This window comes from Eleutherodactylus coqui, chromosome 3, assembly GCF_035609145.1.
Source record: "Eleutherodactylus coqui strain aEleCoq1 chromosome 3, aEleCoq1.hap1, whole genome shotgun sequence".
In the NCBI taxonomy this organism is placed as follows: domain Eukaryota; kingdom Metazoa; phylum Chordata; class Amphibia; order Anura; family Eleutherodactylidae; genus Eleutherodactylus; species Eleutherodactylus coqui.
The window spans coordinates 24267441-24328388 of NC_089839.1; the positions used below are offsets into that span (position 1 = coordinate 24267441).

The 60948-nt window shown below is 47.3% G+C and overlaps 1 protein-coding gene across 2 annotated transcripts; it reads right to left on the minus strand.

Annotated features, from left to right (window-relative positions):
• Positions 1–7766: 7766 nt before the first annotated feature.
• Positions 7767–52232, minus strand: LOC136620510 (class I histocompatibility antigen, F10 alpha chain-like). Of its 2 annotated transcripts, none has more exons than XM_066595323.1 (8): positions 51419–52232; positions 43723–43983; positions 40922–41200; positions 21932–22204; positions 19381–19479; positions 13731–13760; positions 11614–11659; positions 7767–11176 (listed from the first exon to the last, which is right to left on the minus strand). In XM_066595323.1, the coding sequence occupies exons 1-7, from the start codon at positions 52119–52121 to the stop codon at positions 11616–11618; spliced, it is 1689 nt and encodes a 562-aa protein (XP_066451420.1). In that variant the 5' UTR covers positions 52122–52232; the 3' UTR covers positions 7767–11176; positions 11614–11615. The 2 variants fall into 2 exon arrangements, with proteins under 2 accessions (XP_066451420.1, XP_066451419.1); XM_066595322.1 differs by having other exon boundaries at positions 19381–19485; positions 51419–52195.
• Positions 52233–60948: the final 8716 nt, after the last annotated feature.

Below are 60948 nucleotides of genomic sequence, written 5' to 3' on the forward strand. Positions count from 1 at the left end.
CGTGCCAGAAGCAAAGGTAGACCCCTGTAACATTTATGTGGCAGAAGTATAGGCAGACCCTAGTTTCATTTAAGTGGCAGCAGTATAGGCAGACCCCTGTAACATTTTTGTGGCAGCAGAACAGCATACCCCAGTAAAATCCTTGTGGCAGCAGTATAGGCAGACCCCAGTAACATTTAAGTGGCAGCAGTATAGGCAGACCCTAGTAACATTTACGTGGCAGAAGTAAAGGCAGACCTCTGTAACATTTATGTGGCAGAAGTATAGGCAGACCCCAGTAACATCCTTGTGGCAGCACTATAGGCAGACCCCTGTAATATTCAGGTGGCAGCAGTATAGGCAGACCCCAGAAACATCCTTGTGGCAGCAGTATAGGCAGACCCCTGTAACATTTAAGTGGCAGCAGTATAGGCAGACCCCAGTAACATCCTTGTGGCAGCAGTATAGGCAGACCCCTGTAACATTTAAGTGGCAGCAGTATAGGCAGACCCAAGTAATATACTTGTGGCAGCAGTATAAGCAGACCCCTGTAACAGTCACGTGGCAGAAGTATAGGCAGACCCCTGTAACATTTAAGTCGCAGTAGTATAGGCAGACCCCAGTAACATCCTTGTGGCAGCAGTATAGGCAGACCCCTGTAAAAATTACGAGGCAGCAGTATAGGCAGAGATTAGTAAAATCCTTGCGGCAGCAGTATAGGCAGACCCCCCTGTAACATTTACGTGGCAGAAGTATAAGCAGACTCCTGTAACATTTAAGTGGCAGCAGTATAGGCAGACCCCAGAAACATCCTTGTGGCAGCAGTATAGGCAGACCCCTGTAACATTTACGTGGCAGAAGTATAGGCAGACCCCTGTAACATTTAAGTGGCAGCAGTAAAGGCAGACCCCAGTAACATCTTTGTGGCAGCAGTATAGGCAGACCCCTGTAACATTTACGTGGCAGCAGTATAGGCAGACCCAAGTAACATCCTTGTGGCAGCAGTATAGGCAGACCCCTGTAACATTTAAGTGGCAGCAGTATAGGCAGACCCCAGTAACATCCTTGTGGCAGCAGTATAGGCAGACCCCTGTAACATTTATGTGGCAGCAGTATAGGTAGACCCAAGTAACATCCTTGTGGCAGCAGTATAGCCAGACCCCTGTAACATTTAAGTGGCAGCAGTATAGGCAGACCTCTGTAACATCCTTGTGGCAGCAGTATAGGCAGACCCTGTAACATTTAAGTGGCAGAAGTATAGGCAGACCCCAGTAACATCCTTGTGGCAGCAGTATTGGCAGACCCTGTAAAATTTATGTGGCAACAGAATAGGCAGACCCCAGTAACATCCTTGTGACAGCAGTATAGGCAGACCCCTGTAACATTTTCGTGGCAGCAGACTAGGCAGACCCCAGTAACATCCTTGTGGCAGCAGTATAGGCAGACCCCTGTAATATTTAAGTGGCAGCAGTATAGGCAGACCTTAGTAACATCCTTCTGGCAGCAGTATAGGCAGACACTGTAACATTTACGTGCCAGAAGCAAAGGTAGACCCCTGTAACATTTACGTGGCAGAAGTATAGGCAGACTCCAGTTTCATTTAAGTGGCAGCAGTATAGGCAGACCCCTGTAACATTTTTGTGGCAGCAGAATAGCATACCCCAGTAAAATCCTTGTGGCAGCAGTATAGGCAGACCCCAGTAACATTTAAGTGGCAGCAGTATAGGCAGACCCCAGTAACATCTTTGTGGCAGCAGTATAGGCAGACCCTTGTAACATTTACGTGGCAGAAGTAAAGGCAGACCTCTGTAACATTTATGTGGCAGAAGTATAGGCAGATCCCAGTAACATCCTTGTGGCAGCACTATAGGCAGACCCCTGTAATATTCAGGTGGCAGCAGTATAGGCAGACCCCAGAAACATCCTTGTGGCAGCAGTATAGGCAGACCCCAGTAACATTTAAGTGGCAGCAGTATAGGCAGACCCCAGTAACATCCTTGTGGCAGCAGTATAGGCAGACCCCTATAACATTTAAGTGGCAGCAGTATAGGCAGACCCAAGTAATATACTTGTGGCAGCAGTATAAGCAGACCCCTGTAACAGTCACGTGGCAGAAGTATAGGCAGACCCCTGTAACATTTAAGTCGCAGTAGTATAGGCAGACCCCAGTAACATCGTCGTGGGAGCAGTATAGGCAGACCCCTGTAAAAATTACGAGGCAGCAGTATAGGCAGACATTAGTAAAATCCTTGCGGCAGCAGTATAGGCAGACCCCCCTGTAACTTTTACGTGGCAGCAGTATAGGCAGACCCCTGTACCATTTAAGTGGCAGCAGTATAGGCAGACCCCAGTAACATTTACATGGCAGAAGTATAGGCAGACCCCTGTAACATTTAAGTGGCAGCAGTATAGGCAGACCCCTGTAACATTTAAGTGGCAGCAGTATAGGCAGACCCTTGTAATTTTCTTGTAGCAGAAGTATAGGCAGGCAGACCCCAGTAAAATTTCTGTAATAAAAGTATAGGCCAGCCTCTGAAACATTGGGGTACCATGAGTGTAGGCGAAGGCTGGAAAAATTGGTTGGATAAGAGTGTAGGCGTGGGCCCGAAAAATAAGTGTACCTCTGAAAAATTTATCAACCGAGAGGGCAGGTGCAACCCATAAATATTTTTTGAAAAATATAGCTCACTGTTGCTTAGTTTGTAACAGAGCCTGGAGCAGCCCTGTTGAAAAAATTGATTCATGTTAAAGTATCAATACTTTTGAAACTTTGAAAAATTGTAAAAACATTGGTAGATGAGCCTTTTGGGCTGCAGAAAAATTGGCCGTTCAGCGACATGTTGTTTCTGGAGGAGGACTAATGTCAGAGACAGATTGACAAAGCTAAATGCCCTGTTTTCCCGGTGATAGAGAAGAGTGCTTTTATCTGCGGTTGCAGCGAAAAGAATCTTGAGCTTCTGCTGCTCTCCGCCAGTGGAGAAGAGAAATCCAGGCTTTGTTCATCTTTATGAGTGTAAGCATGTCGGCACTTGCAGTTGACAGGCGGGTATGCTTGTCCGTGAGGATTCCCGCAGCTTCACTAAACACCCTCTCTTACAAGACGCTAGCGGCAGGGCATGCCAGCACCTCCAGGGCATACAGCGCAAGTTCGTGCCACATGTCCAGCTTTGACACCCAATAGTTGTATGGAGCAGAGGCATCCCGGAGGGCGGTGGTACGATCGGCTACGTACTCCCACACCATCTTTTTACAGTGCTCCCTCCGACTTAGCCTTGACTGGGGAGTGGTGACGCAGTCTTGCTGGGGAGCCATAAAGCTGGCAAAGGCCTAGGAAAGTGTTCCCCTGCCTGTGCTGAACATGCTGCCTGATCTCCGCCCCTCCCCTGCTACTTAGCCCTCAGAACTGCGCCTTCTGCCGCTAGCGCTGTCAGGTGGAAAGTTTAGCATCACTTTGTCCATTAGGGCCCTGTGGTATTGCATCACTCTCGTACCCCTTTCGTCTTCGGGAATGAGAGTGGAAAGGTTCTCCTTGTACTGTGGGTCGAGAAGGGTGTACGCCCAGTAATCCGTGTTGGCCAGAATGCGTCTAACACGAGGGTAACAAGAAAGGCAGCCTAACATGAAGTCAGCCATGTGTGCCAGGGTGCCAGTACGCAAGACATGGCTGTCCTCACTAGGAAGATGACTTTCAGGCTCCTCCTCCACAGGCCATACACGCTGAACAGATGAGAGACAAGCAGCATGGGAACCCTCTGCAGTGGGCCCAGCTGTCTCTTCCCCCTCCTCCTCCTCCTGCTCCTCCCCCTCCAAAACACGCTGAGATTTAGACATGAGGGTGGTCTGGCTATCAAGCGACATATTGTCATCCCCCGTCTCCTGTTCCCACCGCAAAGTGTCGGCCTTTATGCCTTGCAGTGAACTGCTCAGCAGGCATAGCAGCGGGATGGTTACGCTCACCATCTGGGTAGTCTCCTCAAAGTTTCCGAGGTCCTGGCAGATGTCTGCCATCCAGGCCCACTCCTCGGTAAAGAATTGGGGAGGCTGACTACCACTATGCCGCCCATGTTGGAGTTGGTATTCCACTATTGCTCTACGTTGTTCATAGAGCCTGGCCAACATGTGCAGCGTAGAATTCCACCGTGTGGGCACGTCACACTGCAATCGGTGCTCTGGCAGATTAAACTGATGTTGCAGGGTCCTCAGGGTGGCAGCGTCCGTGGTGGACTTGCGGAAATGTGCGCACCTTGCCGAGCAGGACAGATAAGTGCGGGTAGTTTTTCAGAAACCGCTGAACCACCAAATTGAAGACGTGGGCCAGGCATGGCATGTGTGTGAGGCTGGCGAGCTGCAGAGCCGCCACCAGGTTACGGCCGTTGTCACACACGACCATGCCAGGTTGGCTCAGCGGCGAAAGCCAAAGGTCAGTCTGCTCTGTCAGACCCTGCAACAGTTCGGGGGCCATGTGCCTCTTGTCACCTAGGCTGAGTAGTTTCAGCACGGCCTGCTAATGCTTGCCCACTGCTGTGCTGCCGCGCCACACCGACTGCTGGCGACATGCTGCTCACATTTCTTAATTGAGAGGTAGAGGTTGCGTAGGAGGAGGAGGGGGAGGGTTTAGAGGAGATGGCATAGACCGTCGCAGATACCAGAACCAAGGAAGGACCCGCTATTCTGGGTGTGGGTAGGACGTGTGCGGTCTCAGGCTCTGACTCGGTCCCAGCCTCCACCAAATTCACCCAATGTGGCGTCAGGGAGATATAGTGGCCGTGCCCGCCAGTACTTGTCTACGTGTCCGTGGTTAAGTGGACCTTCCCAGTAACCGCGTTGGTGAGGGCACGATTGATGTTGCGGGAGACGTGCTGGTGTAGGGCTTGGACGGCACACCGGGAAAAATAGTGGCCACTGGGGACCGAGTAGCGTGGGACCGCCGCCGCCATCATGTTTTTGAAAGCCTCCGTTTCCACAAGGCTGTATGGCAGTATCTCCAGGCTGATCAATTTGGCAATGTGCACGTTTAAAGCTTGACTGTGCGGCTGCGTAGCAGCATATTTGCACTTTCGCTACGACGCTGCGCTGAGAGACATTGCTGGATGGAGTCGAGGACAGCGGAGGTGAGGGTGTGGGTACAGGCCGGGAGGCACTCGTGCCTGTGTCCTGAGAGGGGGGTTGGAACTAAGTGGCAGGTTGGGGCACAGGGAGAGAGGCAGTGATGTGACCCGGAGGCGGGGAAACGCCTTCGTCCCACCTTGTGGGGTGCGTGGCCATCATATGACTGCGCATCCTGGTGGTGGTGAGGCTGGTAGTGGTGGCTCCCCGGCTGATCTTGGCGCGACACAGGTTGCACACCAGTGTTCGTCAGTCGTCTGCGCTCTCACCGAAAAACATCCACACCTTTGAACACCTAGGCCTCTGCACGGTGGCTTAGCGCGAGGAGGTGCTTTGGGAAACAGTCGGGGGATTCTTCGCTCTGGCCCTGCCTCTACCCCTGGACACCCCACTGCCTCTTCCAACCTGTCCTGCTGCAGCACTTGCCTCCCCCTCTGAAGACCTGTCCTCAGTTGGCTTAGCAAACCAGATGGGGTCAGTCAGCTCATCGTCCAGCGGCTCTTCCTCCGAATCCTCTGTGCGCTCCTTCCCCAGACTTACTGCCCTTACTAGTACCTCACTGATAGACAACTGTGTCTCTTCATCATCATCCTCCACACGCACAAAAAGCTCTTGAGACAGTTGCCGGAAGTCTCCAGCCTCATCACCCGAACCCCGGGAACTTTTCAAAGGTTGGGCATCGGTCACGACAAACTCCTCAGGTGAGAGAGGAACCATATTTTCCCAATCAAGGCAGGGGCCTGAGAACAGTTCCTGGGAGTCTGTCTGCTCCTCAGAATTAGTCATTTTCATGGAGTGAGGAGGCTGGGAGGAAGGAGGAGCAGCAGTGAGAGGATTCAGAGTTGCAGCAGTGGACAGCGTAGAAGACTGGGGTGTCTATATATTGCTGGATGCATTTTTTGCCATCCATGACAGGACCTGCTCACACTGCTCTGTTTGTAATAAATGCCTACCACGTGGACCCATAAATTGTGATATGAAGCTGTGGACCCCAGAAACTTGCCGCTCTCCTAATCCCGCAGCAGCCGGCTGCGATTCCCCTGGACCAGGAACTCAGCCTGTGCCCACACCCTCACTTGGATCTCCGCGTCCTCGCCCGCGTCCATGTCCTCGAGCCCTACCCCTACCCTTCAGCATGGTGGATTACGAATAGAGCAGACACAGAGCAGTGTAAATAATTATGGAATTATTGGCGTACAGTTGGAGGCCGACAGCGGTATTGTAACACTAACTCCAGGCAGACACAAAGAATACGGAAGGCTGCAAACAGGCCTAGCTGTGCAATATTGATGCACTGCAACTCCCACCAGACATCCAGTAAATTTTAGATGGTCAGAGGTAACCCAACGAAGGAGCTTTCATTTAATTTTTTTTGAAAAAGAATACAGGATATATAGCATGTAATAGTCATGCACTACAACTCACAGCAGCCACGCAGTAAAATGCAGATGGTCAGAGGTAGCAGTAAGGAGGAGCTTTTAAAAAAATTTTTTTGAAAAAGAATACAGGCTATATAGCGTGTATATAACTTTCCGTCTATCAGTGGCTGCAGCCGTACGCTGTGCGTGAAGTTCACAGCAGACACAGACCAGTTTAAAAAATTATGGAATCATTGCCGTACAATTGGAGGCTGACAGCGGTAATGTAAGGCAAACTGCAGCCAGAAAAAAATTATACGGAAGGCTGCAAAAAGGTCGGGCTCTGCAATAGTCATGCACTACAACTCCCAGCAGCCACGCAGTAAAATGCACACGGTCAGAGGTAGCTCTAAGAAGGACCGTTGGGGTTCTTGTAGACAGGATTCTACACTACCACTGTCCCTGTCTCACCAGCACTGTCCCTATACTCTGTACAGCCCGAGATGAAAAAAAAAATTTCGGGTGCAAAACTGCTCCCAGCAGCCACAACAGTATTGCACATGGTCAGATGTGGCCCTAAAAAGGACCGTTGGGGTTCTTGAAGACAGGAACCTACACTAACACTTTCCCTATAGCAGCATCACTGTCCCTGATCTCTCCCAGTGTGTGTCTGAGGCGAGCCGCGGGTGGGACCGCTTTAAGTATTCGGCGGTCACTTGATCTCACCAGCCACTCACTGCAGGGGGGTGGGATAGGGCTGGTACGTCACAGGAGGAAGTTGTAATGCCTTCCCTGCATTTCTATTGGCCAGAAAATGGCGCTAATCATGCAGGGAAGGAAATGGAATTGACTCGAGTACCGCGTGGTGCTCATCTCGAGTAACGAGCATCTTGAGTACCCCAATGCTCGAACGAGTGTGCTCGCTCAGCTCTACTGATAACATTATATGATTCCTCCAAATTCTTTCACTTTTGATACTTTATCATATCATTGTATTAACCAATCCTGTATGAGCACAATAACTATTTCTGTATACTCCTATTTTGTGATGTAATGCTTGTCTGTAAAAGTGATTGTATCCCTTTGAATAAATCAGAAGTGTACAGGCTTGGTACAGAGCATTGTATCAATCTGTTACCTTTTGTGCACAAGCTTCTGAATATCTAATTTGGCCCACGCAGTGAACGTAAAAGGAGCCCTAATAGCTCCGATATCACCACTATGTCGTAGTTTCTTAGATATTATTACTTACAGTTCATCAACTTTATTGGTCAGACTTCTAGCATTAGTCACCATGCAGCGCCAGGAAGACAACAGGTGAGATCTTTGTCCAAATGTACTTTATTGATAGATTTAATCAACAAAAGGTCAGTAAGGAGAAAATAATGCAAGATGGATTTATTTCAGACAGTAGAGGCGCTTACATTGTCCTCCTGTTTACAGATGTAGCAAGGTTTATTTTGACTGACATCGTTTTCTGCGACAAGTTATGCCGTTCACATAACAGAAGCCATTGTAAAGCAATTTAAAGTGTAAACAAACTGCAGCACAGAAAGTTATCATAACAGGTAAATCAAGTAAAACTTTGCAGCATCTGTACTTGTTCACACAGTGATAATTATTCCCATTCTCTAAGCAAAAACACAACATCTCAGCAAGCCTATACATCCATACAATAAACTGGTTAGTGCATCTATATAGACACATGGGTGGCTGAGATGACATCCAGAGGCATATGGAGACCGGCCGGTATTCTCCCATCATGAACCCCACTTTTTCTTTTCATTGAAGCATATGGAGAATACCGTGGCTGAGAATTTGCAAATGATGATCAGGTATTATTAGCATGTGGCTGTACAGTGGGCCCCAGGATGAATTTTACTGGTGGGCCATAGGCACTCCATTCCAACACTGTGTATAGTATGGGATATAATGGGGTTTGACTTCCTTTAGCCAGATCTACTGTTTTTATCAGACAACCATTCCCTAAGATGGCAGCTACATGGGTGAATTTCTATCTCGTGTACAACAAGCCAATGTGCAGCTTCCTATATAAAGATAATTCAGTACAATTCGCACATCCTTGATGTAAATATCTGCTGCACAATGATGGCTTACTGACCCCTAATTAGTCTCATGGTCTCCTGGCATCACTATCGGGGGTCCCCAAGTAACCCAACCCCCACTCACCCTCTTCACGTAGGAACGTAAGGTGCAGGGAGCGTTGTTTCCCTGTATTGTAGATGTGACATGACTAATCCGTGCAGAGCGGCCAGCGGGGGGCGCTCCTGAGCTGTATCTTGTATGGGGTCTGCAGTGTGAGGACTGGAGGGATGAAGAACTATTCTTTAGTCTATTTACAGCAGACATCTCCCTGTAATATGGAAGAACGGATAACTGTGCCTTACATCAGATACAACTGTTACCTGTGCGGTGTGACGTCTCCTGCGCTGATATCACGTTGTACAAACACAAAACTATCCACTAAATTACATCAAATCATGAAATACAATAAAATGTAACCGAAATCCTTACTGAAAATATGAAGAGCCTGAAATAAAGCGATATAATGTTCTATAAGCCGATCCCGTCCTCCATGTTATAAGCTGTAATGCACTTTTATTGTAAATTAGTGTAAGATAGTGAAAACTGTAAAGCCTGAACCCCGAAACCGTATTGTAATTATCAAGGGAATGTAAAGGAAACATCAGCAGAACGTGAGACGGTCCGATCAGAAGAGAACCGGCCGGATAACAAATGTATCACAAATGTCATTTACTACTGGATCCTCTTAATAGTTCTCCCAGGAAAGCTGATCTCCCGGGTCCGACCGCTGAAATTACCGCTGATCAGTCATTATCGCTGGGGACCGGCTGGTGGGCACACATTCCCTGCAGCGGCTCTTTATGGCTGATATAGGGGCATCTCAAGTAAGAGCCGAGGAGTCAGTAAGCCGAACCTCTGACTCCTTCATAAATGCCTCATGTATAATAAACAGTAATACATGTACTGCAGTAAATGGTGACATCAGGATTATTGTACGCTAATATATAACATCTTTATTTGGAGTTGGCATATTTTTATCGACTTCACCAAAAACCTGACGTTTTCTCCATGGCCCTAAGAGGACGCCTTCTATGACATCCATATGTTCTAGCAGAGCATATGGTCAAAGGTTGTCAAGTTAGGATAACCCCGTTAACCCCTTGAGTGCCGGGTTTCTCACCCCCCTGTCAGACCCACCAGGGCGGGTTCTTTAAATGGTCTAATCATTGAATTTCAACTAATTTTGCAGTTGCGTTCCAAGAGCCATAACGTTTTCATTTTTCCATTGACACGGCCATATAAGGGCTTGTTTTTTGTGGGACAAGTTGTACTTTTTGATGGCATCATTTTTGGGTATATATAATGTATTGCATAACTTTTGTAAAAACATTTGTAGGGAGATAGGGGAAAAAAAGAAATGCTGCCATTTGTTTTTTGAATTTCATTTTTACGGCGTTCAGCATGCAGAATAAATAATGTGATAACGTTATTCTCTGAGTCACACGATTCCGGTGATACAAAGTTTATACACGTTTTATGTTTCAGAGAGAAAAAAAAGAAATGGGGACAAAAGAAAAAAAGGGGCCATGTCATTAAGGGGTTAAATAATGTACCAACTTCTTTCTCTGGGTCATTACAACGCAGGGATACCACATATGTGATTTTATTTAAATTTTTTTTACAAAGTAAAGGGAGACAATTGTTTTTATTTTTTTACTTTTATTTTTTTAACCTTTTTTTTTATTTTTGTCCCTTTAGGGGACTTCCACAGAGACCCATCAGGACTCCCTGATCACTTTCTGGGGGTCCGATGGTGACAGCCCTTTACATGCTGCAGTCACATAGACTGCAGCATGTAAAGGGTTAATACAGCAGAGATGAGAGGTTTTCTCTGATCTCTGCTGTAAGAGCTGGTGCCTGCTTGTCCTCTGACAGCCAAGCACCAGCTCTCCCTGCCACAGAGACCGTCAGCTTGCTTCTGACAAGCCGATGGTCTCTATGGCAACCTATAAACAAAGCAGGAGACTTAGAAGCAGGAGATTGCCGGCATATCAGCAATATCTTCCTGCTTCTCAACGTCCTGCTTTGTTCTCTGTGGGACTGTGCAGGCAGAGCACACTGCCACAGCTTGTGGCATTGTGCTCTGCAGCTCCCATAGTGATACATAGCCCGGAAATCTTCCGGACTATATCGCTATGAGCAGCGGAGCTCATCCCGGAAAATTTCCAGGCGTGCCACTCAAGGGTTTAAGTCAGCCTCTTTAAAGACCTTTCCACACACAGAAATTACCCCCCCTTCTGATATGTCCCCAGATAGTGGGGACCTCCGGTGACACCCTGACGGCACATAGTGATTATTAAGAAGTCATCAGATGAATATTTCCATCAGTGTCCCATCATATCAATGACCCGTCAGGCGTCGGCTGGACGATCAGTGAACACTACAAATCCCAGTAGTAGAGTAACCTCTATGGGGAACAGAAGTGGCAGAACTTAGGAACTTCAACTCTCTTCAGCTTTGGGAGATGTTCCTGCGGGTGATATTGCCGGAGAGGCCGTTATATACGAGGATTCGGCTGAACAGACTGAGATTCTTGTATCCGGCAGGATCCTCTTATATCACACAAGGAAATAATGACAGATTTATAGGGGAGAATTGTTGGATCCCAGAAGAAAACTTGTCCGGTTCTGTAATGAGAGAATAGTAGAGAACATTCCCATCAGAGGTCATTGTACGGGGCTAATAATACCCTAAACCGCTCAATAACCTTCTAGAACAGGAGACAATACAGTATAATATTACATGAGTGTTATTACAGCAGGAAGTAAGAGCCAACATATTGTAAAGGACCCGACGGCTCGGAGCAGCGCTGTATATAGCTTATATATAATGGACAGAGCTGTAGATAGAATTATATCACATGCTTCGCACCGGTCCTGAGCTGTTATCACACTATGTTGGTTTTCATTGGAAACTGTCAACAAGCTTGTCAGCAGACGCCTCCGACAGCCGAACTTCTATAATTCAGTAAAAACATACAGCGCTTTCCTGGATATCCTACGCAGCAGCACATTCCACATTTCATTACATGGCGGCAGCGCTTATATAAGACATTATCACTCACCGTTAGGCTCTGGCGGTATTATTAGAGTCAGATGATGCGTCTGAACCTGTAAAAAAAGAAAATTATTTAAAAAGCGACATTCCACAATAATGTTTCACAGCTAAAATATAAAGTTTAGAAACTTTGTAAATTCTTTGCTTTACAGTTTTTGTACAGATTGTTTGTTATTTTTTCCTCATTCATGGATGGCAGAAAATCCTTCTGGTTTTGTTTCGTCCAGACAGCAATTATCTCCGTTCTGCGGACGGTCATGTGACTTCACAAGATAAGGAAATCAATTTTCAAAGTTATACAACAATTTATGTAAAATTAAAAGGTTATCATTAGACATGGTCGAGCACGCTCGTTTAAGGCTAATGCTCAATCGAGCATCGGTCTTGTCGAGTAACTGATTACTTGACCAGGCACCATGCGGGGTGGGCTGGGGGGTGACAGGGGTGAGAGTGATAGAAATCTCTCTCTGCCCCCTCCGCTGCCCCCCCCCCCCCGCATGGTGCCTGGTCAAGTAATCAGTTACTCGACAAGACCGATGCTCGATTGAGCATCAGCCCTAAACGAGCGTGCTCGCTCATCTCTAGTTATCATATGGGATTAGAAAAATATGGCTGCTTTTGTCTAAACACAGCACCGCGCCGGTCCATGTGTTGTGTCTGGTATTGCAGCTCAGTTTTATAGCCTTAGCGTAGCCTCCGCCTCTATCTGGCGGACACAAGCCATCCATGTACAGTATTTTCCTGACATCACTGGGGAAATATCTGTCTGGCCGTGACTTTACCTAACAAATCTGCCAAGGCGGCTCTCGTATTAAAGTGATGTCCATGGTGGAACAATACCTTTGGGCTAATATTACATGGGCGAGTGCGATATGGAGCCATGAATTACAGCCAATATCGCACGCACCAACATGCAAGTTCACCGCAGATGCGAGGCGTTTTCATATCAAAACCACCTTGCATTACTTTGGGTAAGTAGCAGTCCCCCGCTGCAGCTGACAGCCATGGTGGAGGATCGTGGAGTTTCTCCCATTGTTTTCAAAGGGGAGAACTGGCATCGCACGTGGAGCAAAGCTGCTGTCGGACACATTGAAAACAATGGGAAATGTGATAGGATGACTCAAGATAGGATGTACTGCCATTTTTTCCCCAGCACCGCGATGCAGGGAATAAAAGAATATCGCTCATGTGTGTAACCCTATTCAAAAGAATGGGGTTCATATTTGTGCGTCCTGCAATGCACAAATCTCTCACAATTTTCTCAGCCATGTGAAAATGGCCTTAAACTGAGGATTATTATAAAATTTCACTTAAAGGGGTTGTCCCGCGAAAGCAAGTGGGGTTATACACTTCTGTATGGCCATATTAATGCACTTTGTAATGTACATTGTGCATTAATTATGAGCCATACAGAAGTTATTCACTTACCTGCTCCGTTGCTAGCGTCCCCGTCTCCATGGTGCCGTCTAATTTTCAGCGTCTAATCGCCCGATTAGACGCGCTTGCGCAGTCCGGTCTTCTGCCTTCTGAATGGGGCCGCTCGTGCTGCAGAGCGGCTCCTCGTAGTTCCGCCCCGTCACGTGTGCCGATTCCAGCCAATCAGGACGCTGGAATCGGCAATGGACCGCACAGAAGACCTGCGGTCCACCGAGGGTGAAGATCCCGGCGGCCATCTTCACAAGGTAAGTAAGAAGTCACCGGAGCGCGGGGATTCGGGTAAGTACTATCCGCTTTTTTTTTAACCCCTGCATCGGGTTTGTCTCGCGCCGAACGGGGGGGGGCTATTGGAAAAAAAAAAACTGTTTCGGCGCGGGACAACCCCTTTAAAGGGGTATTGTCATCTCAGTCAGCCTTGGCTGATATGGAAATACCCATCTGTATGCCGCGGCCAGAGATGAATCAGATTACAGTAACAGGATGGATGTGCGATGTCTTTCTGTATCTCTCATAGACGTGAATGGAAGCCAACAATACACCGCACTGTCTCCACAACTTGGGAGCCGCAGTCACAGCCGCTCTCATATACATCATATACTGTCCTCCATACTCCATCACTAACAGCACATCAGTCATCGTCACCAATAGAGAGACCCTCCAGCGGGGCCGCAGACACAGAATACTCACTGCTGGCCGTCCTGTAGCCGGCTTTATTTCCTAAAATAAGAAGAGGAGATGAAATTAGGAAACCTGAAGGAGTCCATTATAATTGGTGACAGATGAGAGAACAATTCTGGGAACAATCAGCCAACTCTTATGGAAATGCCCGGTCACCCCCCCCCCCATGTTGGGGGACAGATGGGGCTTTTATCTGTTTTGGATATTTTGTTGATTATCTTGATCCCGAGGAATGAAGTACAAACTAAGCCTGATGTGCGCACCGGGGTCTGAGGGGGGCAGATTTATCACAGTGGCTCATGGGTGAGAAATCTGGCTCACCTTTAGACTCCTTTGTCTGACCTTATAACACTTATTTTGGCTTAAAGCGGTTTTGTCATAATAAAATTTTTTTCTTTTTTTTTAAAATTCCATACTGACATATTTTTTCCCCAGGCAGACTCCTTACACCATCTTCTCCTTGCTGATCTTCTCCAGTCCCCGGGGTCACCTCACCTCCTGCCAGCCAGATCCTCTTCTCCTTGTTATGAAGCCTACATTCCTCTTCCTGCAGGTCAGTGAAGGTCACGTTCCTGTGATGTAGCGCTCACTGGCTAGGAAGGAATGCTGATCTATTGGAGAGACAGCGGGCATGAGCAGTCTCTGCAATAGCTCGGCACTGTCTGTTAGGCCTCCCTCACACAGAGCTTTTGCAGAAACGCAGCGTTTTTCAACACTGCGTTTACTGCAGATTCCGCCCGGCTTCAGCAGCACTAGCATACTTTGATTGGCTGAGACAGTAAATGAAAGGCTATGATTGGGCATTGAGCCAGTGCCGACAACCAATCACAGCACTCTATTGCTGGAGGCGGGGTTCTCAAACCTGGCCTATGGCAATAGACTTGTGAGTGCAGGGGAAGCCCGGATCAGCGGCAGAGACCAGTGGCCACGACCGGGACCGCAGCAGCTAGGTGAGTATTACTTTCTTTTTTTCTCTATCTAGTCTAGCTGATACTGATTTTCGGGGTAGGGCTTTTATTGCAAGCCCTCCCCTCGAAAATCGGTGAGCGGTTAACGCTGCCAAAAACGCGGCACCAAGTGTTGCTGCGTTTTCAGCAGTGCTGAAACCGCTGCCCATTCATTTCAATGGGCGACGCAGGGCTGCAAATGCCCAAAAATAGAACATGCAACGCTGTCAAAGCGCAACGTGGAAGACGCTGCGTTTTCAGCCCTGTGTGAGCAGCCCCATTGAGATGAATGGAAGCCTTGTACAACTTTTAGCACTGGGCTGAAAATGCAGCGCTAAACGCTGTACAAAACACCCTGTGTGAGGGAGGCCTTAGGCTGTGAACTAGTGACATAGCGTACATTGCTGGGCAGGAAGGAGACTGCCTGTGAATGTAGGTAACCTTACAGGAAGCAGAAGAATCATCTGGGTGGAAGGGAGATTACCCGGGAGGTAGCTGCAGGAGAATATCGGGGAGAGGAAGATGAGGTAAGTAGACTGCCTCGGGAGAAATAGGCAAGTGTGTATATGTATATATATATATATATATTTTTTTTTTTTATGACAGAATCCCTTTAAGGTGCGTTTAGATGGAACGACAATCATTCCAAAAATTACTCAAACAAACAAAAGTGAACGAGAATTGTTCAATTTAAATGCCAATGATTGAATTGCAAACGAGAATCTGCGCTTCTCATTCGTCATTCAATTTCAGCCGATATAAAATGATCGTCGGCTTCTCGTTGCGGGTAAACACCGATCATTTATTATGTTTCACAGGAATGAGAAAACACTGAATGATAAGTGAACGAGAAGTTCACGATTCCCAACAATAATTTTCCTGTCTAAACAGACTGCCTGAGTGTGAACTGATGACGTCACCGGCTCGTCCGCTCGTGTAAATGAGAATCCTGAGATGCTCATTAAATGTAAAAAATGAACATTAGTTTATGCCTGTTTGGCCACACCCCTTTGCCATAAAGCAAAGCTCCTTTTTTGGATGATGTCCAAAGTGTCTAAAGGTGATAACTGTGATGCAAAGCATGCAAGACTGTTTTTTGGCACAATTTGCACAAAAAAGTGGCACTTTTTCAATAGTAAATCTGCCCCAATATGTCTACTACATATATACACATGACCCTGTATGGGAGAGCAGCAGCACTGCATTATTACTGACACTAAGGCCCATTCAGATGACTGTATGTTCGCCCCCATAACAGTCCATGAGGCTATTCACTAGGCTGATTTTTCACACGGACTGATGGTCTACGTTAAATACATCATGCAGGAAATGAACACATGGAATCCCTGTGGGTAGAAATACAGGGAGAAAAAAAAACAAAATCCTGATAGGGGGTTTCTAAAGACCACCAAAAGCAACAGAAGAAACAGAAATCTTATTATTAAGGCCAATAGGAGAGGTGTCAAACCACAACGAAGTAATTATCATGGGGGACTTTAATTAATCCGGATATAATATGAGAAGACGAAACCTGCAAATCTCACAAGGGTGATAAGTTCTTAAGAACAATTAAAGAGAACTACCTTATCAAACTTGTGCGGGAGCCAACTAGAGAGAGGGCCACTCTGGACTTAGTATTAAAGGGGTTGTTTCGCGGCAGCAAGTGGGGTTATACACTTCTGTATGGCCATATTAATGCACTTTGTAATATACATCATGCATTAAATATGAGCCATACAGAAGTTATACACTTACCTGTTCCGTTGCTGGCGTCCCCGTCTCCATGGTGCCGTCTAACTTCAGCGTCTAATCGCCCGATTAGACGCGCTTGCGCAGAAGGGTCTTCTGCCTTCGGCTCAGTTCGGCAGCAGCGGCATTCTGACGCTATGACGCGTAGAAGGGGGCAGAGCCAGAACGCCGTTGCTGCCGGACAGACCTGAAAGCAGAAGACCCTTCTGCGCAAGCGCGTCTAATCGGGCGATTAGACGCTGAAGTTAGACGGAGCCATGGAGACGGGGACGCCAGCGCAGGGAAGGTAAGTAAATAACTTCTGTATGGCTCATATTTAATGCACGATGTATATTACAAAGTGCATTAATATGGCCATACAGAAGTGTATAACCCCACTTGATTTCGCGAGACAACCCCTTTAACTAACAAACCGGACCGAATAATAGCGGTGCAGGTTGAGGGACACTTGGGGAACAGTGACCACAATATAACCAACTTCCAGCTGTCATTCAATAAGAAGTCTTATCAGGGAGCGACAAACTAAACTTTAGTAAAGCAAAATTTGATCAGCTCAGAACTATTATCGGTAACATTAATTGGGACAACATCCTCAAAAACAAAAGCACAGACAACAAATGGGAGAAGTTTAAAAACATCCAATTACCTCAGTTAAAGGATTTGCACCGAGAGCACTGGCCCGCTAACAAATAACGCAGGCGAAACCATAGAAAAGGATAGGAGGAAGGCAAATGTATTAGTTACTTTTCAAGTGTATTCACAAATGAAATAGAAATGTCATACTAGATGCAGGGGAATAAAAAGAATCTCCCGCTCAATATTGCATGCCTAACACAGGAGGAAGTGCAGAGCTGGTTAAAGAGGATTAAAAATCGATACATCGCCAGGCCCAGATGGAATATACCCAAGGGTTCTAAGGGAACTAAGTGATGTGATAGCTAGACTACTATTTCTTATATTTATGGACACCATAGAGACCGGTGTTGTACCATTGCATTGGCGCATTGCCAATGTGGTTCCAATATACAAAAAGGGGTCTAAAAGAGAGCCTGGTAACTACAGGCCGGTAAGTCTCACTTCAATAACGGAAAAAATATTTGAGAGGTTTATGAGAGATGCCATCGTAGAATACATCAAGGAAAACAGTATAATTCCTCATCAGCATAGGTTTATGAAGGGTCGATCATGTCAGACCAATTTGATCAGCTTTTATGATGAAGTAAGTTCTAGGCTGGACCTGGGAGAGTCTATTGATCTCATATATGGATTTTTCTAACCCATTTGACACCGTGCCACATAACAGGCTAAAATAAAAAATGAGACAGCTCGGACTGGGTGAAAACGTGTGTATCTGGGTAAAGAACTGGCTCAGAGATAGAAAACAGAGGGTGGTAATAAATGGTTTGCACTCAGATTGGGCCACCATTGCAAGTGTGGTGCCACAGGGTTCAGTATTAGGCCCCTATTTTGTTCAATATATTTATCAATTACCTAATAGAGGGGCTGCACAGTAAAATATCAGTATTTGAAGATGATACAAAATTATACAAGGTGATTAATACAAAGGAGGACAATATGTGGCTACAAAAGGACCTAGATAAACTGGGGGCTTGGGTAAAAACATGGCAAATGAAGCAGGAGAAACGGACGTCACCAATATACACTAAATGGGGTACTGCTAGGGAAAAGTGATATGGAAAAAGATCTCGGGGTACTAGTCAACTGTAGACTTAACTGGAGCAATCAATGCCCGTCAGCTGCTGCAAAAGCAAATAGAGTCTTGGGGTGCATTAAAAAAAAGGTATAGGGGCGAGGGCGAGAACATTATCCTCCCACTATACAAGGCACTTGTCAGGCCTCACATGGAATACTGCGCACAGTTCTGGACACCGGTGCTCAGGAAAGATGTTACAGTGCTTGAGGGGGTTCAAAGACAGGCAACTAAACTAATACATGGAATGACGGGACTGGAATACCCAGAGAGGCATCAAAATTGGGATTATTCACCCTGGAAAAAAGACGGTTAAGAGGCAACCAAATAATTCTGTATAAGTACATGAGGGGACGATACGAGGATCTCTCCCATGATCTGTTTATACCCAGGACTGCGACGGTAACAAGAGGGCATCCGCTACGTCTAGAAGAAAGCATAGAAGGGGATTCTTTATTGTAAGAGCAGTGAGACTGGGGAACTCTCTGCCTGAGGAAGTGATGATGGCAAAATCCATAGAGAATTTGATGACTAGATAAGAAAACAATAAACTGTTAAAAACACTCTGCGCTGCCAGAGATGGTGAACATAAAAAGATTTTTGCCTCTATTTCATAAGTAAGGTGATAAACAAACACTTACTCTATAGGAGGGGGGTATGTGATGCAGAATCCCCCTCCTTGTAGTGAAGACTCCAGATAATCAAACCAATCCTCTTTACGCCCAATGTATAAGAAAGATTCTTCAAAGGTTTATTCTCCTCCTCCAAACACAGATGCCGTGTGAACACAACACCCACGTGAAGAGCGGACAAATACAAATGCCGTATGCGTATAACACACAAATGCAGAACGGACCATTTGTTCTTTTTGATGACTAGATGTCTTTCTAGAACGCTATGATATTACAGGATGTAGACATTAAATAACCAGCAGGGTTGTTGATCTCAAATGTTGATCCAGGGATTATTCTGGCCGCCATTATGGAGTCAGGAAGGAATTTTCCACCAAACGAGCGAAATGGCTGCTTGGGATTTTTGACTTCCTCTGGATCAACAAAGGGGTTGAAACACGTTGGACATTGTCTTCATACTATGTTACTATGTTGTATTCTCATCCATTTCCACAGACTTGAATAGCTCGTAATGTAAAGGATCCGTGAACCTCATGGGCTTCTAAAGGGTTTTGCTCCCGGTTTTTCTTGAGCACAACATGGATCCGGCGGTGTGAATATAGCGCTATACTGATACTTACTTCTATATAGGAAAATTCCAACAACAAGAAGAATGGCGACCACCACAGCGACGACCACCACAGCGACGACCACCGGTGTCACCCAGGAACTCGGCTGCTCTGGTTCTGGTTAGAAAGAAGAAGGGTAATGATGAGCTGCGGATTATACTGAGAGCTTCATGTATCAGAGATCCACAGGAGAGTCTCCCCCGCTGTAGTAATGACATACGTGTAGTGTAATAGTATCACATACATGTGCAGGATCTAGCTTTATATCTGTTCACAACTCCCTCTTGTGGCCCATTCACATGACTGTATTTTCTGGGACAACATGTGAGGGGCGCTCAGCCACATTATTATAGTCACGGACACAACATAGAATATATGCAAGTTATTATACTTAAAGGCAATTTCAAATCCTAAAATTAATCACACCCTGTCTGTGCCCTCCCATGTGATCATATGTATATCTATTTATATAAATGCATCTTCAGATCTGTTCCATTTGCCTGAGGAAGAACCCTGAGAGGTTCGAAAGGTCACTATAACATCATGTTAAAGTAGTGTCTGCGCTTCAAGGAGGAGAAGTAAGAATATGTAATGAATAGCTTAAATATAAAGTGCAGATGGACTCATCTGGTGTGGGGCCTGTTGGATGACCTCACCTATGGTCCACATAGGCAATCACAGAACTTCACAGACATATAATCCTGTCAAGGAAGATAGCCGGGAGAGCGTCAATGGAAATCCCCGGGTTGTGGGACTTCGGTTGTAGACAGCAGGATAATCACAGGGTGAACAGAGTTATAATTCATAAAGTGAGAAAAGAGAATCCAGCGCTTCTATATACTGTGTGGATACAGGGTGGAGCGGTAGTAATGGGTAAAAACAGGGATTTATCAGGTTTATGATGTTGGACTGCTATTTTTTGAGCACTACTGTACATGTATCTCATGGGGTGTGAGGGGTTAAACTGTGACTGGTTTACTAGATCCTGAGTCAGTAACATGTTCAACAAGAACAGATTCATTGGGATATACACACAGACGGGTCTTTCTTTAGCTTCACTCTGAATGCAACTTTTAATTACTTTAAAAATGGACTTTGTTATGATGAGAGATCAGCCCCGTTTACACGTAAAGATGATCACACAAAATTTGCTCAAAAAACAGTATAAGTGCATAGCTACTAATAAGCACTAATGTCCATTAGCAGCTAATTAACATAATTTGCATGTTACTGAGCCTTTGGGAGATGCTTTTACAGAACAGCAGGTGGTCTGCCCTTTGTTCTGCTGTGGGCTGGTGGCTAATAACAATGTTATCAACGCGGCCCCACGGAGAACTCAGCCTGCGGACCTTACTATGAGCTGGCAGGCCAAACAATGGTTTTTATGTTGAACTAAAAATCATTGTTCGACCAAAAGCTAACGATGGTAGCATTTACACGCAACGATTATCGCTCAAAAGCTATTGTTTGAACGAATTTTGAGCGATAATTGTTGTGTTTAAATGGGCCTTAGTGGGTTAAGATGAGATAACTTTCTGCAATGATATCACAATCAGGGTACAATGTGTCACATCTGTAGGTCTAGAACTCAGGGGATTATCGGACCACTAAAATGGGGGAGGAATCAGTAGTGGAACTCTTTGGATGTTTCACATTAAATGGGAGGACGGACCGCTGTATTGTCTCCTCGCAGGTCCTTCTCCCCCAATGCCAGTCCTATCCCCCACAGGTCATTACACACTGCTGCTGGTACCGTAACCATCAGAGCTGCTCTAGAAACATCCTTACTAATGATCAAAACAGCCACAACAGATGCAGATGACATGTGCGGCAATACGACTGCTATGTCACAAAGCAGCCGGGGCGAGACGGAGGGTGACCCATGGGGCGAATAGCAGGAAGTGATGCATCCTTCTGGCCATGTGACCAAGGGACAGAGCGGTTTCTCAAAGTCTGTTTTAATTTTCACCTCCAGTCGGTAATTTGTTTCTCTCCTACCCATATAAAAACAATCTTCTTTTTAGGTGACCAGACGGTCCTTTAAAGGGAACCCATCACCTCTGATCACCACAAGCTAAGTTATGGTGCTCTTCAAGGAAGGTGATGGGGAAGCCGAGGGATGTAACTTTTATACTCACCTGCTCTGTTGTTCCCCTGCTGTCTACCCCAAAGTTACCACCTCGGTGAAGACCACCCGTGGGCTGAAAATCTGACTCTTTTCAGACTGCTGTGCGCTCTTCCATGGACTTCTATAGGCCAGCATGTGCACAGTGCTCTGAAAACAGTCAGAGTTTCGGACTGTGTGTGGCCTTCACGGGGGCGACGGAGCGGGAAGAGGGGAGCGGGTAATTATAAAAAAATAAATACATCCCCTGGCTCCGCCATTACCTGCTCAAACAGCATCATAAGTTACTTTATGGCGCTGTTCAGAGGTGACAGGTTCCCTTTAATGAGATGCCGGCGATCGATCAATAGATTCTACAATTATATATCACAGTAGTGATCGCCAATAATGACATATTCCATAGTCTTCTGTCATCCAGCCAGTAAGGATACAACTCACCCCACACAATGTTCAGCGGCGCCCCCAGGCTGCTGTGATCCACATAACAGGAGTAACTGTTGTCCTCGCTGGGCATCACGTCCGCACTGACCCTGATCTGATAGGTGCCGTCAGGATTGGGGAGGACATGTGTGGTCTCATATGTGGGAACGTCATCCACCCCGTTCTTCATCCACTTCACATCCACACGTCTGGGATGGAATCCGTACACCTGACAGTGAAGCATCAAGGTGCCATCTTTATGCTGACCGGATACCTTCACCGTTGGCTGAACTGAGAGGGAAATGAAGAATATAAAATGACAAGAATTAAGACGACGCATCAAACATCTTCACTCGGTAAGAACGAGAGCCGACCCTCCAGTAGCCGGGCATATGAATAACATGCATGGGGGCAGTACTGAGTCACTTACATTCTGGGGACTCTTCCTTGTGTCAGGCCACATAGTATGTGTAGTGCACCAGACCTGTGTATGCCATATCTGTGTACCGGTATAGTACTCAGCAGCGCCCCCTCAGTATAAGGAGGGGTGTAAGTGGTTGTTCATCAGTACCTTCACCTGTGCGGTGGCTCCTCCATATAGCAGTCTGGCTGTCTGCATGTTGAGGGATGTGGTGCTTCTACCTGCCCTCTTGTATTAGTACATTGGTAATTATATGGCCGCTTCCTGTGATTGTGTTTGTTAATATATTCAGTGCCTATTAGACTGATGGACTTAATGTTACACTTATCATAATTAGTCATATGGATCTTGTGATAGACATGATGATTGGTTGGTGTAAAATGTCTATCGATTTGCACTAGACGTATTATGTGTGTTTTGTGACTTCAGCCTAATGTGGAACTCTGCTGCATAAGGAAAGAGTTAAATCACAGTGTTATGTTATTGCTTATGTGTTCATCTTGAGTGTTTTCCCAGTCCTCCCCATCCCCCACACAGGATCTTCTTCAACAAAGAGATATCTACTTTCACTTTCAGTTTTGAGCACGTTTGTGAGACAAAGACTTGCTTATACATTGGACTTGAGAGAAGGTGGGCAGGAAGGAGGGGGGATTCTATATGATCCGACAAATGAGAATCATATATGTTACTGATGTAACCTGTTAAACGCCCATAAAGGGCAGGTGTTATCCTTCTCAATAAAAGGCCCTGTCTGGCTGTTTCTGGGCAGAGAGCCATTTTGGATATGAGGCTGATAGCTTGTGTCTAATTTGCTCCCCGATGTGTGCACACGATACAATTCGGAAGCGACAAAATACCCCAAAGCCTGCTGGAGAAAACCGTAATCCAGAACAGTGGCGTCCCTGGGTGGGCGAGTGGATCTGTGAGGTCACAGCCTGGAACGTACAGAGATCGGCAGATGGCACGCAGAACTCAGGGGCCCGAAAATCTACAGAACACGGTAAGATTGCTTTATGTAAATCTACCGATGTGATCTGGGTTCTGACTGCTAAATCTGCCTGTATCTGATCCAGACTGGACCTTCACTTAAAGACAGGTCTGTCCACTCGAAAAATCACCATGTTACCTGCTTAAGGGGTATTTTGTATGCTGTTGTGTCTGAGATGGTTAAACACTGTGTATACAAGACCAAGAGATAAATTCTGTGAGGGTTAATGTGTCGGAAGGGCGGACTCGGCTGTTTAGGTCTGAGGGAACACGCCAGTGACACTTACTCCTAGGTAAAACTAGTGTGAGGTTAGGAAGATTTATGATACGTATATTTACCTTATGATTGAGCGTGTTATGTTCTCATATGTGAAAAGGTATATACGTGTGAATATAGCCGTGGTGTGACGGCTGAAGCTTCCAGAAAACTCTTGGTCATTGAAAATAATCGTCAGTCTCTGTGTATAGCTAAATGTCCTGTCTAGGACGTGTACAGGAAGTGCTCTTCGGGATTGCTAGTAGACCTTGGGTTGATATAAAGGTGGATGAGATATATATATACCCTGAGCCGTTGTGGGTATTCTCCAGTAATCCCGTCTGTTTGGTATTATAGAAAGAATGTGCAGTGTTTATTATTGGGGGGAGGGCTGCTGATAAGAGTGAACTGAAAGCTTTTTCCAATTAACCCTTCCGTTCCTTTTGTCTTGTAGAATTAATGTGCATTGTAATCTGAGTGGGAAAGAGAAGTTATATTGGAAGGATTTGAAGATAGAATGAGAAGGTTAGGCATAGACGCAGGTTGTTTAGAGAATGGGGAGCAAAGTGAGCAAGGGCAAAGGTCATAGAGCTTGTGATCTGGTTGCTGAAGGGAGCAAAGTTTACTGAACAACGGGAAAGGACCAGAAAAAGTTGCAGAAAGAAATGTCAGGTCATGGACAGATAAGATAGGTTGTAGAAAGTTTTCAGAAGATGAGCAGGAAGCCTAGCAGAAAGAAAGGTGTTTTTAGATTGCTAGGAGGAGGTATAACGTGGTTAAGAGATTGAAGAGGGGAAAGCATGTAGGGGGGGGTATGTGTATTGCTTATGAACAATGTAATGTCTTTGTGTTGACTACAGCCCCTCCCTGTAATGGCGGCCGTGCTTGCAATGTTTACAACCCAACATAGTGTGACTCTGCAGTAAATGTAGTGAGGCCTGCCCCCACCCTGAAGTTACTCCCCCCCATGTGCTTACTTTCAGGGTGTGTGATGTTACTTCCGGTCCCTCCCCATCTGGGACAGGACCTGGCCCCGCCCCTTCCTCCTCCAGCGGCCATTTTGCCTCACCTGGAAGTGCTGCTGCCCCTGGCCCCGCCCATTCCTCCGGCAGCCATCTTGCCTCACCTGGGAGATTTGTAGCCCCGCCCCTTTCTGCCTCTGGCGGCCATTTTGCTGCATTTGGGAGGCCTATATTTCCCAATGCCACTGTATCCAGTGCTAACATCATGATTGTCTGAAGTAAGGTTTTGTTTGACCAGACTTTGTTACACTCCAAGATGTGGCCACTTTGGATGTGTGATAAGTTCAGGGAAACAAACCTTTGTGGAGATGCAGCTTAGGACATAGTAGATGACTAAGCTGGTTTATAGTGCATGGAAGATTGGAGTTGATGCATGGGGGGCAGAGACCGGGAATACATGACAGGGGACGCTCTCTCATGTTCCCAGGGGCTTTGTTTTCCACTGCCCGCTTCTCCAATGGATATTCAGACCGATGATGTTATGGAAGGCTCCTACAGATGGAATAATTTCCCTATAGTCACCCAGCAAACTTTTTCATGCAATTTGATGAAGTAATTTTACTTTTTATGTGAAGAAAGAGGGACTGAATTGCCCAGAGTAGGATGTTAATTCATCCGTATTCTTTAGTTTTTCTTTAAGTCTTTTGTATATTCTAGTGTCAGTCTACACTGAAGCTATAATTATATTCCGACAGGAGAGTAAAAGCTAAACGCTGGCCATACCCTGAAATACTATTACACTGGGTGACGTAAAATTTGAATTGTGTGGCGCCCCCTTGTGTTAAAAAATGCTAACTGCAACCTGAAGAAAAAAAAAAAATCTAAAGGATATTTTCGCTCAGACTTCGCTGCATATAATGACACCTTGACCTACAGAGTGCTTGTTTTTGTGCCTCTTGGTTTACTAGTTTGAACGCAATTACTCTTTTTCCATTGAGTATTCCGGTTCAAAAGGGGGGAGGCATAGGTGATCTGGGTCATAGATGATCTAGGTGTTGTAGATCAGCTATTGGGCCTTTAAAAAAATAAATAAATAAATGATTTTGTGCTACAAGATTCCGAGCCATGTGAAATAGAACATCAGCACGATTATTTAGTACTAATACAGTAAGAAACTGCAGGTATGCAAACAGTTACCAGAACCCCTGTTGATAATGCATATGTTGAGCTTTTTGCAGATGGTACCAGGGTGAGGACTGATGACTCCACATCGGATATGCAGTGGTCACACAACAAGATGTCCTAGAAGCAGAAGCTCTGCCTCCGCATGTCACAGTACAAGAAGCGGAATTGAAGGCCCTCACTGAGGCGAGTAGAGTGGTGAGAGGTAAGACGGCAACCCTTTACACTGACTCCTGGTATGCATTTGGCATAGCTCATGATTACGGCCCAATATGGAAGGCCAGACAGTTTTTACCTTAGCAGGACAACCAATTGAGAATGGTGCAGCGGTACAGAGTCGCATGGAGGCCCTACTTCTACCTGACAAAGTTGAGAGTTCGCACCGATTCCTACACTGGAGAGGCGAGAGACGACACCCTCGCTGACAGCATAGCAAAGGCAGCGGCCCTCAAGCCGTGGAAGAAAGAAGAAAAGATACTGACGGCATGAGTCAGTGGTAAAAACTTTGGACATTGATAAAAATTTGGACTTTGATATGCTAAAGACTTTTACAGTTACAAGCCAGCAAGGAAGAAAAGAATAAATGGACTAATATGGGAGCAGCAGAAACAGGACAGCGTGTGGTGAACGGTCAACAGCACTTGCCCACCACAGTTCCTGTATCCCATGATGGCCCAGCTGATGGACGGAAAGACCCACCTAGTAAACCAGCAATGACGACGACGCTTGAAAGAGGATGGCCGACTTCTGGGTTCTCTGTAGCTGCTGCATCATTTGTCCGGTTTAGCATGATCTATGCCATGGGTGAGTCAGGGCAGAAGTAAATTTGCCACATCACACTTGCCGGGACCACTCTACCCATTTCAGGGATTGCAAATTGACTACGTTCAGCTCCCACTTGTTGGGAAGTATGAATACGTGCTTGTTGTTGTTGATGTCTTTGCAGGTTGGAGGCTGACCCTGTTACCAAGGCAAACAAGTAGGTAACCGCAAAGAAGCTCATGAACAAGGTAAACTGTGAATATTGGGTACCAGAAGTGATTCAGAGTCAGACAGAGGTATAAACTTCGCAGGTGAATGTAACATGTCATGTCATGTCTGCTCTGGGTGTATCCCAGGCCTTTTACATACTCTACCATGTTTAGAGTAATGGAAAGGTGGAGAGACTTAGTGGCACGCTAAAAAGTAAGATACTTAAAAATGACGCCACTTTGGAAAGACTGTCATCCAATAGCCTTATACAGTGTTAGATATGAACCCAGGGGGGGATTATACATTATCTCCCTATGAGATTGTTTGGGCTAGCCCCAAGGCTAGGTCGTTACTATCCTCAGTGGTTACAATTACAATCTGATGTGTTGACTGAGTATGTGATTTCCGTTGTTAAAGAACTAACCAAAGCCTATGCACAGGTGTTCTCTTCCAGACTCAGAGGCAGGGTGTGCATCAAGAAGTTCCTCAGGAAGCACCCTCTTGAACCCCGATTTGATGGCCCCTACCAGGTGCTTCTGACTACTGCCACCGCTGTGAAACTAGCCAAAAGACTTACATGGATCCATGCTTCATACTGTAAGAAAGCTTCAGATCCGGGAGACCAGTCTTAGTTGTGCCGAGGACATTACTCTGGTTAGGGCTAGTGAGAGAGGAGGGTGGCAACTGGAACCCTTAGTCGGAAGAATATGAGGGTATGGTTACCTTCTAGTATAACTCGTCCAATGCTCAAGTAGCCGCATATTCCTTCGACTATTGTACTGTAGTCCCGTGTCTAGGCGCAAGATCCCACCGCAGGCCAGATTTAGCTCAGTCCAGCTGGTTATATGACTTACATACCCGGGGAATACAATATGTTTGCGCCACTAATAATGTCTGGGGAGAAGACTGCCGTTATTGGGGATTAGTGGGATGTAACATAGGAATAGAATGGTCCTATAAACCGCGAAGTGCCTTAAATAAGAAAGATAGGAGCGGGAAATCCCTAATTAGTCATATAACCCTCCTTGAGAATAATAAGGACAGCAGGTATTGGAAGGCTGAACTTAGTATGTTGCTCGGTTTTAATGCGGTTTTTACATTAACCATGGGAGATCCAAGCCCGGGGGACGGAGGGACTTATAGTCTGGGGACATACCGGTACGGGAGGACAGATCCCTTAGGGAAGTTTAAATAAGGGGTATGGTAGATGCAGCCGAATGGAAGCCTTCACTTAGTCCCGTGCCCATAATTAACCCCCTCCGCCGTAAGATAAAGACCTTGACGAACATGATGATCATAGCCGACCCTACCTTTGAGGACACCTTGACAGTAGCGACTGGCTACTCTGACCAGAATCTCTGGTTGGAGTTGATGAGGTACAATGCTAACAGGAGCAACAAGTCTAACTGTTGCGTGTGCGGTAGTGCCCGACTACACTCGGGGATGGTCCCCCTAAATCTCCCTGTAGATGCTGAAGAGTGGTTTATTAGTCTCTTCACGAACATTTCCGCTAATTACACTGTCCGTGAGAAATGGAAGAAGGAATACTCTATAACTACTTAAGTGTTTTGCACCGGAGAGAGTATTACTGACTACCCTGGAAACTACACCTGCCGGGCAAATAGGCAGGGTGGAGGGAGATTTTTGGGGAACTCATCAACGGGTATTGCTCCTCCTACGGTACGATAGGAGGGGAATGGACACAGAATCAGGTTCAGTCCTTAGGAGACGTTTACTGGCTTTGTAGTGACATGAGGTAGAGGACCCGCCTGGAGGGTAATTGGACAGGGGAGTGTGCCTTAGTAAAGCCCTTATGCTCCTCCACATCCTGTCAGACAGCATTGAGGATAATGAGGTTACCCCCAATAGTTACTTTATCTCGATCCAACTCAGTCTGTGTTTTGTGGTTATCCGGTCATGTTGGTCTATCCTTGTTTTCCGCATAGGTACGGCGGTTCCTTCCAGTCTTGTCACTAGGTAGTGTAGGGTCAGGGTGAGGCGACCTGGACGTGTTCACCATTAGGACTATCTCCAGGAGGGACATTGGTGTGGGTGAAGATTAGGGAGTCCCACGACGTGCGTACCTGTGCACACTACTAGTATTGTAACATTATACTAGAGCAAGAAGAGAGACTCCTGGTGGTAGTTTTGATCTACACGTGTACATTGACGTCATAGGATAGCCAAGGGGGGTACCTGACAAGTTTTAAAAATTAGAGACCAAGTTAAAACTAGAATCGAGTCCATTTTCCTGGTCATTATGGTAAATAAACGTTGACTGGATTAATTATGTTTATTATAATTAGCAGTGGTTTATAAATTATACTAGAGATGCCTTATAGGGACTAGTCGACCAATAGGACCTACCTCGACTATGACTTTTTAGAATAGAATGGCCTTAGATATGACTTTAGCTAAAAAGGGGAGTGTCTGTAAGATGATAGGGGAGATTTGTTGTACCTACATCCTGGACGACACATGACCCGCAGGTAAAGACGCAGTTGCCATTAAGAAGCTGACCGCACTAACTAAAAAGAGCTAACTTTTGGGACCAGTACTCGCCATGGATGAGCGGGTGGTAAAGGATCCTGGCACAGACGGGCGTCGCTGTTGTATGTGAACTGATTATCTTTTCTGTTCTAGTCTGCTGTGTTATTCCCTGTGTCAGAGAGACCTGTGAAACTGATGTTGGAAAAGCCGCTCCCACCATGAGTTTGCTGGATGCATCCCCAGAAGGAGTGGACAAGTCCTACACCCCCTTGAAGACTCTAAAACGAACCTTCAACGCGCTCCAGTTATAGGCTCACGCGCAGAGAACTGTGAAAATTAGATAGAGAGTTAGAGGATAGACATTTTAAGGGGGGATTGTGATAGACATGATGATTGGTTGGTGTAAAATGTCTATCGATTTGCACTAGACGTATTATGTGTGTTTTGTGACTTCAGCCTAATGTGGAACTCTGCTGCATAAGGAAAGAGTTAAATCACAGTGTTATGTTATTGCTTATGTGTTCATCTTGAGTGTTTTCCCAGTCCTCCCCATCCCCCACACAGGATCTTCTTCAACAAAGAGATATCTACTTTCACTTTCAGTTTTGAGCACGTTTGTGAGACAAAGACTTGCTTATACATTGGACTTGAGAGAAGGTGGGCAGGAAGGAGGGGGGATTCTATATGATCCGACAAATGAGAATCATATATGTTACTGATGTAACCTGTTAAACGCCCATAAAGGGCAGGTGTTATCCTTCTCAATAAAAGGCCCTGTCTGGCTGTTTCTGGGCAGAGAGCCATTTTGGATATGAGGCTGATAGCTTGTGTCTAATTTGCTCCCCGATGTGTGCACACGATACAATTCGGAAGCGACAAAATACCCCAAAGCCTGCTGGAGAAAACCGTAATCCAGAACAATCTCACACAGATATATAACTCACTAGATCTGGACTAGTTACAGGCCTTAAGTATCTGATGTCATTATCACTAAGGGGAAACGGTACTTATGTCCCCCGGCCCTCTTAGAACAAGAGGTGAGTTAGCCCCTTATCCCGGTAGTCTGTAGGGTTTTCTAGTTTCTACATCATACATTTGTATAATGCACCAGTATGGGGGCAGAGAAACGTGCTGCTCTCCCCCCTCCAGACACCGGGTGCGCCCTTCATATTTATCTAGAGGCACGCTCAGTTTGGACTACCTTGGTCTACTGACCCAATACTGTACTACATTATGACCTTCTGTCATGTCTGACTATGTTCCCACCGTGGTGATATTATAGCCCAGAGCTCTGACGGTCTTCTGCATTTAACCCTCTCACTGCCAACATAGACACAGTGACACCTACCTCCACACCGTAACAAAAAGTCTCTAGAAGAACTACTCCACCCATTCCTCCTGCAATTAACTCTCCAACTGCTGGCTCAGACACTGCGGCTCCTATCTTCACAGTGTGCAACGAAACCACAGGAACGGTCTAGAGGGATCATCTTGCCCGCTCCTTCTGATCAACCCCCTCACTGCCAGCATATATTATACAAAGATAAGAATCAATGTGTCTAAGGCAGCTTTTAAAAACCTTCCAGAGGGGGTCTCAGCTGGAGCAGCCTGAGCTCCTGCCCCATTCATTTCTTCGGCAATTAACCCTCTTACTGCCAGCGTAAACGGTACATAGAACATAATACAGCCATAGGAACCCTCGAAGGAGAATATCCATAAAACACCAGGATCTGAAGCCGGCACACCATAAGACACTACTTGGCTGCAGGAATAGCTCATCCCTTTTCCCCATTCCTTCCTTCTACAACCAACCCTCTTGATGCCAGCACAGACCTGAAGGTTCCAACTCTTATAACATAACACAAGCCAACACAATAAAGTAGAGGGTAAAAAAGACAGAGCCAAAAGGGGAGAGGATGACAGGGCACCAGCTCTCCTAAATGAAGCCTGCAGTCTCCCCGGAGGTGGAACATCACGTATGCCCACTTTTTACAAACCCTCCAAAAACAAACAAATCGGAGTAACAGAGAGGACACCTCCTCCTTTTTTTCTTTCTGCTCCGAGGAAATTTAGGGTGTAAAAACCCAACAAGCAGCAAGACCTGCCGAAACAATAACATATTTTGCCCATCACGTGGGTCCGGCGGGTGGTCTCGACCCTTGATTCACAAGCCAACAATAGGATCTAACCACTTGACGACCCAAGGTCTGGGCAGGGTCCGCCTGGACCCGAGACTCCCGACCCATGGCGAACTACAAGTAAACTCTGAAACATGCTGCAATGGTGCCGGATCCAAACTCAGGGGCCGAACTATATCCGGGCAGAAACTCAAAGGAAAGTAATTATAGAGCAATAATGGACTTACTGATGAAAGTCTATCCTGAAACCCTATACTGTGCAACCAGGTAGACCGCTCAAATTAAATGTATGATTATTATAGCAAACCGCGTGTGAACGGAGATCCTGTTTAATTGAAAAAAATGTTTAATAAAAACATATTAAATAATAGGCATTACCGCAGAGGAAATGCTCCGTCTTCCCATTTACATAAAGGTGGGATATATCATTGCACATAATTGGGTACGGCAGATCAACCTATAAAGAACAGTGGAGCTATAGGTTGTCTGTTGTAAGCTGGTTTTCTACCAAGAGGAACTTTCTCCATCTACTGGGTTGTATATAAAGTCTGCTAAAAGTTTTTGTTTAGCAGTGACTATCCACGAGTCAATCATGGCAATTTACTGGTTAGATATCTGTAGGAGTAAACAGATAAAAGAGCAGCTCCGCTGTACATCCAGTACTATATGGGGCCTTCTATCCTCCTGCCCTCTCCTTGTCAGTCATGTTGCATTACTAGAAGTGCCCGTTACCGGTTCTGTTTTCTTCCTCACCCAGCAAAGCATGGAAGAATTTTCCAACCAGAGAGTCCTTCCTTACTACATTAATATATGATATGTTAAATATGCTGCTTTACCAAAATTGTCAGCACTCTGCAGCTGTGTGCAATTAACAGGGTACCTGTATAGATGGCCAGTATATATATGAAGCTAATGTGTCATCAGAAAATGACCTATTAAAGGAGTTGTCCCGCGCCGAAACGGGTTTTGTTTTTTTTTAAACCCCCCCCCCGTTCGGCGCGAGACAACCCCGATGCAGGGGTTAAAAAACCCACCCGCACAGCGCTTACCTGAATCCCGGCGGTCCGGCGTCTTCATACTCACCTGCTGAAGATGGCCGCCGGGATCCTCTGTCTTCATGGACCGCAGGGCTTCTGTGCGGTCCATTGCCGATTCCAGCCTCCTGATTGGCTGGAATCGGCACGTGACGGGGCGGAGCTACACGGAGCTACACGGAGCCCCATAGAGAAGAGGAGAAGACCCGGACTGCGCAAGCGCGGCTAATTTGGCCATCGGAGGCCGAAAATTAGTCGGCACCATGGAGACGAGGACGCTAGCAACGGAGCAGGTAAGTATAAAACTTTTTATAACTTCTGTATGGCTCATATTTAATGCACAATGTACATTACAAAGTGCATTATTATGGCCATACAGAAGTGTATAGACCCACTTGCTGCCTCGGGACATCTCCTTTAAGCACTTTTGTTAAACATTCACAATATTTTGTTTTTGCTAAAACTTTCAGTTACAATCTATATTAAAAATCCAAATTTTTTTTCCTTCCAAGGGCCCTCTTAACCCTTTCCAATCCACTGTTTGACGTCTGAAGACATTCTTATTGAAGGCTGTACAGCTCTGATGTCGGAAGACGTCCGGCAGGGTATTCTTACTGTATATTACTGGCCGCTCTGTTGTCAGGAGCCTCTCCAGCATGTCCCATACCACAGTACTGGCTCTAGCCAGCAGTCGGCGCCATTGTATAAAAGCAGAAAGAGAAAGCCCCCTAGGAAATCCTGAATCCAAAATTGGATTGAAAAGGGTTAAATTGAACTACTATCATTCAGAATCTTGCTGGATCACATAAATCTGAATGATCATTCAGTGTAAATGCCTGCACAAACTCAGTGATAAATCGATCGTCCATACTGTGCAGGTATGACAAGTAATTGGCCTGTGTAAGCAGGCAGTTCATCTATGGACGACTGCATATTTACTGTGAATGGAGTTGGATGGGCTGACGAGATCCATCGATCTCTAAACCACAATTTCATGAGAGATGATCACTCCTGTGTAAAAGCAAGGGAACGATGTATCAATGGGATGACTGTCGGGGGCTTCTTCTGAAAGGTAGAGGTCTGCATGTAGGTAACAGGATCCACCATTCACAATAGGTATAAGCCATGACGGTCTACTCCCCTCCCAGCAAAATGACCTGTGTGCAGGTCACAGAGCATGCCTAGAAAAGTCTCCATACAAGTCAAGGGGTCCCTTCCTGTCTATTGTGTGAATGGCCCGTGAAGCTGCTGTAAGGCATCTCTAATTGCAGCTCAGGCAGCATGGCCATCTCAATAGTCATGTATTGATGACAGAATAAAACAAATATTCTATGCTCGAAAAACAGAACAAATTAAATGTTTTCTATATGATTTTAATAAAAATAAATATCATTCCCCAATTTTTGTGGGTCTACTCCTCAGCAGCTTCTATAAAAAACCAAGGGCTCTCTATTATCTTACACAAGTCACTCCACAATTTGATAAACATAACAGAGATAGACCTTCATGGTAGATTTATCATCCTACAAGGCACCTTACAGGACCAAAAAGTAGTATTGTCGATTCCTATGCTCATGTCGATAACCCCTACAAAATATTCTCCCTTGTCGCTAACAAGCTCTAACACTTTACAATGTCTCTAGCTACTGGATGGGTGACTTCATGATGGTACTCCTCCATGCCCTGGGCCGCCGGTCCTCCTCTTCAGACAACTAAGTACAACACAAAGAGCATCGATGAGCTTCATACTGGGGACTTGGCTCTGGCAGATGTACGGAGAGGCCCATTGTGTAATTAGAGAGGATACCTTTTTTCAGCCCTACATTAATCTTATTCCTGCATTGACTAGTCGCTTGCCTCTACCCGTCTCCTACCACCTCTTGCACAGCTGAGACACATCCAATCTACGTGTTCAGACCCCAATATTGTTTTGTCTCACTTCCAGAATTAAGCTACCCCACCCTTCCCCAGAAGATGAAAAAGGTGTTGTGTGAACACCGAAACGCGTTGCCACCTGTAGACCATACTATTTGTGGATAATTTTCTTTAAAAACCTTGGATTGTACCCCAGCGAATTGGCGCATACTTACTTCTGTAAATGGAGTCATTACTTCAAGGAGGGGGCTTCTGAATATTACACATCCCCCTCCTGTCCAGTAAGTGTTGTTCTTATACCTATTCTATGTCCTTAGGACAAAAGACTATATTCATCATCTATAGCACAATATCACAAAGCGCAGTGACGCCTTTTTTTAATAGACTTCTATCTATACTTCTCCAGGAGATGGAGGCTCAATGAACCTCTTCTAAAGACCTTTAACCCTTTTAAAAATATCAGGACAATTCAACACTACTTTGCAATATTTTGCAATGAATGACAATGCTGATATACAACCTGTTAGATCTGGCCCCTTATAAAGGCCTCATGGCCTAGCCATAATCAATCGCATTGCCTCCCATAAAAAGAGGGAAAACTAACACCCCCCAACTAACTTTGGAAAGACCTCTTGTCCTGCTATAGTTGGCTAATCAACAACGATTCAGTACATCATTAACAAAAGCTATTAGAGATACAAAAGACGACTCAACCTCTTACACACTTCCTTGGCGGACAGAGCCTCCTATGGACCCAATCTACTTACTTTAAACTAGCCAATAAACCCTACAGACTCTTAGCCATAAGACTTAGGACAAAAGAGAGAATTAATACAATGTACTCCATCAGATCTGGTTCTTGCACCTCAAACCCAGATATAATTGGCCAAACATTTAATGATTTTTATAGCACTATGTAAATATAAGCCTCAACGATGTACTATCTGGAAAAGATCTACCTGAGGAATTTCTTAGTCCCATGTAACAGTTAGCCCTAAACCGAATAAGGATCATACCTCTCCTAAAAACTACCGCCCAAATTCACTACTACATTTAGACTATAAAATCCTTACAAGTGTACTAACCACCCGCCTAAATTGTTTTCTTCCCTCTCTGAAACATATAGACCAAGTAAACTTTACTCCATTGCGATAAGCCCCAGACAACGTAAGACAAGTACTCAACCTCATCCACATCTCACAATCCCAAAAATGCACGCTACTAGTTTTCGTTCTGGATATCGAAAAGGTTTTTGACAGTCTTTACTGGAACTATCTCTTTGCGGTCCTAGAGAAAGCCAGTATCTAAGGAGCTTATTTTATAGCACTATGCTCTTTATACTCAACTCCCTCAGCACAAGTAGAACTCCCATGCTCTAAATCTAATACAATACCTATACAAAGAGACTCAATCCAGGGATGCCCTCACCCTGTCCTCTGGTATTTTCCCCTCTCTCAAACATTCCATCATATCCCTTCTTCTAAAGAAACTGACCCTCAACCCAACTCATGCTGCCAACTACCGACCCATCTCTAACCTCCCTTTCATCTCCAAACTACTAGAATGCCTGGTCTATTCCCACCTCATACTCTTTCTCTCTGATAACTCTCTCCTTGACCCCCTCTAGTCTGGTTTCTGCCCCCTCCACTGGAACAAAACCGCCCTCACAAAAGTGTCTAACGACCTTGTAACAGCCAAGTCAAGGGGCGACTACTACCTACTAATCCTCCTTGACCTGTCCACTGCATTTCACACTGTTGACCATGACCTTCTCACCATGCTCCGCTGTATCGGCCTAAGGCCGCCTGCAGACGGCCGGGTCGGATCCGGCTGCAAGGATTCTCGCAGCGGGACCCGACCCGAGCGCCTGCAGAGAGCAGTGCCGCAGTTTGTTTCCTGCGTGTTATTTCGCGCAGACAAACTGCGGCCATCTGCATAGGATTGCGTGCTGTAATGCAATCCTATGCAGGCATGTACGGGCGGAAATTCTGCGGAGAATCCCGCCGCAGAATTTCTGCCCGTCTGCAGGCGGCCTAAAGCACACTGCTCTCTCCTATTATCTCTCTGACCGCTCTTTCAGCATCTCTTTGGCTGGCTCTACCTCCTCTCCACTTCCTCTCGCTGTTGGGGTACCCCAGGGCTCGGTCCTTGGCCCCCTCCTCTTCTCTATCTATACAGCCCCAATCAGGCAAACCATTGGCAGATTTGGCCTCCAACATCACCTCTATGCTGATGACACCCAGTTATACACCTCTGACGGTGATTATCTCTGCCCCTTTCCTCAAAAACATCTCCGATTGTCTGTCCACTATTTCAAACACCATGTCCTCCCTTTTTCTCAGACTTAGCCTCTCAAAAACTGACCTCATTTAACCACCCTCTACCAGCTCCCCCCCCCCGCCCCCAACATCTCCCCTAAACAGAACAGAGGGAGGCTAACTTCACACGGGCGAGTGCGATATCAGGCTGTGAATCATGGCCGATTTTGCACTCGCCAACATGCGATTTCCCCTCGGATGTGAGGCATTTTTAGCTCAAAACAGCCTTGCATCACTTCAGAGAAGTAGTGATCAGCCGCAGCGGAGGATCGCAGAATTTCTCCTACTGTTTGCATTGGGGATATAGTTTTTTTATTTTTCCGTTGACATAGTTCTGCGAGGGCTCATTTTTTGCGGAATGTCCTATAGTTGGTGATGGTACCATTTTGGAATACATACATGCCACTTCTTGTAAAGCCCCCATTTGTGTATATCCTGGTGCTGATCCTTACCTGACTCTGACCATTGAGACTCTGGACTTTATTATTGCTTGCTTCCGACCCTGATGTTCAGCCTGGACCTCGTTAATACACTTGTGCTGCCGGCCCTGATGTTCAGCCCAGACCTCGTTAATACACTTGTGCTGCCGGCCCTGATGTTCAGCCTGGACCTCGTTAATACACTTGTGCTGCCGGCCCTGATGTTCAGCCTGGACCTCGTTAATAGACTTGTGCTGCCGGCCCTGATGTTCAGCCTGGACCTCGTTAATACACTTGTGCTGCCGGCCCTGATGTTCAGCCCAGACCTCGTTAATACACTTGTGCTGCCGGCCCTGATGTTCAGCCCAGACCTCGTTAATACACTTGTGCTGCCGGCCCTGATGTTCAGCCTGGACCTCGTTAATACACTTGTGCTGCCGGCCCTGATGTTCAGCCTGGACCTCGTTAATACACTTGTGCTGCCGGCCCTGATGTTCAGCCTGGACCTCGTTAATACACTTGTGCTGCCGGCCCTGATGTTCAGCCTGGACCTCGTTAATACACTTGTGCTGCCGGCCCTGATCTTCAGCCCAGACCTCGTTAATACACTTGTGCTGCCAGCCCTGATGTTCAGCCCAGACCTCGTTAATACACTTGTGCTGCCGGCCCTGATGTTCAGCCCGGACCTCGTTAATACGCTTGTACTGCCGGCCCTGATGTTCAGCCTGGACCTCGTTAATACACTTGTGCTGCCGGCCCTGATGTTCAGCCTGGACCTCGTTAATACACTTGTGCTGCCGGCCCTGATGTTCAGCCCGGACCTCGTTAATACACTTGTGCTGCCGGCCCTGATGTTCAGCCCAGACCTCGTTAACACACTTGTGCTGCCGGCCCTGATGTTCAGCCGAGACCTCGTTAATAAACTTGTGCTGCCGGCGCTGATCTTCAGCCTGGACCTCGTTAATACACTTGTGCTGCCGGCCCTGATGTTCAGCCCGGACCTCGTTAATACACTTATGCTGCCGACCCTGATGTTCAGTCTGGACCTCGTTAATACCCTTGTGCTGCCGGCCCCGATTGTAGCCTGGACCTCGTTAATACACTTGTGCTGCCGGCCCTGATGTTCAGCCTAGACCTCGTTAATACACTTGTGCTGCCGGCCCTGATGTTCAGTCTGGACCTCAGTAATAAACTTGTGCTGCCGGTGCTGATCTTCAGCCTGGACCTCGTTAATACACTTGTGCTGCCGGCCCTGATGTTCAGCCTGGACCTCGTTAATACACTTGTGCTGCCGGCCCTGATGTTCAGCCTGGACCTCGTTAATACACTTGTGCTGCCAGCCCTGATGTTCAGCCTGGACCTCGTTAATACACTTGTGCTGCCGGCCCTGATGTTTAGTCTGGACCTCGTTAATAAACTTGTGCTGCCGGCGCTGATGTTCAGCCTGGACCTCGTTAATACACTTGTGCTGCCGGCCCTGATGTTCAGCCTGGACCTCGTTAATACACTTGCGCTGCCGGCCCTGATCGTAGCCTTTATTACTGCAAGACTCCTGTTCAGACTGTTGGGTACTGAAACTCGGAACAGTGCAGCGTCAGCAGCCAGACTACCGGGACTATCCGGATGAGTAACGGCTTGGAGACCCTGCAACAAAGACCGGATCCAGCTTGGAAGTGTCAGGAGGGCCGGACATAAACCTCCAGTGGCCGTAATTATCTTTTACCGAAAATAATTATGCCAAGGTGGGGCATGGGGCTGAATGGTGCCACCCTACCACCGAACTGCCAAGACCCACTCCTGAATGTCCAATGCTATCACAAGCAGCTTCTTCTCCTAAACTGTTAAACTGTCCTCCCCTCCTGCACTAATACATGGGGGAAGAGTCAGGTTATCCTCTGCATGGATCGCACTGCGTCCGGCACTACTGACAGTGTGAGTGAGAAAGAAGTGGCTTGTAGGAATGGTGATGTCCAACCAGAGGTTTGGGAGTGTGGACAATTACTAAATGAGGCCACAGAGGGGGCTCTTATTTAGTGGGGGTGCTATTACTATGATGGAATACTGAGAGAAGGGAGTAGCGACACAACGGGAAGAGTCTACAGAGAAATCTTCATGGTGATCTGAGCTCATATAGAGGAAAGAAAAACTAAACCAGACGTCCCCTATAACCACTGGAGGTAACCGCACTGTAATCACTATCACTGTGTAGAGCTGGTATCTGACTGGGTCTACTAGAGCTGAGCTGCTATGTCTGCTGGGTTCTACAACTTGTTTTCTAGAATAATATATAAAGTTTTATTTGGTAATGATTCGGAGTTCTGTAATGGGGCCCCATGAGTTCTGTAATACCCCTGACTATAGTAGGTCATGAGGGGCCCCATGAGTTCTGTAATACCCCTGACTATAGTAGGTCATGAGGGGCCCCTGGACTACCTGTGCATTATTATGTAGGTGTCAGCAGCTAGAGCCCCATTATGAGGGGTGTCTGTTGCTCGCGACTCACTACAAGGTCAACTGGTGACACAATACAGGAGGCAGCTGGCACTTTAATACAAGGGACCTTAGAGTACAGCGTTGGAATATAGGAATGGTAACAGCCATTTTGGAGAAAAAGATGGCAGCCTTAGTGGGGCGTCATGTCACCTTTTTGCCTAGGACAGAAGAAAAGTCAGAATGTGTCCTGGTCTTATGGCTACATCAGTTACCGTAAAGAGAGCATGGAGGCGGTTCTGTTACTACCATAAAAGTAGAATAGCGGAATATATCATACTGCACCACCAGATGGCGCTATGATAGCGTCCGGCTGTATTCTGTACTGATTGCAGGGAGAGAGGGGGTCTGGACTGTAATATCGCTATATAATAAATACACTACTAAACTAATATGTAAATCACGCTGCAGCTCCATATCTGAGCCACAAGAGGCAGAAAAGAGCCTCATATCATAATCCACATTATTACACATAGGACAGGCGGCTTATCCGGAGATCAGCGGTGCAGGAACAGGACGATGTCAGCGCAGGAAGAATATTCTAAAGTTCAATCGGGGACATTTATAATGACAGAAAAACATTAAAAAGTGCACATTTCTGTGAAAAATTTCTGCAAAAATTTGAACTTTTTAGCTTTTGTGCGGGCCTAGCCATTTCTGAAGAAAAAAAAAGATGGGGGGGGGCTGCCCTGGCCCGACAGATTTAAGTGTGAGTTATGCCAGAAACTGGAGTAAATTATGCCAGAGATGTACAGTGGGTCGGACCTGGCGCACATTTCTGAGAAGGTGCCTGGAGGTGCTGGGAAGCCCCTAATACATGAAGAGGTGTGCGCCCGGAAGCCACTGCTCCAACCCCTGTGTAGTGGCCGGCGCTTGTAATTGCAGGTGTAACCCCCACCCCACCCCCCCTCTATTGATTTTAATGGGACCCCAGCCTGCAGTTACAAGTGCCGGCCACTAAAGTGGCTTCTGCTCTGATCCCAGTGTATACCAGCGCTGTCAGCGGGTGCCAGAGCGGAGGGCCTCAGCCGATCAACTATTGATCAACTATCCTAGGAGAGCGCAGCAATAGTATTTTTGTGCAAAACCCCTTTAATAAGTTATACAATATGTTTTATATGTATCCAAAACGGCGCTGTTACGGAAAAAATAATAATCTTGCTAAAACAAAGTCCTCGTACGGCGGCGTCCGCCGGGGAATACAAGTTATGGTTCTAGGAAGGTGGGAAGGAAAAGGTCTGTGACTGTACTGATGGCCGGGGCTCCATACCTCACACACACAACACACACACATCACACATATACCATACATCACACACACATATCATACATCACACATACATCACACCCACATATATAACACATCACGTATATATATATCACACGCATATACATCACACACACATATATCACACACACATATATCACACACACACATACATGTGACATGATGATGAGCCTCACCTCTCCTCTCCAGCTCTTCTCTCCCGTTCTCCACATATTTCTTCAGCCAGTCTATACAGATATTCTCCAGATAATTCCTGTTTCTCTCCCCCTCTCGTTCTTCCGGACTGTTCCATCTCTGTGTGGTGATCAGCGCCTGGCTCATGGTGGCCGTGTATGTCCAGGTCTGTGTGTCCAGCGCTATGAACTCTCCTCCATCATATCTGTACTGCTGATATCCTCTGATGCTGCCGTCATCATCCAGCTCACAGCCCTCCATCAACTGGAAAATATGGAACCCTGCAGACAGAACATGTTATACAGAACACGTATGTAATGTACCGGTCATATGTGCAGTGTATGTGTGTGACATGTAATATACAGGTGTATGACACATACTGTACATATTATACACAGGTCACTCATGTGATGTTATACGTGTCCTTCACATGTACTATATACAGTCTGTAACACGGCTTATTAACAGCCGGGGGCGAACACTTGTGTGTTGACTGGACTATAAAATCTAACTTCTATTCAAACAATTAAAATATCGATATAAACGAGACGAACACCTGACAAAAAATAGAAAACTATTCTCCCTTATGGTGTGCGGGAATTAAGGTCAGGACTTTGTGGAATAATTATTTGTCCTAAATCGACTATGAAGGGGATGTATTTCTTGTATTTTGTGTCACAACCGTTAGTGATGGACATTGATCAGTCGTGCCGGGCACACTTCACAACTCGCAAGGGAGGCGTCAGCTCCACCGAGTCACGGTTATCACCTTTGTACAAATTAATACGATTTTTCACCTTTAAAACTTTCAAAGTTTAGTCTTTTTTGGACTATCCTTGCCTCAGTGAATCAAACACTGGTGTGTGAACTACAGTTCCCAGCATGCCCCTCCATCTACCAGTTGTAGTTCAGTGGGCTAAACACAGTATGTACTGCTACATCATCCCTAGTCATGTGACTGGCAGTCCGTGTAATGGTAGATAGCTCTGCCCACATATGGCACCTGGACAGGTAACTGTCATGTTCCCTATAACTGATCTAATGGAAGAGCCCAGAGGAGAAACGGGGGAAGGTGAGGAAGGGGTTAATGCCCCCCTCAGATTTGTACTTCTCTGTACATTATTATATAACTGCCTCACCGGCTCCTTGTACTGCTGAGGAGGAGCGTAATACTGTAAGGAGACTTATTACATGCCCCGTGTCCTCACACCTATCACTCCGCATCGTACGCAGGAAATCTGCAGAATAATGGAGGCGATCACTAACTATAAGGGCCCGGAACTCGCTGCGGACGATCTGCGGTCACCACATACGGATCTGCGCTGCGCCTGGACCCACCGACTGATACAATAATGGTGGATCACATGTAGCGCCAGCGCCCGTCCTCACCGCCATATGGGCATCCGGGAAACGCACATGGTTTAGTCCAAAAACTGGCTGGTTACGTAGCGTCTCACTGACCCGCAGGCCATAAGGGGTTAAATGTAGTGAAGCCGTGCGAACGTTTCTGTGCGTTTCTTATGTTTGTGGGATTGAAGCGCCGCGTTCTGTCCGCAAATACAGCGGATAATAACTGATACAATTATGTGTTTACGTTGCAGCCAATGGGTTTAGTTTCCGCTCGTCTCGCGGCGCGTTTATCTGGGATTTCAGTTTTTCTGTATTTAGTTCCAGAACTTTCCTGACATTTTATGAGGATTGCAGTAAATACGGGCGCTGCTCATTTATAGCGGATTCTACCGTATATCACACATACGATGTAATAATGAGAATGTATCCTATAAAATGCGTTGTTTACACTTTCTGTGCGTTTTTTGCATGCAAGAAATGTACCTGACAACACAGTGTGGGCGGGGCCTAAAAACTGCGCAAAATCCACAACACAAGCAGAGAACGGTGTGGGGGGTATTCTCACTGCGGAGATGCTTCCACGGACGTGTTGTGGGTTTTGTTATCCCGACACATATACACGTTTACATTCTGTTAAATCCACTGTGAAAATTACGCCCCTGTGAGACCACAACGGGTCCACCACCCGACACGGAAGATGTGGCGATACGGACACATGAGGCGGCTCACGCAGAGCACCGCTGGGAACTGTTTTTGTTTAGCAACGACTCCAAAACAGCTGAATTCCTGCCCGAACACAAACCCCAGGAGGTCCTGACGGAGGGGAGCGTCATCACATAGCGCCATCCTTCTGTAGTGGTGGGGAATACATTGCCTTCCGCTCCAGGAGGTTTCTGTCCTCCATCGGCTCACATTAGGACCCCCGCGTTACAGAGGCGCTTAGAGGTCGCACCCCCACAGGACGATGTTATCACGCGGGTTTAGTCCGATACGGATGGAACTCGTACAGTGAGAGGACTCATTATTTACTATCAATGTATTCACATGAGCGATATTTTTTTCCCCTGAAATTCTGGATTTTTGTATATTAGAAAAAGTGCAGTTTGTATATATCAGTGAGCACAGAGCATACCATGTGTATATAGTGTGTCTATATGAATGTGTATACAGTGTAGTATATATATTTATATCAGTGTGTGTGTATATATATATTATATTGTGCATATATCAGTGTGTATGTATATACGATATATGTGTGTGTATATATAGTGTATATTAGTGTGTATACAGTGTAGTATACAATGTACATATTAGTGTGTATACAGTGTAGTATATATACTGTATATATCAGTGAGCATAGAGTACACCATCTGTATATTAGTGTGTATTGTGTATATGAATGTGCATATACAGTAGGGTGTATACTAGTATATACAGTATATATGTCTCTCACCTCCGGTCTGGTTGAAGCGCTCCATCGCTATCCTCACATTATGTCTGGATGCAGCCTCATTTGCTTTACCAATCTGTGTATTGTCCTCCCAGTATTCGGGTTCCTCCTTCTTCATCCACTCCGCTCGCGGTAACAACCTCCGGCTGACTGAGTTATAACTCACAATCTCCTGATCATCCACATATCCAACATAAGAGTACTCAGGTATCCCGGACCCCGGAGCCGAGACCGCCGTTTTATAATAGCGCAGAGAGTGACTGTCTGAGAGATACAGAGTGTTACATATCACACACGGGGCGGAGTCACACCAGCGTGTTCGCGCACAATACAGAGGATAGAACCCACTGAGCTCAATAGCTTCATTCTCATTACGTGTTTTCGCGCGTGCGAAAAAAAAATAAACACCACGCTGTATTTTTGTGCACATTTGCTCACCGAAGGCCCCACAAATTCACACTCAGTACCCGCACAGCTGCACAATTTTGAAGAAGAAAGAACACACCTGGACCTCATTAGGCTAAATAGCCATGTGAATCGGGGTGCGGCTGTGACCCGTGTGCATGTGGTATGACGCAGCGAGCGCAAAATGTACAGTAATATGTGCAAAAACACACGTGAAAGCACGTCTTTTATGATGCAAACACCGCGCAACACTGATGTGAAGCCGCCATATACTACAATCACAGGAAGAGTTATCATGTATATATCTATAGGGGACAGGGTCTGGGTCACGTATGTACAGTGTGTGACAGGGTCTCGGTCATGTATGTATGTACAGTGTGTGACAGGGTCTCGGTCATGTATGTATGTACAGTGTGTTGGGGACAGGGTCTCGGTCATGTATGTATGTACAGCGTGTAGGTGACAGGGTCTTGGTCATGTATGTATGTACAGCGTGTAGCTGACAGGGTCTCGGTCATGTATGTATGTACAGCGTGTAAGTGACAGGGTCTTAGTCATGTATGTATGTACACAGCGTGTAGGTTATAGGGTCTCGGTCATGTATGTATGTACAGCGTGTAGGTGACAGGGTCTCGGTCATGTATGAATGTACATCGTGTAGGTGACAGGGTCTCGGTCATGTATGTATGTACAGCATGTAGGTGACAGAGTCTCGGTCATGTATGTATGTATGTACAGCATGTAGGGGACATGGTCTAGGTCATGTATGTATGTACAGCGTGTAGGGGACATGGTCTCAGTCATGTATGTATGTATGTATGTCCAGCGTGTAGGTGACAGGGTCTCAGTCATGTATGTATGTAGAGCGTGTAGGTGACAGGGTCTCGATCATGTATGTATGTACAGCGTGTAGGTGACAGGGTCTCGATCATGTATGTATGTACAGCGTGTAGGTGACAGGGTCTCGGTCATGTATGTAAAGCGTGTAGGTGACAGGGTCTCGGTCATGTATGTATGTATGTACAGCGTGTAGGTGACAGGGTCTCAGTCATGTGTGTGAGAAGCAGCAGATGTTACATGATGTGATTTTCTCCGTGTTGTACATGTTATGTTCTCGTCTCTCACCACGCCGCATAGGGAAGAACTACAGGGGGGCTCTATATGTGGTAGATTGTGCGCCCCACAGTACCTTATAGCTCCTCAAAGAGGTTCTGAGGCAGCTAGTGTTATTTACTGTCTAGCACACACTGCACCTGCTGCGGAACCTCTTTTGAAAGTTTTATATCAAACTGTAATGATTTACAAGAAGTCTCTGTCTGCTTCATCATGATGTTCTGATACCCCAGTGTCAGCTCACACAGCAGCTGATGCTGTGATTATTACATCCGGGGTCTGAGCGGTACGGACCGCCAGTTGTGGCATTTATAGAACAGACTATCTATCAGCCATTATATAATGTACAACTTGTGAGGATGATGAGGGGAGGACGCAGCCGTGTAGGACTTGTTGGGTACGGATGAGAGATATCATCAGTCTTAGAAGATAAATGACGTTATACCGCAGAGGATATGGCGCATATGATATAACTGCCAAATGTCGCTAGACATGTTAGATACATTTCTTCCCTCACACAACCCCATGGCGGCTGTACATACACACCAATAACTTGCACCACAAACTGACGCGGCTGTAATAAATGTATCACATGTTATGACTCTTAGCTGCTCCCCTATTTTCCATGTTCTGTAATATATAATATATTTGCCGCACGTCATGTTCTCCTTTTTTTGCCTCCTTTTCCTCAGTAAATCTCATTAGTTTTCTAAATATTTACATGTATCGCAGTAATACCGCCATACTGTCACACGGTGATTGCATCATCTCTACTGACAGAAGAACGCCGGAGCCCAACGCAGAGTTCCGAGAAAACAGTAGCATTTCTTCTATGGTGCAAATTATATCCTGCCGTTTTATAGATTACAGCATATCAGTACATAAAGGCATACCACAAAAATAATAATCGTCTACTATAATATATATATATTACACACACCGTATGTTTCGCTCTATAAGACGCACCTAGGTTTTAGAGGAGGAAAGTAGGAAAAAAATATTTTGAACCAAAAAGTGGGCTAAAATATATAATAAAATACCAGAGTAATGTATAAGCATGAACAGCAGTCAGTCAGCAGCCGCGGTAAGAGCTAGTGTTACTGTAATTAACAGATGAGCAGAGGTTTTTAATTTTAGAACAATACACCTCTAGTCATCAGGAAACCCCAAAACTCCTCACTACTGTCCGAACTTATCCATCTCACTATCACTGGTGTCAGCATCTTCATAAAGAACCGCGGTTTTTTATGGAGGATTAAAGAGAATGTTGCCTATTTATGCTGGAGTCCTGGAGTGCTGACTTCGCCGCTTAGTGATCTGGTGATTATGCTTGGAGTGGGTCATTGAGTCCAGACCCAAACTACAGGAAGCCTGTGCACCCATCTGTTTTTGAATACTCCCCCACCAGGCGGTTTATTGTGGTGTGCTGCAACCAGCTTTTACATTCAACTTGAATAGCATCTTCATAAAGGACCTCATCCTCAGAACCCTCCAAGGCATTACTGGTGCCACATTTTTGAAGGATCCTACAACAATGTCGTCCCTCACAGCCCGCCACGATGTCTTCACCCACTCACAATCTGGAGTGATAGCGGGCCTTCTCATCCGCCCAGCGGGTGTCCAGTCAGGATTCCCAGCCGCCATCCACTTGTTACACTCCTCTCGCATGAAAACTTTAAATGGCTTGTTAATGGAATCATCCAGAGGCTGCAGCTGGCTGGTCAGCCCCCAGGAATTACAGCTAGATGGGTCTTTGCCTCTTTAAATATTTTTTTTGTGTTTTCACTGGCATGTGCCTAAACTGGTCAAGTACTAGTAGGGCAGGTTTCTTCAGAAGCCCTCCAGGGCGTTTGGGCCACACGTTTTCAATCCATATTTTCATTCCACCTTCATCCATCCATCCTTACTCATGAACATGGACAATGACTCCTCGTGAGATCGCCTCTTCGGCATGGTGGAAGTATGGTGCCATCCGCCCTGCAGGACAACACAACGTGTAATGCGTTTTCTCATGTTCGAGGTTTTCACAGTTATAGTTTTTGCACCTTTCAAATCAACAGTCCTGTTTGATGGAACATCACAGGTTATCAGGACTTCATCCATATTCCCAATCTGGCCTATTTCAAAGCCATTTTTCTTTCTTGCATCAATTAAAAATTTATGAAAAGACACAATCTTGGCTTCATATTCTTTAGGCATTTGTTGCGCAATTCCACTATTTCGTTTCCACGTCTATCTCTGGCCATTTTGCAGCGTGCCCATGAAAACTGTGCTTACTTTTCTCTGCTTTTTGCAGCTCCTCCTCCTGTTTCCTCACTTCCCGTATCGTTTTTTCAGTTGGAGGCGGCCCACAATGTCTCTTAGCTGCTGTTTCCATGTTCTTCGGCGTATTTCACTACCTCTAGTCTAAAAGGGTTTTATATGCTAGTTATCTCTGCTTTGATGTATTTCTAACATTGGATGCAGCAGGAGACTAAGGTAGCTTAGTAATGCAATAATGAAAGAACTATCAGCACTCCTTCATAGGAGGAAGAGGTTAAAGGGGTTGTCCCGCGCCGAAACGTTTTTTGTTTTTTTCAATAGCCCCCCCGTTCGGCGCGAGACAAACCCGATGCAGGGATAAAAAAAAAAACCGGGTAGTACTTACCCGAATCCCCGCACTCCGGCGACTTCATACTTACCTTGCGAAGATGGCCGCCGGGATCTTCACCCACGGTGGACCGCAGGTCTTCTCCCATGGTACACCGTGGGCTCTGTGCGTTCCATTGCCGATTCCAGCCTCCTGATTGGCTGGAATCGGCACACATGACGGGGCGGAGCTACGAGGAGCAGCTCTCCGGCACGAGCGGCCCCATTCAGAAGGGAGAAGACCGGACTGCGCAAGCACGTCTAATCGGGCGATTAGACGCTGAAAATTAGACGGCACCATGGAGACGTGGACGCCAGCAACGGAACAGGTAAGTGAATAACTTCTGTATGGCTCATATTTAATGCACAATGTATATTACAAAGTGCATTAATATGGCCATACAGAAGTGTATAACCCCACTTTGTTTTGCGGGACAACCCCTTTAAGCTGATTGGTGGAGGCAGGGGAGCGACAGCTGTTCCCGCCGGGGCTCACCACCAATCAGCGGTACATACGGGCGTCAGTGCAAAGGGGAGAGAACTGCTCTCCTAACTGATCGCAAGTTTCTTCGGCGGATTGTTCACGTGATCACCCGTTACACTTGCGATCGCATGAACAAAGCACATTCGCTCTATAAGACGCACTGACTCCCCGAGTCTTACATACCTACATAGGAAAAGTAAAGCGGTCACAACTTGACTATTCAATGCTAAGTGCAAAAGTATTAGCACCGAAAAATTTATTTTTTTTTTTACTTTTATATAAAGGAAATGTTGCATGGTCGCCTCCACATGGTGCTTCCTGGGTAATGCGGAGAACCATGCAAAATAGTGAACACAGTTTATTCTTCGGTTCCTCTGAAGTAGCCACAACTTCATAACATTTTCCATGCAAACAACATTTAAACACCTGTACCAAGTTAACTCGGGCAAAGCCGGGTGTATCAGCTAGTATAACATATAATCCTCCTCCATACTACACAGAATACACTGCAGATAAGTGATATAATAGCTGATCACCTCCATATTCACCAGAATACACTGCAGATAAGTGATATAATAACTGACCCCCCTCCATATTCACCAGAATACACTGCAGATAAGTGATATAATGACTGATCCGCCCTCCATACGCACCAGAATACACTGCAGATAAGTGATATAATAACTGATCCCCCCTCCATACTCACCAGAATACACTGCAGATAAGTGATATAATAACTGACCCCCTCCATAGTCCCCAGAATACACTGCAGATAAGTGATATAATAACTGATCCTCCTCCATACTCCCCAGAATACACCGCAGATAAGAGATATAATAACTGAGTTCCTCGATACTCCCCAGAATACACTGCAGATAAGTGATATAATAACTGACCCCCTCCATACTCACCAGAATACACCGCAGACAAGTGATATAATAACTGATCCCCTCCATACTCCCCAGAATACACTGCAGATAAGTGATATAATAACTGATCCCCCTCCATACTACCCAGAATACACTGCAGATAAATGATATAATAACTGATCCCCTCCATACTCCCCAGAATACACTGCAGATAAGTGATATAATAACTGAGTTCCTCGATACTCCCCAGAATACACTGCAGATAAGTGATATAATAACTGATCCCCCTCCATAGTCCCCAGAGTACACTGCAGATAAGTGATATAATAACTGATCCCCCTCCATACTCACAGGAATACATCGTAGATAAGCGATATAATAACTGATCCCCCCTCCAATACGCACCAGAATACACTGCAGATAAGTGATATAACTAATTCCCTCCATACTCAGCGGAATACGTCACAGATAAGTGATATAATAACTGATTCTGCTCCATACTGACCAGAATACACTGCAGATAAGTGATATAATAACTGATCCCCCTCCATACTCCCCAGAATACACTGCAGATAACTGATATAATAACTGATCCCCTGCATACTCAGCGGAATACGTCACAGATAAGTGATATAATAACTGGTCAACTCCATACTTACCAGAATACACTGCAGATAAGTGATATAATAACTGATCCCCCTCCATACTCCCCAGAATACACCGCAAATAAGTGATATAATAACTGATCCTCCTCCATACTCACCAGAATACACTGCAGATAAGTGATATAATAACTGATCCTCCTCCCTACTCACCAGAATACACCGCAGATAAGTGATATAATAACTGATCCCCCTCCATACTACCCAGAATACACTGCAGATAAGTGATATAATAACTGATCCCCCTCCATACTACCCAGAATACACTGCAGATAAGTGATATAATAACTGATCCCCTCCATACTCCCCAGAATACACTGCAGATAAGTGATATAATAACTGATCCCTCTCCATACTCCCCACAATACACCGCAGATAAGTGATATAATAACTGATCCCCTGCATACTCACCAGAATACACCACAGATAAGAGATATAATAACTGATCCCCTCCATACTCCCCAGAGTACACTACAGATAAGTGATATAATAACTGATCCCCTCCATACTCCCCAGAATACACTGCAGATAAGTGATATAACTGATCCCTCTCCATACTCCCCAGAATACACTGCAGATAAGTGATATAATAACTGATCCTCCTCCATACTCCCCAGAATACACTGCAGATAAGTGATATAATAACTGATCCCCTCCATACTCCCCAGAATACACTGCAGATAAGTGATATAATAACTGATCCCCCTCCATACTACCCAGAATACACCGCAGATAAGTGATATAATAACTGATCCCCCTCCATACTCCCCAGAATACACTGCAGATAAGTGATATAATAACTGATCCCCTCCATACTCCCCAGAGTACACTACAGATAAGTGATATAATAACTGCTCTCCTCTATACTACCAAGAATACACTGCAGATAAGAGATATAATAACTGATCCCCCTCCATACTCACCGGAATACGTCGCAAATAAGTGTTATAATAACTGATCCCCCTCCATACTCACCAGAATACACTGCAGATAAGTGATATAATAGCTGATCCCCCTCCATACTACCCACAATACACCACAGATAAGTGATATAATAACTGATCCCCTCTATACTCACCAGAATGCACTGCAGATAAGTGATATAATAACTGATCCCCTCCATACTACCCGGAATACACCGCAGATAAGTGATATAATAACTGATCCCCTCCATACTCACCAGAATGCACTGCAGATAAGTGATATAATAACTGATCCTCCTCCATACTCTCCAGAATATACTGCAGATAAGTAATATAATAACTGATCCCCTCCATACTACTCAGAATACACTGCAGATAAGTGATATAATAACTGATCCCCTCCATACTCAGCGGAATACGTCACAGATAAGTGATATAATAACTGATCCCCTCCATACTACCCAGAATACACTGCAGATAAGTGATATAATAACTGATCCCCTCCATACTTACCAGAATACACTGCAGATAAGTGATATAATAACTGATCCCCTCCATACTCACCAGAATACATCGCAGATAAGGGATATAATAACTGATCCCCTCCATACTCACCAGAATACACTGTAGATAAATGAAGAAGCACAATGAGGGGGAACATCTTCCTCATCCTGATACCTTGGAGTGACGAGAACATAAAGAACTTCTCCCAAGACAAACAACTGGAGCCGTCAGTCAGTGACTCCGCAGACTGGAGGCGGAGCTCAGTTCTGATTGGACGGAAGGTATCCTCTCCACCAATAGTAAAATAAATCTGTGGCTGGTCATCAGTTGCCGGGCAGAGTGAGGCCGGAGAGGTTAGACGGCGGAGAAAGTGAAAGTAAGATGTTGGGATTTTCCAGAAATAATGGAGATTTGTAGAGAAGTGTGAGGAGCTGATAATGAGGAGTAAGCCGGGCAGGGAGGTCTGCTGGGTCTGTGGGGTGTGAGGAGCTGATAATGAGGAGTAAGCCGGGCAGGGAGGTCTGCTGGGTCTGTGGGGTGTGAGGAGCTGATAATGAGGAGTAAGCCGGGCAGGGAGGTCTGCTGGGTCTGTGAGGTGTGAGGAGCTGATAATGAGGAGTAAGCCGGGCAGGGAGGTCTGCTGGGGCTGTGAGGAGCTGATAATGAGGAGTAAGCCGGGCAGGGAGGTCTGCTGGGTCTGTGGGGTGTGAGGAGCTGATAATGAGGAGTAAGCCGGGCAGGGAGGTCTGCTGGGTCTGTGGGGTCCGCTGTGATCACCATGGTGATGTGTAATAATAACGCCTCTGTCCACCATTGTGTCGCTCTCCTCATCAGCTTCTCATTGCTCTGTGGAGGACAGAATGGCGCGGCGAGCTCCGCGGTTCCATCCGGCGACAACAAGCGATATCTGACCGATGATAAAGGGGAATGATGATGGATGTGACGTATCTGTGAGGACAGAAGCCTGACAGCGGTGTGACCAGAGCCGGACGGACACCGCCGTCACCACGGAGATATATTCATCGCTGGAGACGCCATTTACTGTATAATCACCGCTGACATCCATGTAATGTCCTGTACAGAGAGCAGCGGCCGTAGGAGGAGATGTCACCGCACCGCAGTACCCAAGTACTGTAGCTAACTGCCGCTATAGAGACGGACATTATAGCAGAGCGTGTAAGAACTACAGAATGGCGCCCTCCTCAGGGAGCGACCATACAGGGCGGGATATACAGAATATCCCAGAAATCTGCAGCAGCGGGAAAACATCACAAACGGCTTTGGTGAGACAAAACCCCCAGCAGACCCGACCCGTATAGACGGACCCCCAGCAGACCCGACCCGTATAGACGGACCCCCAGCAGACCCGACCCGTATAGACGGACCCCCAGCAGACCCGACCCGTATAGACGGACTCCCAGCAGCCCGACCCGTATAGACGGACCCCCAGCAGACACGACCCGTATAGACGGACCCCCAGCAGACCCGACCCGTATAGACGGACCCCCAGAAGACCCGACCCGTATAGACGGACCCCCAGCAGACCCGACCCGTATAGACGGACCCCCAGCAGACCCGACCCGTATAGACGGACCCCCAGCAGACCCGACCCGTATAGACGGACCCCCAGCAGACCCGACCCGTATAGACGGACCCCCAGCAGACCCGACCCGTATAGACGGACCCCCAGGCCGTCCTCACACCACAGGATGTGAATTGCGGAATGTGCGATCACTGTCCGCACGGAGGATCCGCAGTGTTCCTTTACACTCGAAGGTCGGAATTGCGTATTCTGCAAATGTAATAAAAATCGCAGCATGCTCCTTTAACACTGATTCCTCGCAGACGGCCTCCATTGAAGTCACTGGATGCATGCGCCCCGCAGCCGCTATACAATAAACATGGTGTATGAACGGCGTAATCGCTTGGAACTCGCTATGAGAACACATAGAAAAGGAGAGAACCTCACCTGAGGGATGTGCTACTACTTTCTGGTGTAGTTTTCATGTCTGCGCTGCTGGACCGTCAGGCCTTAATGGAAATGTGGAGCCTTATCCCTCCTGATGGTGAGGGGGCGCTGCTGAAGGGCCTCCTCACATAAACAGCCTCCATGGGAATCCCGATAATGGATGATGTATGGCGAGGGGCTTTTGCGTCGTCAGCCTGCTGTAGTAGCCACAACTCACCACACGGGGTCTGGTGACTCTCCTGACAGAAATCTGTAGGGCTCCGGACCCCTCCGACGTCCCGAAAACAGCTTTCACTGCCACTACCCCTCTCCTCACTATTCGACGACTGCGTCCCTATGACAACTCCTACTGGCATGCTCCACTATACTGCTAGCTTTCACTACAACAGACTCTCACTATCCTATGGCCGCTCTCCTGTACCGACACTGACTGCTCTGCTGCACACTGACTGATCTCTCTCCCTATTCCTCATCTCTCTCTTCTCCCGCCGTCTCCTACACGCTGCAGTCACTACACTCTCCAGTACAGAAACCGTCCTCTTCTATGTCCAGCAGTGAGCTCACTGACCGACTAACATTAGTTTCTATCTGTTCACAGGGATGGCTGTCCAGCCGTCTCTCTGCGCTCCTCTGACCGGACGCCTCGCTCTGCACTCCTCTGACCGGACACCTCTCTCTCTGCGCTCCTCTGACCGGACGCCTCTCTCTCTCTGCGCTCCTCTGACCGGACGCCTCTCTCTCTGCGCTCCTCTGACCGGACGTCTCTCTCTCTCTCTGCGCTCCTCTGACCCGACGCCTCTCTCTCTCTGCGCTCCTCTGACCCGACGCCTCTCTCTCTCTGCGCTCCTCTGACCCGATGCCTCTCTCTCTGCGCTCCTCTGACCCGACGTCTCTCTCTCTCTCTGCGCTCCTCTGACCCGACGCCTCTCTCTCTCTGCGCTCCTCTGACCCGACGCCTCTCTCTCTGCGCTCCTCTGACCCAACGCCTCTCTGTCTGCCCGCCTCAAACCCGACACCTCTCTCTCTGCCCGCCTCTGACCCGACGCCTCTCTCTCTGCCCGCCTCTGACCCGACGCCTCTCTCTCTGCCCGCCTCTGACCCGACGCCTCTCTCTGCCCGCCTCTGACCCGACGCCTCTCTCTCTGCCCGCCTCTGACCCGACGCCTCTCTCTCTGCCCGCCTCTGACCCGACGCCTCTCTCTCTGCCCCGACGCCTCTCTCTCTGCGCTCCTCTGACCCGACGCCTCTCTCTCTGCGCTCCTCTGACCCGACGCCTCTCTCTCTGCGCTCCTCTGACCCGACGCCTCTCTCTCTGCGCTCCTCTGACCCGACGCCTCTCTCTCTGCGCTCCTCTGACCCGACGCCTCTCTCTCTGCGCTCCTCTGACCCGACGCCTCTCTCTCTGCGCTCCTCTGACCCGACGCCTCTCTCTCTGCGCTCCTCTGACCGGACTCCTCTCTCTCTGCGCTCCTCTGACCGGACCCGCCTCTCAGAGGACGCCGCCTCTCAGAGGACGCCTCTCTCTGCTCGCCTCTCAGAGGACGCCTCTCTCTCTGCCCGCCTCTCAGCGGACGCCTCTCTCTGCCCGCCTCTGACCCGACGCCTCTCTCTCTGCCCGCCTCTGACACGACGCCTCTCTCTCTGCGCTCCTCTGACCGGACGCCTCTCTGTCTGCCCGCCTCTGACCCGACGCCTCTCTCTCTGCGCTCCTCTGACCCGACGCCTCTCTCTCTGCGCTCCTTTGACCGGACTCCTCTCTCTCTGCGCTCCTCTGACCGGACTCCTCTCTCTCTGCGCTCCTCTGACCGGACTCCTCTCTCTCTGCGCTCCTCTGACCGGACGCCTCTCTCTCTGCGCTCCTCTGACCGGACGCCTCTCTCTCTGCGCTCCTCTGACCGGACGCCTCTCTCTCTGCGCTCCTCTGACCGGACGCCTCTCTCTCTGCGCTCCTCTGACCGGACGCCTCTCTCTCTGCGCTCCTCTGACCGGACTCCTCTCTCTCTGCGCTCCTCTGACCCGACGCCTCTCTCTCTGCCCGCCTCTCAGCGGACGCCTCTCTCTCTGCGCTCCTCTGACCGGACTCCTCTCTCTCTGCGCTCCTCTGACCGGACTCCTCTCTCTCTGCGCTCCTCTGACCCGACTCCTCTCTCTCTGCGCTCCTCTGACCCGACTCCTCTCTCTCTGCGCTCCTCTGACCCGACTCCTCTCTCTCTGCGCTCCTCTGACCCGACGCCTCTCTCTCTGCGCTCCTCTGACCCGACGCCTCTCTCTCTGCGCTCCTCTGACCCAACGCCTCTCTCTCTGCGCTCCTCTGACCGGACTCCTCTCTCTCTGCGCTCCTCTGACCCGACGCCTCTCTCTCTGCCCGCCTCTCAGCGGACGCCTCTCTCTCTGCGCTCCTCTGAGCGGACTCCTCTCTCTCTGCGCTCCTCTGAGCGGACTCCTCTCTCTCTGCGCTCCTCTGAGCGGACTCCTCTCTCTCTGCGCTCCTCTGAGCGGACTCCTCTCTCTCTGCGCTCCTCTGAGCGGACTCCTCTCTCTCTGCGCTCCTCTGAGCGGACTCCTCTCTCTCTGCGCTCCTCTGAGCGGACTCCTCTCTCTCTGCGCTCCTCTGAGCGGACTCCTCTCTCTCTGCGCTCCTCTGAGCGGACTCCTCTCTCTCTGCGCTCCTCTGAGCGGACTCCTCTCTCTCTGCGCTCCTCTGAGCGGACTCCTCTCTCTCTGCGCTCCTCTGAGCGGACTCCTCTCTCTCTGCGCTCCTCTGAGCGGACTCCTCTCTCTCTGCGCTCCTCTGAGCGGACTCCTCTCTCTCTGCGCTCCTCTGAGCGGACTCCTCTCTCTCTGCGCTCCTCTGAGCGGACTCCTCTCTCTCTGCGCTCCTCTGAGCGGACTCCTCTCTCTCTGCGCTCCTCTGAGCGGACTCCTCTCTCTCTGCGCTCCTCTGAGCGGACTCCTCTCTCTCTGCGCTCCTCTGAGCGGACTCCTCTCTCTCTGCGCTCCTCTGAGCGGACTCCTCTCTCTCTGCGCTCCTCTGAGCGGACTCCTCTCTCTCTGCGCTCCTCTGAGCGGACTCCTCTCTCTCTGCGCTCCTCTGAGCGGACTCCTCTCTCTCTCTGCGCTCCTCTGAGCGGACTCCTCTCTCTCTGCGCTCCTCTGAGCGGACTCCTCTCTCTCTGCGCTCCTCTGAGCGGACTCCTCTCTCTCTGCCCGCCTCTGACCGGACTCCTCTCTCTCTGCCCGCCTCTGACCGGACTCCTCTCTCTCTGCCCGCCTCTGACCGGACTCCTCTCTCTCTGCCCGCCTCTGACCGGACTCCTCTCTCTCTGCCCGCCTCTGACCGGACTCCTCTCTCTCTGCCCGCCTCTGACCGGACTCCTCTCTCTCTGCGCTCCTCTGACCGGACTCCTCTCTCTCTGCGCTCCTCTGACCGGACTCCTCTCTCTCTGCCCGCCTCTGACCGGACTCCTCTCTCTCTGCCCGCCTCTGACCGGACTCCTCTCTCTCTGCCCGCCTCTGACCGGACTCCTCTCTCTCTGCCCGCCTCTGACCAGACTCCTCTCTCTCTGCCCGCCTCTGACCAGACTCCTCTCTCTCTGCCCGCCTCTGACCAGACTCCTCTCTCTCTGCCCGCCTCTGACCAGACTCCTCTCTCTCTGCCCGCCTCTGACCAGACTCCTCTCTCTCTGCCCGCCTCTGACCAGACTCCTCTCTCTCTGCCCGCCTCTGACCAGACTCCTCTCTCTCTGCCCGCCTCTGACCAGACTCCTCTCTCTCTGCCCGCCTCTGACCAGACTCCTCTCTCTCTGCCCGCCTCTGACCAGACTCCTCTCTCTCTCTGCCCGCCTCTGACCAGACTCCTCTCTCTCTCTGCCCGCCTCTGACCAGACTCCTCTCTCTCTCTGCCCGCCTCTGACCAGACTCCTCTCTCTCTCTGCCCGCCTCTGACCAGACTCCTCTCTCTCTCTGCCCGCCTCTGACCAGACTCCTCTCTCTCTGCCCGCCTCTGACCAGACTCCTCTCTCTCTCTGCCCGCCTCTGACCAGACTCCTCTCTCTCTCTGCCCGCCTCTGACCAGACTCCTCTCTCTCTCTGCCCGCCTCTGACTAGACTCCTCTCTCTCTCTCTGCCCGCCTCTGACCAGACTCCTCTCTCTCTGCCCGCCTCTGACCAGACTCCTCTCTCTCTCTGCCCGCCTCTGACCAGTCTCCTCTCTCTCTGCCCACCTCTGACCAGACTGCTCTCTCTCTGCCCGCCTCTGACCAGACTGCTCTCTCTCTGCCCGCCTCTGACTGGACTCCTCTCTCTCTGCCCACCTCTGACTCCTGACTACTCTGCCCTCTCTCTTCTGTCTCCTCCTATGACCGACTGTCACCTCACAGCGTTCACACACTTGCTATTTTCTCTCCTCCCCTGCGCTGACAGGCAACAGGTGTCCAATCACAGCCCTCCAAGCTCCTGTCACCTCACAGCTTCACAGCCTATCAGGTTGCTCGGCTCATCTGTGCTGCTGTTCTATCAGGGCTGAATCTGCCGGTAAACAATGAGAATTAACTGGTCGCTGGGCAGATTATTAATAGCGCAGTTGCGGGGCAGGTTAACCCCTGCTTGCCCTGCTGAATTTAAACGCCAACAATTAATTACAAAGATGCTTTTGTAGGACCCATTTATGAACCATAACAAATATTTGACTCTAATTTTGCTTAAATTTGTTGAGCCTTTACTGTATTTGCAAATAACCCTTTCCGGAGTGATAGCGGGCCTTTTCATCCGCCCAGTGGGTGTCCGGTCATCATTCCCAGCTGCCATCCACTTGTTCCACTCCTCTCGCATGAACACTTTAAATGGCCTGTTAATTGAGTCATCCAGGGGCTGCAGCTGGCTGGTCAGCCCCCAGGAATTACAGCTAGATGGGTCTTCGCTTCTTTAAATATTTGTTCCGTGTTTTCACTGATATCTGGCCTAAACTGGTGATGTACTAGTAGGGCAGGTTTCTTCAGGAGCCCTCCAGGGCGTTTGGACCACACGATTTGGACCCATATTTTCATTCCACCTTCGTCCATCCTTTCTCATGAACATGGACAGTAACTCCTCGTGGGATCGCCTCTTCGGCATGGTGGAAGTATGGTGCCATCCGCCCTGCAGGACAACACAACGTGTAATGTGTTTTCTCGTGTCCCGAGGTTTTCACAATTATAGTTTTCGCACCTTTCAAATCAACAGTCCTGTTTGATGGAACATCACAGGTTATCAGGACTTCATCCATATTCCCAATCTGGCCCATTTCAAAGCCATTTTTCTTTCTTGCATCAATTACAAATTTATGAAAAGACACAATCTTGGCTTCATATTCTTTAGGCATTTTTTGCGCAATTCTAGTTTTGGTTCGCATAGCAAGGCCACATCTCCTCATGAACCTGTAGCACCACGATGCGGATCCAGTGAAGTCCTCAATGCCTTTCTCTGCAGCAAGACGCTTGGCTTCAAAGATGACCATTATTGTAGAGACTGAAGATCCGCTGTTCCGGTGACGTATGATCCACTATTTTGTTTCCACGTCTATCTGTGGCCATTTTGCGGCGTGCCCACGAAAAGTGTGCTTACTTTTATCTGCTTTTTGCAGCTCCTCCTCCTGTTTCCTCACTTCCCGTATCGTTTTTTCAGTTGGAGGCGGCCCACAATGTCTCTCAGCTGCTGTTTCCATGTTCTTCGGCGTATTTCACTACCTCTAGTCTAAAAGGGTTTTATATGCTAGTCATCTCTGCTTTGACGTATTTCTAACATTGGATGCAGCAGGAGACTAAGGTAGCTTAGTAATGCAATAATGAAAGAACTATCAGCACTGCTTCATAGGAGGAAGGGGTTAAGCTGATTGGTGGAGGCAGGGGAGCGACAGCTGTTCCCGCAAAGAAGAGAGATCTGCTCTCCTAACTGATCGCGAGTTTCTTCGACGGATTGTTCACGTGATCGCCCGTTACACTCACAATCGCATGAACAAAGCACATTCGCTCTATAAGACGCACTGACTCCCCGAGTCTTACATACCTTCATAGGAAAAGTAAAGCGGTCACAACTTGATTATTCAATGCTAAGTGCAAAAGTATTGGCACCGAAAAACATATTTTTTTTATATAAAGGAAATGTTGCATGGTCGCCTCCACATGGTGCTTCCTGGGTAATGCGAAGAAGCATGCAAAATGGTGAACATACTTTATTCCTCAAATGTAAAAACATGCAAAAATATTTTAGGCGCTCTAAAGGAACATACACATTAAATGTAAATACAGGAAATTCCTGTTGAATTTATTACAAAGAAACCTAAAATAATGGCAAATAACAAAGTGCCAAAAAGCAAATTATGCAAATATGCAACGCGTTTCGTCGCTCCTGTGGCGACTTTCTCAAGCATAAACATGTATAGTCACATACAGCCATATATATGTAAAAGCAAACACTTACATTAGAACACTAACCAATCCTGATCCATTCATCTGTTTCCTCCAGCGTGTCCTGATGGAAATGCACGCTGGGGCTTGCCGCCCGGTGCAGTCCGTAGGACTTCCGGGTTGCGGCCACCATGTAAGACGTCATGACGCCCGAGGCGTCATGACTGTCTTCCGGTGTACATACGTGGGCTTTACAAACCTGTCTGTAGGACTTCCGGGTTTTGGCCAGCAAGTAAGGCGTCATGACGCTCCGGTCGTCATGACTACCGTCCGGTGGATATACGTGGGATGTATTACCCATGGCGCTCCATCCGGAGGTAAGATGCACTGACGCTTTCACGTCCTATATCATGTGACCGCACCTAGCGTGTATACGTTGCCATGGTTGCATCACTACTCTCAGATCACGGACAAGCCTAAACTTAGAAAGCGCAATCTCTGTGTGGCCCGCTTTCTAAGTTTAGGCTTTCTAAGTTTAGGCTAGAAAGTCGCCACAGGAGCGACGAAACGCGTTGCATATTTGCATAATTTGCTTTTTGGCACTTTGTTATTTGCCATTATTTTAGGTTTCTTTGTAATAAATTCAACAGGAATTTCCTGTATTTACATTTAATGTGTATGTTCCTTTAGAGCGCCTAAAATATTTTTGCATGTTTTTACATTTGTGTTCCTTTTGAGGAGTTGCATCCCCTTGGTTTTGGGAGATGCAACAAATTTTGGGCAAGCTCCTCCCCGAATCCACGGGGGGTCATTGAAGGAATACACATTCTTTTGTTCCATTTGGATCCTGCGGACATTTGTCCTCTGTTACTACGTGCAGACCAGGACTTGGAGGTGTAGAGTGGATGGGTTCTCCCCTCATGGGAAGCATCCTCCACCTACACCGGGTAAGTCATTTTTCATCTTCTAATCTACACCTTTCAACATTGTTTGGTTTTCTTGGACATTCGTAAGAGGGGCGCTGTCCTTATTGTTTTTCATCATACTTTATTCCTCAGTTACTCTGAAGTAGCCACAACTTCATAAAATTTTCCATGCAAACAACTCCTAAACACTTGTACCAAGTTAACTCGGGCAAACCCAGATATATCAGCTAGTATACCATATAATTCTCCTCCATAGTACCCAGAATACACTGCATATAAGTGATATAATAACTGACCCCCTCCATACTACCCAGAATACACTGCAGATAAGTGATATAATAGCTGATCCTGCTCCATACTCCC

Coding starts and splice junctions, on each gene's coding strand:
- LOC136620510 (XM_066595322.1), bottom strand. CDS start 52,121: ATGGTGGACAGAGGCGTTATTATTACACATCACCATGGTGATCACAGC. Junction 41,201..43,722: donor GCGCTTCAACCAGACCGGAG/GTGAGAGACATA, acceptor TTCTGTCTGCAG/GGTTCCATATTTTCCAGTTG. Junction 13,761..19,380: donor TGGAATTTTCCTATATAGAA/GTAAGTATCAGT, acceptor TTCTTATTTTAG/GAAATAAAGCCGGCTACAGG.